The 70472-nt window shown below is 50.4% G+C and overlaps 2 protein-coding genes across 6 annotated transcripts; both read right to left on the reverse strand.

Annotated features, from left to right (window-relative positions):
• Window positions 1–17716: 17716 nt before the first annotated feature.
• On the reverse strand, window positions 17717–20272 carry SFN (stratifin). Its single transcript, XM_007979866.3, has one exon. The coding sequence runs from the start codon at window positions 18953–18955 to the stop codon at window positions 18209–18211; it is 747 nt and encodes a 248-aa protein (XP_007978057.2). The 5' UTR covers window positions 18956–20272; the 3' UTR covers window positions 17717–18208.
• A 2014-nt stretch (window positions 20273–22286) lies between these two features.
• Window positions 22287–56433, reverse strand: ZDHHC18 (zDHHC palmitoyltransferase 18). 5 transcript variants are annotated; one of them, XM_037983632.2, is made up of 10 exons: window positions 56018–56433; window positions 50645–50805; window positions 33999–34148; window positions 32300–32437; window positions 32131–32179; window positions 31201–31303; window positions 29554–29666; window positions 28592–28691; window positions 26143–26220; window positions 25442–25551 (listed from the first exon to the last, which is right to left on the reverse strand). In XM_037983632.2, the coding sequence occupies exons 1-9, from the start codon at window positions 56350–56352 to the stop codon at window positions 26179–26181; spliced, it is 1191 nt and encodes a 396-aa protein (XP_037839560.1). In that variant the 5' UTR covers window positions 56353–56433; the 3' UTR covers window positions 25442–25551; window positions 26143–26178. The 5 variants fall into 5 exon arrangements, with proteins under 5 accessions (XP_007978070.1, XP_007978066.1, XP_037839560.1 ...); XM_007979879.3 differs by lacking the exons at window positions 25442–25551; window positions 26143–26220 and adding an exon at window positions 22287–22553; XM_007979875.3 differs by lacking the exon at window positions 26143–26220 and having other exon boundaries at window positions 24799–25551.
• Between the last annotated feature and the right edge of the window lie 14039 nt (window positions 56434–70472).

The raw sequence follows: 70472 nt of genomic DNA on the forward strand, positions 1-70472 counted from the left end.
CACTGCAGCCTGGGTGACAGACCGAGACTCTGTCTCAAAAAAAAAAAAAAAAAATGAGATCTCACTATATGCCCCAGGCTGGACTCAAACTCCTGGGCTCAAGCAGTCCTCCCACCTGAGACGCCTGAGTAACTGGGACTACAGGTGTGAGCCACCGTGTCCCAATATTTTCAGTTTTTTTTTTTTTTTTTTTTTTTTTTTTTGAGATGGAGTCTCGCTCTGTCGCCCAGGCTGGAGTGCAGTGGCCGGATCTTGGCTCACTGCAAGCTCCGCCTCCCGGGTTCATGCCATTCTCCTGCCTCAGCCTCCCCAGTAGCTGGGACTACAGGCGCCCGCCACCTCGCCCGGCTAGTTTTTTGTATTTTTTAGTAGAGACGGGGTTTCACCGTGTTAGCCAGGATGGTCTCGATCTCCTGACCTCGTGATCCGCCCGTCTCGGCCTCCCAAAGTGCTGGGATTAATATTTTCAGTTTTAACAGAGCCTCAAACTCAGCTTTCACAGGCAACACTTCCTGGCTAGACCTTTATTAATGTTTTATATTCATTTTATTTGTTTTATGGTTTTACTCTATTTTTGACGAGTGTTGACTAGTTTTCTATTTACAGTAGTGGTTAAAAGTTTACTTCAAGGCCGGGCACGGTGTCTCATGCCTGTAATCCCAGCACCTTGAGAGGCCGAAGCGGGCAGATCACAAGGTCAAGAGATCAAGACCATCCTGGCCAACATCGTGAAACCCTATCTCTACTAAAAAAATGTAAAAATTAGCTGGGCATGGTGGTGCATGCCTGTAGTTCTAGCTACTTGGGAGGCTGAGGCAGGAGAATTGTTTGAACCCAGGAGTCAGAGGTTACAGTGAACTGAGATTGTGTCACTGCACTCCAGCCTGGTGACAGAGTGAGACTTTGTCTCAAAAAAAAAGGTTTGCTTCAAAAATGAAATACAAGGCTGGGCACGTTGACTCATGCCTGTAAGCCCAGCACATTGGAAGGCTGACGTGGGCGGATCACCTGAGGTCAGGAGTTCGAGACCAGCCTGGCCAACATGGTGAAACCCCTCTCTACTAAAAACACAAAAATTAGCTGGGCATGGTGTTGCATGCCTATAATCCCAGCTACTAGGGAGGCTCAGGGAGAAGAATTGCTTGAACCCGGGAGGCAGAGGTTGCAGTGAGCCAAGATTGTGCCATTACATTCCAACCTGGGTGACACAGCGAGACTCCATCTCAAAAAAATATATAAGTTGTGTAAAGAAAAATATTAATATGTAATATGGCAGTTCCTATGAGAGTGTGGCAAAAATTAAGAGAGCTTGAAGTTTTTCTTTGCTCTTCTTGCAACTGGCTGGATGCAGTTCATATATTTTTCAACCAGTAGGTGGCACCCCAGCCTTATTTTTTGCAGTTGTAACCTGGTGTTAGAAGGGGCAGGACTGATGCCCTGGGCAAGACTGTTATGCCAAGTTTTATTTGCATACATTTGGACTTTTTTTTGTTTGTTTGTTTGAGACAAAGTCTCTCTCTGTTGCCCAGGCTGGAGTCCAGTGGCGCAATCTTGGCTCACTGCAACCTCCGCTTCCCAGGTTCAAGCAGTTCTCTGCCTTAGCATCCCGAGTAGCTGGGATTACAGGTGCCCACCAACACGCCTGGCTAATTTTTGTATTTTTAGTAGTGTCGGGGTTTCACCATGTTGTTCAGGCTGGTCTTGAACTACTGACCTCGTGATCTACCCGCCTTGGCCTCCCAAGGTGCTGGGATTACAGATGTGAGCCACCGCACCTGGCCACATTTGGACTTTTTTTTTTTTTTTTTTTTTTTTTTTTTTTTTTTTTTTTTGAGACGGAGTCTTGCTCTGTTGCCCAGGCTGGAGTGCAGTGGCCGGATCTCAGCTCACTGCAAGCTCCGCCTCCCGGGTTCACGCCATTCTCCTGCCTCAGCCTCCCGAGTAGCTGGGATTACAGGCGCCCGCCACCACGCCCGGCTACTTTTTTGTATTTTTTAGTAGAGACGGGGTTTCACCGTGTTAGCCAGGATAGTCTCGATCTCCTGACCTCGTGATCCACCCATCTCGGCCTCCCAAAGTGCTGGGATTACAGGCTTGAGCCACCGCGCACATTTGGACTTTTTAACACACATGAAGTGCTTGGTATTTTAGAGTGCTTCCACACACGTAATCCTCATTAGAGATAGACAAGATGGGGAGAATTAATAAGCCATTACCCATGTTATGGTGAGGAAGCAGAAAGATGAGAAGTTTGAACTTTGGTCAGTCTGGCTCTCTCATAAGCTGTTTTGCTGACTAAATTGTGAGTATCCCTCCTTTGGTATATTTATTGGTGAGAAGTCACAGTCCTTGTCCCACAGGTTTTGCAGCCAATCAGGAGAAAGAAATTAGGCACCTATAAAGTATTACTAAATCATAGATAGTTCACCAGTGGTTTGTGCAGTTGGCAAATTCATTTAGGGACATCTGTTCTGAAACAGCATGGAAATAGGACTGACTGTGCTTTGCTTTCTGGTTGTGACAGCCAGAGCCAAAGGCAGACGAATGAGGGGATATGAGGAGTCTACTGTGACTGGAACAGTATGAAAGCAACCTCAGCTCCCACGCCTGGCTCTATAGGGGATAATAACTGGGTGCTGCTTCCCAGCCTCTTTCATCTGAGAAGTTCAAAGCACCTCACCCCTATTAACACCCCACAGAGTAGGTAGGAAGTACCAATAGAGCAAGCCAGGGAAACTGAGGCCAGGAGGCACAGCCTGGGGCTAGCTGTGAATCACCTGTGGGGCCTAGAGCCCAGGAATCCTGACGCCCAGACTACTGGACAAATCCTTTATCAGGGCGTTAGGGTGGGTGCTATGCTTTTGAAAGCAGTACCAATGGCTGTGGTCATGGGTTTTGATGCTTGCCCATCACAGAGGCCCCAGCTGTCACCAAAACAAACCAAATGGGGGCTGGAAGGCATCCTTTACAACTTTATGGCTTCATATGCAAGCACCTTCAGCATTTTCTGCAGCCATCGAGTGGGGATAGGTGGAAATAATTCAGGGCCTTTATTTTCAGGCCATGGTTTGACAGCAAGGGTATTTTCTTCCCCAGTAAATGTAGCTTCTGTCTACCTTCCACTGGCAGCAAACTGATTTTCTGTTCTCTGCATATACTGAGGGGATCTGCACAGTGCAGAAAGGAAGATGTCAGATCCAAGTGAGGCCTGTGCAGTGTGAAATGTCTAGGGTAGAAGAAAGACCATCCTCCATTATGGCTGGCATGTGGCAGTCATCCTTAAGATTATTTTTAAATTTCCTAATATAGGAAAGTAAAAAACTTAGAAAATGAAAGAGAAGGCCAAGCATGGTGGCTCATGTCTGTAATCCCAGCACTTTGGGAGGCCAAGGCGGGCAGATCATCTGAGGTTGGGAGTGTAAGACCAGCCTGGCCAACATGGCGAAAACCTGTCTCTGCTAAAAATGCAGAAAAATTAGCAGGGCATGGTAGCATGCGCCTGTAATTCCAGCTACTTGGGAGACTGAAGCAGGAGAATTGCTTGAACCCGAGAGGCAGAGGTTTTAGTGAGCTGAGATCGCGCCATTGCACTCCAGCCTGGGTAACAAGATCGAAAGTCCATCTCAAAAAAAAAAAAAAACGAAAATGAAAAGAGAAAATGAGTCACCCAGAATCCCATAACAGAAGCTTTCTATGGGGTCATCTGTTTAAAAGAAAAATAAATTCTATATTCAAATCTATATTTTGTGTATTCTCTTTTTTCTCATCTCTGTAAACATCTGGAGGTATTTTGTATATTCTTTCCGTCTTATTTTTGTATACCTAGGGATGGATATTGCATTTATCTAAGTGGGATATTTTATGATTGTGTTATATCCTGCCTTTTTCAGTTAACACCATTCCATGTAATAAAAAACAGATACAATTCCTGTAATTCCAGCATTCTGGGAGGCTGATGTGGGAGGATCACTCGAGCCAGGACGTGGAGGCTGCAGTGAGCTATGATCGTGCCACTGCACTCTAGCCTGGGCAACAGAGTGAGACCCTGTCTGAAACAATCAAGTAAATAACCTTTTTAATGTCACCATGGTAATAGTCCATGGTTTGGCTATAACATTGTTTACCTATCCATACTCCCGTGGTTAGCCTACTACTAGCCTACAAGTCATCACCAATTTTTACTTTTGTAAATAGTGTGATAATTAATATCTTTGTACTAAAATCATTGTCTGAATCTCTGATTTTTAACTTGTGAGGTAGTCCTGGAAATGAAATAATTGACATATTCCAGGTTCGGGATTCATGTTGCCAAAATGCTTTCCAAAAAAGATACCACTTTACATCTCACTGATAGTGTCTGAAATTGCTCTTCTCATCTCCAGACTTCACTTGACAATTCTCTACAACTTCGGGAGGGAGGAAGACCTCTCTGAGTGCCTTAGAAGGGACCTTCCTGGTCATCCCTACTAACCAATGACATTAGGTTATATGCATTTCTTGGCTCTGAACTGGGGACCTCAACAATTAGAAGACAGTATAGAATTGGAAGAACTTAGCAGGAACCATAGGTAATTGGAAAGGTTTCCAGCCTAAGAGGCTTATGCATGAGGATGAGGCCCTAAAGCCCACAGAGCTGAAGCACATCCATTCTGCCTGGATTAGCAAAATGCCCACCAGCTGGTGGCTGAGAATATAGGAAGTATGGTCCCATTAGGATCTGTGGGAAAGAGAAAGGGGAGGTCGATTTGAGGAATTCTCTGTCCCTTTCTCAAGAATCCTAAGCGGGGGGAGGAGTGGCTTCAGACCCACTGAAGCACTTTTAAGGACCACACCAATTTTGAAAGCAGTGAAGTGGCCCAATTATCCCGGAATCCTGGAGGGAAATTCTCTAGCAAAACACTAGTCCCCTCCTCTCTCTTTTCTTCTCTTGTTTCTGGCTTTTGAGCCTTTACTTACCCAGCCTGATCTGGGCCGTTCACTGTCTTTTCTTGTCCCATTTAGAAGGAATTACAGCACATACCTCCATGGCATCAGGCCTGCTAAAGATGGGGAAACCCATGTGCCTCACTCATTTCGAGCCCAGTGTGACCTTTTCCAGCCAGGGACCTAACTCAGCCCAGGTGTCGAGGTGGGCCAAGACGGGCTGTGACGGAATGGGGTGGGGATTTAGGGGCCAACTGAGGTGGGAAAAAGACAGTAAAAAAAGACAGTATTGGTAAATACTCTGGATTTGGTAAATACTCTGGTATTCTCTGGATGAGAATACACGGCAAGGGCTTTTTTCCCTCCTCATTCTAAAATTCTGAAGCAGTTGTGGAGAAGGGACATGAGAGGCCCCTTCGTAGCCATCCCAAATAAACTTGAATTTTTTTTTTTGAAGACAGGATCTTGCACTGTCGCCCAGGCTCACTGCGATTTCCACCTACCGGGCTCAAGCCATCTTCCACCTCAGCCTACTCAGTAGCTGGGACTAGGCCCATACCCCCATGCCTGACTAATTTTTGTATTTTTTGTAGAGATGGGGTTTCGCTATCTTGCCCGGGCTGGTCTGGAACTCCTGAGCTCAGGCTATCCTCCTGCCTCAGCCTCCCAGAGTGCTGGGATTATAGGCATGAGCACCCGGCCAAATGTGAAGTCTAATGCAGTGTGCTTGCTATGTCAGTTTAGCTTCCAGGAATGTCCCCAGTGCCTCCCATTGCACTGAATTATCACCTCCAAGTTCTTCCTATATATTAATCCTGGAGCCTGCACATTGCTTTGTGGAGTCACAGAAACAGCAGAGAAGGGAGACTGGGACATGGGTTAAGATTTCCTTCAACTATGGCCGGGTGTGGTAGTTCACACCTATAATCCCAGCACTTCGGGAGGCCGAGGTTGGGCGGATCACGAGGTCAGGAGATCAAGACTCCTGGCTAACACAGTGAAACCCTATCTCTACTAAAAAATACAAAAAATTAGCCGGGCGTGGTGGTAGGCACCTGTAGTCCCAGCTACTAGGGAGGCTGAGGCAGGAGAATGGCATGAACCTGGGAGGCGGAGCTTGCAGTGAGCCGAGATTGTGCCACTGCACTCCAGCCTGGGCAACAGAGTGAGACTCCATCTCAAAAAAAAAGATTTCCCTCAACTCATAAATCATAATATCAGTAATCTCAAAGGTCACATAATTTATTATTTTTGATAGAGACGGGGTCTCGCTATGTTGCCCAGGCTGGTCTTGAATTCCTGGGCTCCAGCAATCTGCCTGCCGTGGCCTCCCAAAGTGCTAGGATTACAGGTGTGAGCTACCTCACCTAGTCACATAATCTTTTCTGAGATAAAAGTTTCACATAATCTTTTTTGAGCTAAAAGTCACTCCTCTGTATAGACAAGAAAATCTCAGATTAGCTTTACTCTAGAGGAGAAAAGGGAGAGAATGTCTCCCTGCCTTCCTTCTTTCCACAAATATTTCTTTAATACCATCATATATATTCAATCCTGTACCTAGCCCACCACCGATTTGAAGACTTGATGCTTTTCAGAGTCTCAGATTTTTTTTTTTCTTTTCAGGCCTAGTCTTGCTGTGTCGCCCAGGCTGGAGTGCTGTGACACTATCTCGGCTCACTGCAACATCTGCCTCCCGGGTTCAAGCAATTCTCTGCCTCAGCCTCCCTAGTAGCTAGGATTACAGGCAACTGCCACCACGCCCGGCTAATTTTTGTATTTTTAGTAGAGACCAGGTTTCACCATCTTGGCCAGGTTGGTCTTGAACTCCTGACCTCGTGATCCACCCGCCTTGGCCTCCCAAAGTGCTGGATTTACAGGTGTGAACCACCGTGCCCAGCCCAGAGTCCTGGATTTTACTCTTTTATTTCTAGACAAAGGGTTACAGTTCCCAGAGAGCTGTAAGGAGAAGATTGGGTGGAGATGAGAGATGAATCAGCCTCTGACACCCCCAGGGTGACATACCTGTCTGCTGCCCCCACAGACATTCCTGGCTCCTTACTCAGTGGGTAGGTGGGACTAGGGGGATTCTGAGAGGAGGGGGACCTTCTTTGCAGAAACCTGCCTTTTCCACTCCCCATACAGCAGGGATGGGGTGGACCCTGTGAACAGGGTGAAGAATTTCAAGGAACTAAGAGTGAAATCAGGTTAAGAAAACCTAAACTTGGTCAATGAGCCTGGAAATTGGTCCAGTTCACAGTCTTTTCTCATTTAAGACAATTCTTTTCTGCCAGAGACTAGGGTGGAATTAGATTGAGAGGAGAGTAAGAAGGCTTTCTTTTCATTTTAATTTTACTTATTTTTTGGAGACAGAGTCTTGTTCTGTTGCCCAGGCTGAAGTGCAGTGGTGCAATCTCGGCTCACTGCAACCTCTGCCTCTCGGGTTCAAGCGATTCCTCTGCCTCAGCCTCCCAAGTAGCTGGGATTACAGGAGCCCACCACCACACTCAGCTTATTTTTTGTATATATATATATATTATTATTTTTTAGGTGGAATTTTGCTCTCATTGCCCAGACTGGAGTGCAATAGCACAATCTAGGCTCACTACAACCTCCGCCTCTTGGGTTCAAGCGATTCTCCTGCCTCAGCCTCCCGAGTAGCTGGGATTACAGGAGCCCACCACCACACTCAGCTTATTTTTTGTGTGTGTGTGTATATATATATATATTTTTTTAAGATGGAATTTTGCTCTTATTGCCCAGACTGGAGCGCAGTAGCACAATCTAGGCTCACTGCAACCTCCGCCTCCCGCATGCAAGTTATTCTCCTGCCTCAGCCTCCCAAGTAGCTGGGATTGCAGGTGTCAGCTACCGCACCCGGCCATTTTTTGTACTTTGTAGTAAAGGTGGGGTTTCACCATGTTGGCCATGCTGGTCTCGAACTCCTGACTTCAGGTGACCCACACACCTCGGCCTCCCAAAGTGCTGGGATTACAGGTGTGAGCCATGGCACCTGGCCAAATGTAGATATTTTTTAACTGGTGAACTGCTAACATACAAAACTGACATATGTGTGACTGTTTTGGCCAAAGTATATGGAAACGGGAAACTGACCACTCGGCTCCTGCCCCATGGCAGCTTCTGGGAAACCACCTGAACACAGTTTGAAAACAGCTATTGTAGTTTAAAAATCATGGGACTGGCCGGGTGCGGTGACTCATGCCTGTAATTCCAACACTTTGGGAGGCTGAGGCAGGTGGATCACCTGAGGTCAGGAGTTCAAGACCAGCCTGACTAATGTGGTGAAACCCTGTCTCTACCAAAAAAATAATAATACAAAAATACAAAAATTAGCTGGGTGTGGTATCGTGCACCTGTAATCCCAGCTACTCAGGAGGCTGAGACAGGAGAATCACTTAAACCCAGGAGGCAGAGGTTGCAGTGAGCTGAGATGGCACCACTGAACTCCAGCCTGGGTGACAGAGCAAGACTCCATTTGAAAAAAAAAGATAGGCCGGGCGCGGTGGCTCAAGCCTGTAATCCCAGCACTTTGGGAGGCCGAGACGGGCGGATCACGAGGTCAGGAGATCGAGACCATCCTGGCTAACACAGTGAAACCCCGTCTCTACTAAAAAATACAAAAAACTAGCCGGGCGAGGTGGCGGGCGCCTGTAGTCCCAGCTACTCGGGAGGCTGAGGCAGGAGAATGGCGTAAATCCGGGAGACGGAGCTTGCAGTGAGCTGAGATCTGGCCACTGCACTCCAGCCTGGGCCACAGAGTGAGACTCCGCCTCAAAAAAAAAAAAAAAGAAAAAAAAAGATAATAATAACAATAATAATAATGGGACTTGGGCCGGGCATGGTGGCTCACGCCTGTAATCCTAGCACTTTGGGAGTCCAAGGTAGGCGAGTTGCTTGAGCTCAGGAGTTCGAGCCCAGCCAGGGCAACATGGTGAAAATCCATCTCTACTAAAATACAAAAAATTAGCCAGGCATGACGGTATGTGCCTGTAGTCCCAGCTACTCGGGAGGGTGACACAAGAGAATTGCTTGAACCCAGGAGGCAGAGGTTGCAGTGAGCCGAGATCGTGCCACTGCACTTCAGCCTGGGTGACAGAGCAAAACTCTGTCTCCAAAAAAAAAGAAAAGAAAATCATGGGGCTTGGAGTCAGACCCTGTTTCCACTCCTCAGCACGTGAGTAGTTGTACAACCTTGGTTATTAGGTTATTTAGCTGTTCTGAGCTTCAGTCTTTTTATTTGCAAAACAAAGGTAATAACATGTATTACTGTGAGGATGAAGGTATGAAACTACCTGGCACACACTTGTCATGCCTGCTGGGGCTGCTACTGTACTCTGTTCTCTAGGAAGAAGCAGAAATGGGCACTGTTGGTCAGAAAAGCAAGCCTTGATGCAAGCCTCTGGACATCTGGATGTGTGTGTGTGTGTGCGTGTGTGTGTGTGTCTGTCAGAGAGAGAGAGAGAGGGAGATGGAGGCAGGGAAGAGTACCTTGCTTTTTCTGGAAGGAGCCACAGTGGCCTTGGCCTTGCTGGGGTGCCTGGCTGGTTTTGAGAAGGCAGTGTTGGCCTCCATCACCTACTCCTGTGGATTCTACAGAGCCATTTGGATTTGACCTTCTGAAGTAACTATGCATAACAGAGGGAAGAGTAGATAACTTTAGTAGGTCATTTTAGGTTGCAGATTTTCTCCATACCATTCAAATTCTTGGGAGGAGAAGGTATTTGCAAGCGCTGGGCCTCCATTTTCTTGGGGATAATATGGCAATATAGAAAAGATAAGGCTGAGATCCCTTGAATCTGTGTGAGCCCCAGTCTCTGGACAGCCCTTCCTCATCCCAGGACTAGCTGTATTTCCATTTCCATAATGGTCTGGAACTAATCCTGGTTACCAGGCATTTGGAAGGGTAGTTTTATTTTATTTTTTTTGAGACGGAGTCTTGCTCTGTCGCCCAGGCTGGAGTGCATTGGCTGGATCTCAGCTCACTGCAAGCTCCGCCTCCCGGGTTTATGCCATTCTCCTGCCTCAGCCTCCTGAGTAGCTGGGACTACAGGCACATACTGTCATGCCTGGCTAATTTTTGTATTTTTAGTAGAGACGAGGTTTCACCGTGTTAGCCAGGATGGTCTCAATCTCCTGACCTTGTGATCCGCCTGTCTCGGCCTCCCAAAGTGCTGGGATTACAGGCTTGAGCCACCATGCCCGGCCGGAAGGATAGTTTTAAACCCAAGTTCTGGCCAGGTGCAGTGGCTCACACCTGTAATCCCAACACTTTAGGAGGCTGAGGCTGGAGAATCACCTGAGGCCAGGAGTTCAAGACCAACCTGGACAATATAGCAATACCCTGTCTCTACAAATTTTTTTTTTTTAGACAGAGTCTCGCTCTGTCGCCCAGGCTGGAGTGCAGTGGCCGCGTTCTCAACTCACTGCAAGCTCCGCCTCCCAGGTTCCATGCCCGGCTAATTTTTTGTATTTTTTTTTGAGACGGAGTCTCGTTCTGTCGCCCAGACTACAGTGCAGTGTCCTGATCTCAGCTCACTGCAAGCTCTGCCTCCCGGGTTCAAGCCATTCTCCTGTCTCAGTCTCCCGAGTAGCTGGGACTATAGGCACCCGCTACCACGCCAGGCTAATTTTTTGTATTTTTAGTAGAGACGGGGTTTCACTGTGTTAGCCAGGGTGGTCTCGATCTCCTGACCTCGTGATCCACCCGCCTCGGCCTCCCAAAGTGCTGGGATTACAGGCGTGAGCCACCGTGCCTGGCCAATTTTTTGTATTTTTAGGAGAGATGAGGTTTCACCGTGTTAGCCAGGATGGTCTCCATCTCCTGACCTCGTGATCTGCCCACCTCGACCTACCAAAGTGCTGGGATTACAGGCATGAGTCACCGCACCCAGCCCCCAATTTTTTTTTTAAAAGTTAGCAAGGCATGGCTGGGCGCGGTGGCTCACGCCTATAATCCCAGCACTTTGGGAGGCCAAGGCAGGCAGATCACCTGAGGTCAGGAGTTCGAGACCAGCCTGACCAATATGGAGATACCCCATGTCTACTAAAAGTACAAAATCAGCCAGGCATGGTGGCGTGCGCCTGTAATCCCAGCTACCTGGGAGGCTGAGGCAGGAGAATTGCTTGAACCTGGGAGGTGAAGGCTGTGATGTGCCAAGATCATGCCATTGCACTCCAGCCTGGGCAACAAGAGCAAAACTCCGTCTCAAAAAACAAAACAAAATATTAGTCAGGCACAATGGCACACATCTGTAGTCCTAGCTACTCAGAAACCTGAGGCCAGGGGATTGCTTGAGCACAGTTCAAGGCTGCAGTGAGCTATGATCATGCCACTGCACTCCAGCCTGGTTAACAGAGGGAGACCCTGTCTCAAAAATAAAAATAATAAATATGTCCAAGTTTTGAGCACTTTCCAGTATACAGAACCCTGCGGGAGTCACTGTGGGAAGAAAGGAGGAATAATGGGACAAAGGTACCATTATCCAGGAGCTCTCTGAGGAGATGAGAAATCCAGGATAGCTGCAAACCCAGAGGTAGGATTAAGTACATATGAAATCAGAACTGAACACATGTACCTACATACATGGAAAGTGTTGGTAAAACAGCATATCCAAAGCTCTGTACATGTGTTAAAGGGAGTGGCTGGCTGGGCGCGGTGGCTCTCACCTGTAATCCCAGCACTTTGGGAGGCTGCGGCGGGCGGATCACAAGGTCAGGATATCGAGACCATCCTGGCTAACATGGTAAAACCCTGTCTCTACTAAAAATACAAAAAATTAGCTGGACATGGTGGCGGGCGCCTGTAGTCCCAGCTACTCAGGAGGCTGAGGCAGGAGAATGGTGTGAGCCCAGGAGGCGGAGCTTGCAGTGAGCCTAGATCACGCCACTGCACTCCAGCCTGGGCGACAGAGCAAGACTGTGTCTCAAAAAAAAAAAAAAAAAAAAAAAAAAGGAGTGGCTACCCTAGTTGTGACCTAGAGATGGGCTTTGAAATTTGGAAAAGGTTAAAAAGAACATGATCAAGTGGAGGGGACAATGGGAAGGGGAGGTCACTAAGAAATTTCCAGTGGAACTTGGCATTCTTACCTGCTTTTTCTTCTGGGACAGATTTTTAAATTAAGATATAATTCATGTACCATAAAGTTCACCTTTTTAAAGTGTAAAATTCAGTGGTTTTTAGTATATTCACAAAGCTGTGCAACTATTTAAATCTAGAACATTTCATTACCCCAAAAGAAACTCTGGGCTGGGCGCAGTGGCTCACACATGTAATCCCAACACTTTGGGAGAATGAGGCGGGCGGATCACGAGGTCAAGAGATCGAGACCAGCCTGGCCAACATGTTGAAACCCTGTCTTTACTGAAAAATACAAAAATTAGCCAGGCGTGTTGGCATGTGCCTATAATCCCAGCTACTTGGGAAGCTGAGGCAGGAAAATCTCTTGAACCCAGGAGGCAGAGGTTGCAGTGAGCCGAGATGGTACCACTGCACTCCAGCCTGGCAACAGAGTGAGACTCCTTCTCAAAAAAAAAAAAAGAAAAGAAAAGAAAAAGAAACTCTGTACCCATTAGCAGTGGGTCTGAATTTTTTTTTTTTTTTGCAGTCAGAGTCTCACTCTGTTGCCCAGGCTGGAATGCAGTGGCGTGATCTCAGCTCACCACAACCTCCGCCTCCCGGGTTCAAGCAATTCTCCTGCCTCAGTCTCCCAAGTAGCTGGGATTACAGGCGCCCACCACCATGCCCAGCTAATTTTGTACTTTTAGTAGAGACGGGGTTTCACCATGTTGGCCAGGCTGGTCTCAAACTCCTGACCTCAGGTGATCCACCCGCCTTGGCTTCCCAAAGTGCTGGGATTACAGGTGTGAGCCACTGCGCCCGTCTTTTTTTTTTTTTTTTTGAGAGAGAGAGTCTCACTCTGTCACCCAGGCTGGAGTGGCAGTGGCACAATCTTGGCTCGCAACCTCTGCCTCCCATGTTCAAGCGATTCTCCCGCCTCAGCCTCCCGAGTAGCTGGGACTATAGGCGCATGCCACCATGCCTGGCTAATTTTTGTATTTTTAGTAGAGATGGGGTTTCGCCATGTTGGCCAGGCTGATCTCAAACTTCAGGCCTCAAGTGATCTGTCTGCCTCGCCCTCCAAATTGCTGAGATTACAGGCATGAGCCACTGTGCCTGGCCTTGAAATTGTTCAAATATCAAATGTAGGCCAGGAAAAGATGGCAAGAAATGTTCACCGAGAGATTAAAAAAAAAGTCATGGACAAAAAGGTTTAGGATCCTTGTGGTCAGAACCTGGTGCCTAATATGTGCAACTATTATGTACCCATAAAAACATTAAAAATGAAAAGAGCCTGGACATTAAGCATTGAAACATTAAAAATGAAAAGAGCCTGGACGTGGTGGCTCACGCCTGTAATCTCAGCAGTTTGGGAGGCTGAGATGGGTGGATTGCTTGAGCTGAGGAGTTCAAGACCCACCTGGGCAACATAGTGAAAGTCTGTCTCTACAAAAATTAGCTGAGCATGGTGGTGCACACCTGTAGTCCCAGCTACTTGAGGGGCTGAGGTGGGATGATAGCTTGAACCTGGGAGGTCAAGGCTGCAGTGAGCCGAGATCGTGGCACTGCACTTCAGCCTGGGTGACCAAGTGAGACCCTGTCTCAAGAAAAAAAAAAAAAGAGAAAAGAAAAGGGCTGGGCGTGGTGGCTCACGCCTGTAATCCCAGCACTTTGGGAGGCCGAGACGCGCGGATCACGAGGTCAGGAGATCGAGACCATCCTGGCTAACATGGTGAAACCCCATCTCTACTAAAAAAATACAAAAAACTAGCCGGGCGAGGTGGCGGTCGCCTGTAGTCCCAGCTACTCGGGAGGCTGAGGCAGGAGAATGGCATAAACCCAGGAGGCGTAGCTTGCAGTGAGCCGAGATTGCGCCACTGCACTCCAGCCTGGGCGACAGAGCGAGACTCTGTCTCAAAAAAAAAAAAAAAAAAAAAAAAAAAGAGAGAGAAAAAAGAAAATAAAAGAAGCTGGTGCCTAAGCCAGCTCACATTTAGCCCTAGTAAGCATCTGATTTAGAGATATTCCAATGCACAGCATCTGGTTTAAAATCCTTCAACACCGACACACTACCTTAGGGCAGCTTACTTCTCCCCATATGGGGCAACCACGAGTGGTCCAGAGCTAACAGACAAAAGTCAGAGGCTGAGAGAAAAGAAAGAAGTTCCTTTCCCAGGACTTGCCCATTAAGAGAGAGTCACCAGACCTGTCTGGTGAGAGAAATCAGGTCACCTCTAGAGCTGAGTGGAGTTATTTGCCCTGCCTAGAGTCCCTGGTTTGGAGCCTTGAAATCTGACACACCTCTAGGAAAGGAAGGGAGATAACAGGGGACCCAGAAGGCATCAGAGTGGTCCTGCCGGCTTCCTCTGTAGAAGCAGGAGTTCTGACAAAGCCCATCAGTTTTGAGTACCATAGGTATAGCCAAGCTTGGACCCTGGGCTCAGCTGTATCTTGCCAGGTGGAAGAGTGACCACCTGATGTGAGGGCAGCATTATCAGGGGCTCAGCAGGCATGCAGGTCAGCTTTGGCAATAAGGCTGCTCCTCAGGACTGGGCCTGCCTCATGATGCTGCTTTGGGCATAAAAATGCTGGCCAAATCCTAGACTTACTGAAGCTGGAAGGATTCCTTAATAGCTGACATTTGAGGCTGGGTGAGGTGGCACAAGCCTGTAACCCTAGCACTTTGGGGCCAAGGCAGGAGGATCGCTTGAGCCCAGGAGTTTGAGACCAGCCTGGCCAACATGGTGAAACCTTGTCTCTACTAAAAATAAAACAAAAAATTAGCTGGGTGCAGTGGCAGGCACCTGTAGTCCCACCTACCAGGAGGCTGAGGTGGGAGGATCGCTTGAGACCAAAAGCTCGAGGTTGCCGTGAGCTGAGATCACGCCACTGTCATGCCTGGGGTGACAGAGCCAGACCCTGTCTCAAAAATAAAAAATAATAAAAAATAGGCCAGGCGTGGTGGCTGATGCCTGTAATCCCAGCATTTTGGGAGGCCGAGGTGGGTGGATCACAAGGTCAGGAGTTCGAGACCAGCCTCATCAACATGGTGAAACCCCGTCTCTACTAAAAATACAAAAAATTAGCTGGGCATGCTGGTGCATGCCTGTAATCCCAGCTGCTAAGGAGGCTGAGGCAGGAGAATCGCTTGAACCCTGAAGGCGGAGGTTGCAGTGAGCCAAGATTGTACCACTGCACTCTAGCCTGGGCAACAGAGTGAGACTCTGTCTAAAAAAAGAAATAATAAGGCCAGGCGCGGTGGCTCACGCCTGTAATCCCAGTACTTTGGGAGGCTGAGGTGGGTGGATCACGAGGTCAGGAGATCGAGACCAACCTAGCTAACACGGTGAAACCCCGTTTCTACTAAATATACAAAAAATTAGCTGGGCGTGGTGGCAGACACCTGTAGTCCCAGCTACTCAGGAGGCTGAGGCAGAATGGCGTGAACCCGGGAGGCGGAGCTTGCAGTGAGCCGAGATCGCGCCACTGCACTCCAGCCTGGGTGACAGAGCGAGACAACGTCTCAAAAAATAAAATAAAATAATAAAAAATTAGCTGGGTGTCATGGCAGTCCCCTGTAGTCCCAGCTACTAGGAGGAGGCTGGAGGATCACTTAAGACCAGAAGCTCAAGCTGAGATCACGCCACTGTCGCACCCGGGTGAGGGAACCCGACCCTGTCTCAAAAAGAAAAAAAAAAAAATGACCTGGAGTGGTGCTCACTCCTGTAATCCCAGCACTTTGGGAGGCCGAGACAGGCGGATCACCTGAGGTCAGGAGTTCGAGACCATCTGACTAACACGGTGAAACCTCGTCTCTACTAAAAATACAAAAAATTAGCCGGGCGTGGTGGCAGGCGCCTGTCGTCCCAGCTACTCGGGAGGCTGAGACAGGAGAATGGCGTGAGCCCAGGAGGCGGAGCTTGCAGTGAGCCGAGATCGTGCCACTGCACTCCAGCCTGGGCAACAGAGCAAGACTCTGTCTAAAAAAAAAACAAAACTAAATTTGTTGAGCCTGTTCCTGTGGGTTACTTTACAGCAACTATAAAAGGAAGGTACTGTTTTTCAGTTCCCCTGTTTATAAATGAGGACACAAAGATAAGCAAGATTAAGAGCCTTGGTCAAGGCAGGCTGGGAGTCAAACCCAGGCCGTCTGAGTCCAAAACCGCAAATTTCTCTTTTTTTGGGGGGGGGTGGGGGAGGGGACAGAGTCTCACTCTGTTGCCCAGGCTGGACTGCAGGCACGATATCGGCTCACTGCAAGCTTTGCCTCCTGGGCTCACGCCATTCTTCTGTCTCAGCCTCCCGAGTAGCTGGGACTACAGGCGCCCGCCACCACGCCCGGCTAATTTTTTGTATTTTTAGTAGAGACGGGGTTTCACTGTGTTAGCCAGGATGGTCTCGATCTCCTGACCTCGTGATCCGCCCGCCTCAGCCTCCCAAAGTGCTGGGATTACAGGCGTGAGCCACCGCGCCAGGCCAAAACCGCAAATGTTCACTCTTGTGTTAGCCTTTAGTCCAAGTCCCTTATGATACAGAGGGAAACTGAGGCCCAGGGATGTATAACGGCTTTTCCAAGGTTGCACAGCCAGCCAGCCAGGGACACAATCCAAGCCTCTCGGCGACAGGTCCAGGGCTGCCTGGACTCCGGAGTGTGGTGGGGGCATCTTGGCGGCCTTTTTCCAGCCGACCCCGCCGCCAGCCCGGCCCAGGCCCAGCCGGGTGAGCTGATGACTCAACGGGCGGGCACTGCATTTTGCTATCCTGCCTCGTCCCGCTGCTCTAGAGGGTTCCCAGCTCTCGGGCCAGACGGGTGACAACTTGTCTGAGTGAAACCGGGAAAGCGCCGCCCCTCGGCGCTCAGCAGGCGGCTGGGGCGCCGCTCAGTCAGCCAGCGAGTCGTGGCGTCCGCCAGTCCTGGCGGGCGGCGGGAAACTCGCCGCGCGCGGTCCGCCGCTCAGTTTCCCATTGGCTCGTCGGGCCCCCCGGGGTGGTACCCTGGGGCAGCTCCCTCCTGTGATTGGGTGGTAGAGCCTCGGGCCCCGCCTCCAGTCCTGGCTCTGAAGGCGGGACCGAGCAATGCGGCCGCAGGTTCCGGCGTGTTGCTGGCTGCAGAGAGCGGAGGCGGCGGGCTTGGCAGGCACCGCTCCCAGCGGCCGTTCCCACCCAGCTCGTCCTTCCTCCCCACCAGCCCGTTTCCTTTTGTCTCCATCTCCGAACTCTTTGGGACGTGACCCTCTCCTAAGATCTGGGCTTTTATGGCGGCACTGTACCCCTGCCTCAAATCGTACTTCCCTCCGCTGAGATCTGAGCCCTTGATGAGACTGTGACCCGCCTGTAAATCGGGTGCTCAGTGCCGCTCACTACTGCAGCGCTGTCCTTAGATCTCATGCCGGAGACTTCACTATTTCCTGTCCCGCTCCACCTGAGCTCGTCAGCCTCCCGCGCTGCGGCTCCCACTCACCTCCCCTCGGCCCTGCAGAGGAGGCTCGGCGCCTCCTGTGCGTTCACCTGACCCTCCCGGTCCCATCCAGTTTGACTGGGGCCGCCCTGATGGAGACAGCCGGACCCCGGCCTCACCTGGACTCAAAGTCTTGCGTGCAGGTCACTGAGCCACCCAGGGAGGTCAGGGCCCTAACTAAGAGGTCGAAAGTCAGGATCTCTAAATCAGATTCCAGTTCCACTCCCAACCCATCGCCAAGAACTGGAGAGAGACAGGAGGAGTGTCACAGGGGAACTTTATTGAGAGGAAACATGGTCTCACACCCAGCAGACATGCTTTCCTTCAATGTCGGTCTTGCACTGGCGCGCGCGCGCGCGCGCGCACACACACACCCCCATCTCCAGCCCCTGCCACTGTCCAGTTCTCAGCCACAAGGCGGGACACTCCTCAATTCCTACAACCAGAGGCAGCAGGGGCAGGAGTGAGGCAAGAGGGAGGGGAGAAGTAGCCTCGTCCTGGGGTCGGGAGGAAGCGGTGCGGAGAGCAGGGCTGGGGGCATGACCAGTGGTTAGGTGCGCTCAACAGCTGCAAGAAAAGTGGGATCCCCAGCCCCAGGTGGCCTCAGCTCTGCCAGTCCCTCTCCACGGAGCCGTTTGAAGCAAGAACAGCGCCTGGGGGAGAAGGGTGGGGCCTCCCACCCCATATTAGTCCTCTCGGCAGGGTGGGGGACTGAAGGGGGCAGGGCAGGGCGGGGCGGTGGTGGGCAACACTCAGCTCTGGGGCTCCTGGGGAGCCTCGCCCCCCTCTTCCCCGGCGTTGTCGGCCGTCCACAGCGTCAGGTTGTCTCGCAGCAGCTGCATGATGAGGGTGCTGTCTTTGTAGGAGTCCTCGCTGAGGGTGTGCAGATCAGCCATGGCCTCGTCGAAAGTGGTCTTGGCCAGCGAGATGGCCTCCTCGGGGCTGTTGGCGATCTCGTAGTGGAAGACGGAAAAGTTCAGGGCCAGGCCCAGGCGGATGGGATTGGTGGGCGGCATCTCCTTCTTGCTGATGTCCATGGCCTCCTGGTAGGCTGACCGGGCTGAGTCAATGATGCGCTTCTTGTCGTCACCAGTGGCCACCTCGGCCAAATAGCGGTAGTAGTCGCCCTTCATCTTCAGGTAGAAGACCCTGCTCTCCGCGTCCCCAGCCTCCTTGATGAGATGGCTGTCCAGCAGGCCCAGCACGGTGTCGCACACGCCCCGGAGCTCAGTCTCCACCTTCTCCCGGTACTCACGCACCTCGGGGCCCTTCTCCTCCGAGCCCTCCTCGTTGCTTTTCTGCTCAATACTGGACAGGACCCTCCAGGCAGCCCTCTGGCCGCCCACCACATTCTTGTAGGCTACTGAGAGCAGGTTTCGCTCTTCGCAGGAGAGCTCCTCACCTTTCTCCACGGCGCCCTTCATGAAGGCTGCCATGTCCTCATAACGTTCGGCCTGCTCTGCCAGCTTGGCCTTCTGGATCAGACTGGCTCTCTCCATGGCTCTGGGGACACACAGGCGGGCGGCGGGCTAACTGCTGCCTGGGACCAATGCCGGACTCTGTGCCTCTCCTGCTCTTGGCCTGCCTTTTGGCTGGGTGGCCAGGCCCAGAGAAGGGTGGGGAGGAGCAGGGGGCGGGACCAGGGCCCAAGACCTGCCTCCCTCTCCTCTCCTCCCCACACCCTTTCCGGCTCTGCAGTAAAGGTAAAAAGGCTGGGATGTGGGGGTGAGTCATCAGAACAGTCAGCAGAAGAAATCTGGGCGTGGGCCCCACCTGCACAGGCACCTTTCCAGGCTCTAGGCTGCCCCCTCTTGTTCGGGGCTGGCATCACATGGCTGCTCACATCAGGAAACTGCCTGGCTTCTCAAATCAGATCCTCCTTCACAGTGCCCTTACAGAGGCTAAGGGCGGCTTTAGCCCCTGGCTGCTTCTGCCTCGACAGAGCCCATAAAGGTTCAGGAGGATGGGGTTCCTAATCCTGCCAGGTAACTTCTCCCCTTGATTCAGGTGAGGATAACTCATGTTTAGGTAGGGCCATAGAGTTTCCCAAGCACTTTCATATTCACAATCGAATTTAATCCCCACTGTGTCTCTGTGACACACACAGGACCATAGAGATGGGAACACTAAGTCTCAGAGAGGGGTGAGATTTGCTCAAAGTCACATAGCCACCACTTCCCTGAAACTCCTTTCTGCACCCTGCTTCCTTTAGCTTTTCTCCCGTTGAAGTCTCTGACCTATGAGCTCCAGGCTGTGTTTGGAAGTGAGATCCAGGCTCTTTCTCAATCTACCTGAAGATGGTTCCATCCCTCAGGCCTCACTCCCCCTCAGGGTCCCCTCTGAGCTCCCCAAATGCGCAGGTGGCAGCTTTCAGAGTGCCACTTAATGAAGTGTTTAACAAGCAGCCTCTGACGCTCCAGCCCAGCCTTTGTAATTAGTCACCCAGTAGGTTTGTTGGACACATTTCCCATCACTACACAATTTTCCCTTTCAAGTTGGTGGCCTGTTGCCACTTGTTTGAGGATTTACCCTCTGGCCCTCCACACCAGGTCACTTGCCCTCTCCAAGCCACATGCCATCAGGTACTAGTGGGGCTCACAGAGGGTGGGGTCCAGCTCCCCGGCTGTCCCACTTTCCTGCCTGACTCAGACTGGTCTCTGTCTGAGGCTGGGAAGCAGTCCAGTTTGATCCCCCAGGGGGGACGCTAGCAACCTGGGGAGAGAGAGGACTGAGAAAGGGAGGTGGCAGTGACACATACCATTCTGTTTTATGGGGCAGCAATCCCAGCTACGTGATGCCTCCCCCAGCCTGTCTCTCAGAAGTTTCCCTGTTCCTTCCTTTTTTTTTTTTTTTTTTTTTTTTAAATAGAGACAGGATCTCACTACATTGCCCAGGCAGGTCTCAAACTCCTGGGCTCAAGCAATTCTCCTGCCTCAGCCTCCCAAACTGCTGGGATTATGGGCATGAGCCACTTCCTTCCTTTTGACCATTGCCCCACCTCTGACCCCTGGCAGAGTCCTCAGATGGAGACCTCTGTTGCCAACCTTCTTTCCCTGCTTGCTGGGGCCCTGGCCTCAAGTTTCATCAGGAGTTTCACCAAAGGGTGTTGGCATTGAGCCTACAGGGATGGATTCCTGCTTATCTGCCCCACCCCTAGCCAAAGCTTAGATGGGCCTCAGGGGTACGGCTCCTTTCACTGGGATTCTGCCCGCCTAATAGTTGAGCTAGGATAATTTCACAGGCCTGTGTATCCCCCAGGTACCCTGAGTGTCTGAACACTCATCTTCCCTCCTAGAGGGAGGCTTAGGCCAGAACTCTGGGGACCAAAGATGAGATTCTTCTCTTTTGCCACAAGGAGGAGTAGGGACATGTCTGGACTAATGCTACAGGGTTTCCAAGGAAGTAAAGGGGATTTCAGGTTTGACAGCCCAAAGATTTTGCTCAATTCAGAGAACTGACGTAGAAAACGATAGGAACCACACGAAAATACCAGCTTATAGAGGGTATCTTGAGGAAGTGAGACGAGTGATTTTGCTTCCCTTTGATTTTCTTTTCTATTTTCTTTTTTTGGGATAGGGTCTCACTCTGTTGTCCAGGCTGAAGTACAGTGGTATGATCACAGCTCACTGCACTCTCAACTTCCTTGGCCTCAGGTGATCCTCCTGCCTCAGCCTCCTAAGAAGCTGGGACTACAGGTGCTCACCACAATGCCCAGCTAATTTTTGTATTTTTTGTAGAGACAGGGTCTCACCATGTTGCCCAGGCTGGTCTCAAACTCCTGGGTTCAAGCAATCCTCTTGCCTTGGCTTCCCAAAGTGCTGGGATTACAGGTGTGAGTCACTACACCTGGTCTTTTTGATTTTCTTATTCTCTCCAATTTATAAATAGTGAATATGGGTCGGGTGCGGTGCCTCACGCCTGTAATCCCAGCACTTTGGGAGGCCGAGGCTGGTGGATCACAAGGTCAGGAGATCAAGACCATCCTGGCTAACATGGTGAAATCCCATCTCTACTAAAAATACAAAAAATTAGCCAGGCGTGGTGGCGCACACCTGTAGTCCCAGCTACTTGGGAGGCTGAGGCAGGAGAATTGCTTGAACCTGGGAGGCGGAGGTTGCAGTGAGCCGAGATTGTGCCACTGCACTCCAGCCTGCGTGACAGAGCGAGACTCTGTCTCAAAACAAAACGACGACAAAAAAGTGAATATGTATTGTTTGTCTATGAGATACAGAATAGCCTAGTACCCTTGGAATCAGACTGCCTAAATGTAAATCTTATAGCTGTTTGTGGCCTTGGCCAAATGATTTAAGCTCTGTGAGCCTCAGTTCCTGTAGGTATAAAATGGGACTTGTGAGGATTACACGAGTTAATGGAAAGCACAGTAAAATGGATGGAAACTATTATTATTGTTTTCTTTTTTTTGAGATGGAGTTTTGGTCGTCACCCAGGCTGGAGTGTAGCGGCACAATCTCGGTTCACTGCAACCTCCATCTCCTGGGTTCAAGCGATTCTCCTGCCTCAGCCTCCCGAGTAACTGGGATTACAGGGGTGCACCACCATGCCTGGCTAATGTGTGTGTGTGTGTGTGTGTGTGTGTATTTCTTTTTTTTTTTTAAGTAGAGATGTGGTTTCACCATGTTGGCCAGGCTGGTTTCGAACTCCTGACCTCAAGTGATCCACCCGCCTCAGCCTTCCAAAGCGCTGAAATTACAGGCATAAGCCACCATGCCTGGCCAGATGGCAACTATTATTGTCATGTGAAAAAATCCCATCAACTTTATTATGATCCACATATACTCACAAAGCACTAACATAGAGCTAGGTTCTGTGAAATGAGGAAGGACCCTAAGCCAGGACTTAGCCAAAAGCCAGACCTTCCCAGTTGGGTGTCTACAGGGGAGAGAAGGAGGCAGTTTGCCCATAGCCTTCTCTCTCCAGATGGTGGAATGGCCAGATGGCCAGATGTGCTCAGCACTGCCTCCTTCCTCTCCATCTGGGACAGGAGTGTCCAATCTTTTGGCTTCCCTGGGTCACATTGGAAGAAGAATCGTCTTGGGCCACACATAAAATCCACCAACACTACCGACAGCTGATGAGCTACAAAAAAAAAAAAAAGTGCAAAAAAATCTCATAATGTTTTAACAAAGTTTACTAATTTGTGTTGGGCTGCATTCAAAGCTGTCCTGGGCCACATGCAGCCTGCGGGCTGTGGGTTGGTCAAGCTTGATCAGGACATTCCTGTGACCTCAGCAGGTCCTGGAACCTCAGGGGCCTTCCTTTGTACTAGTCATCCAGTCGGGGCTTCCCCAAGTCCTGGGGGAAAGCTGGAGATCCCAGGACACTGGGAACCTGGAAGGCAGGGCCTGGCAGGCCCAGGAACTTTGGAGCTTGAGTCCAGGGAGGGACCATTTGCTTTCTGCCACCGAAGCCAGGGGACCTGGTGGTGGTTCACGCCCTCCGCATAGCCATGAGCAAGGGCAGGGAAGCCCCTTCATTCCTACTCCTCCCCTGCTGGAGCTCAGGGGTGCATCTGGGAGCCAGACTGCCTGACACCTCCTGCCCGCTCTGGCCTGTTGATCCTGACTCAGTTCCTGTCTCAGGTACCTCCCTTTGCCTCCGGGCCTCCATTTCCCAAGTTCAGGAGCTCAGACGGGCAGGAGGCAGCAGGCCCTGGCAGGGCATGGAGCTCCACAGTCAGCTCTCTGAGTCAGCAGGACAGGAGCTGGGGTTGCAGCCCAAAGGGGCTATCCTCATCCTGCTTGCTACCTCCCCACCCTCCTCCTGTACAGCATCCATTCTACCAGCAGGCTTAAGGGCTCTGGCCCCATAGTCAACCAATCCTTCTTAGCTGGTAATAATAGGCTTTGCAGGGTTGTGATGAAGGCAGCAACCATTTGCTGTCTACCTCCACTGAGGACAGAGGACAGGGCTCTGATAGCAGTGGGAGGGATGCCAGGTAGATTCTAGAAAGAACTTCCTGAGAAATGTTTCCGTCTTGGAATGATCAAATTAAACAGGTGGCCAGAGGAAGCTCTAGCACCTTTTCCCACTGGCTAGTTGTGAACAAAAGTGCAGTTACCTAGCCAAGGGCTCACTTTACTAGTTGCCTTTGGGAAGGGATATTCAATTATATTTATTATCTTTACTGCTCCTTGTGGAGCAGGGCGACCTCATAGGCAGTGTGCCCAGAGTAGCCTACATTACTTTTAAGTAATTCGTGGTTCTGATTCTTTTTCTCTTGAAGGCACTGCTGTTTAGAGTATCCCACATCTAAACCAGTCCAGTCTAGAGACAGTGCGGAATTTATGAAGAGAGAATGGAATGAGGTCAGAGTGTGGGACTGCATCCCAGCTCTGTTGTAAGGCCTTGGGCAGGTCCCTTCCTGCCTCTGGGCTTCAATTTCCCCATCAGTAAAACAAGGAGGCTGGCCCAGATCAACTCTAAGCCCTCTACTGGCTATGACATTCTCTACTTTTAGGGCTTCTCCAAGATCTCATCCTCCCACTGCTGTATTCATTCCTTAGGTGGTGCAGATGGCTCAGAGCTCGGGGCAGAGATCAGGTTCCGATCTGGGATTTGCTGCTTTGCCAGCTGGGTGACCTTGGGCAGCTCCTGTTTCTTCCCTGAGTCTCAGTTCCCTCATCTGTAAAAAGGGTGACATCATCCTCCTCAAACTGGAATCTACCATCTCAAACGTTTTCTTAGCTGAGCACTCACTGGGGATCGGAATGGAAAGGCAGTAGGGAAGAAGAATTTGGGGGCCTCCAAGCCCCTGAGGCAGGGGAAGGTGGAGGGGACAAAGAGGGGACAGGACGGCCTCTTTTCATGCGCCCATGGGGGCTTAGCCACAGCCCTCTCTGCCTGCCTCCGGCGGACAAGAGTCCCTCCTGGGACTCGGCAAGCCGTTGCTGAATGGTAGCGGTAATTATTTTTTGGCCCATAGTACAGTGTATGCACATGTGTGTATCTTGACGCGGGGCAGCAGCTGGGGAGAGTGAAGGCTCCATGAGATCGTTACCCTGGGCTGGGCTCAGTTCATGGGTACAGCAGTCCCAAACTTAACAACCCTCTGTCTCAGCCTGCGCTGGGACCTTTCCGAAACCAGAGGTCAGCTAAGGCTGGGTGATGTCTGGAATTGAGACCAAGAGTTCTGGAGGGGCAGAGTGAAAAGGATGTCAACCACTTTTCCTGTGTCCCTGCTGGCTTTGTTGTGCTTTTAAATCTCCAGAGCAGCACTGGCCAGTTGGAAGAAAGCTGGGAGCGAGGGGGAGCCATATGTTCTGCACGCCCACTACAGGTCCCATCCCTGGGCCCCAAAGTAAAGGCGGCACCAGACAGCCAATGGTATGGCAAGAAAAGGGGAATCTTTATTTTGGTTAAAAAAACGTACAGGATAGCAGACAAGCAACCCCCAGCCCTGGGCTCAGCTGATTTTCCTTGGACCAGCTGTTTCCTTTAGTCCCCTGAAGCATATGGGGCTGTGCACAGCTGGCTCGGTCCCTCGGTGCCTAGAGCAAAGGAGGCACGCACCCTCCCTACATCTTACCTACTCCGGTGGAGGGTTGGGGGTGGGAGGTGGACAGGCCGTGGGAACAGTGTCGAGCCAGTTGTGCTTAGAACAGTCACCGAACTTGTTCAGCAGCGTCATCCACCATCAACACCCCAGACAGTTCCTGAGGAAACCTGCTGGGCTTGACTATGGCTATGCCTGATCTGAGGGGGTGGAGGGACAGGCTGTAAGGCCAGATTCCTAGAGTCTTGACACCTCACAAATCCGGGGAAGGGGAAGTCAGTGGAGGAGAGAGGGAGCATTTCAGCATAGAGTCACATTATTGTGCTGATGGCTGCGTTATGGCTTTCTACACTCTGGCCGGCATGGAGCGGGAGTGGGGCAGAGGCCAGCCCCTGCCCCCTATGGGGGCCCTAGAGAGCACACAGGCTGGGCAGGCTTGGGGGCAGACCCTGTAGGCACAGATGGTGGCAGATGGGCCACAGGTTAGGCAGGTGGAGGTGCCGGGTGCCTGGCTCCCCCCAGGCCACTCCTGGAGAGGCAGAGAGCAGCGGTCCTCAGGAGGTCTTTAAGCCCCCGCACACACTGGAGATCCCCGGCAGGACAGCAAAGAAGGAGAAGAGAGAGGGTTAGCGGGGTTGGGAGGAGGGAGGCGGCCTGCAGGGGCCCCGGTGGTGGGGACAGGTGCTGCCACAGCACCTGCCTCTCCCCCCGAGAAAAGGGCCAAGCAAGGCTCAGGCAGCAGGCAACAAAGCAGGAGAGAAAACGGGCAGGTGAGAGAAAGCTCAGCGGGGACAGAAAGCCAGGACACAAAAGCGTTAGTGACTGGTGGCCCCTGCATACCAGGACCCCACCAGCACAGACCCAAGCACTTCAGGGCAGGTTCGCCATCCTCTCCCCAGCCTCACCCTCACCCTCCTCTTCCAGCTGGAGAGCTGCTCTGCGCAAAGCTACTTCCTCAGTTCACAGTGGGGCTGGGCTCTTAGCCTTGCCCTATATCCCGATCCTTCTGCTTAGCGGGGAATCCCTGGAGACCCTACCACCACCAGCACACACACCGCACCACACACCAGACAGATGGATGGGCTCCATGGGGTTGGCGAGGCATGCGATGAAGATGAGATGGTGTGTGAAGGGAGCGGGCAGTGCTGGCCGACAGGGGAGAAACGGTCTTACCAGCTAACCCTCTGCAAAGAGACCTGTTAGCTCCCCTCAGGCTGTGCAGGAGATGGCAAAATCCTGACAGGTGTCCTCCTGAGGGAGATACCAGAGAGGTGGGCCAGTGTTATGAGTTGTCTGGCTGGGCCCTGCTGCCCAGGTTGGAGGTGGTAGCCAGGGAAGCTCCAGCTCTCAAACTGGAATCTACCGTCTCAAACGTTTTCTTAGCTGAGCACTCACTGGGGATCGGAGTGGAAAGGCAGTAGGGAAGAAGAATTTGGGGGTCTCCAAGCCCCTGAGGCAGGGGAAGGTGGAGGGGACAAAGAGGGGACAGGATGGCCTCTTTTCACGTGCCCATGGGGGCTCAGCCACAGCCCTCTCTGCTCTGCCTCCGGCGGACAGAGCTCCAGCCAGGTGAGGGAAAATGTAGCCAGATCACTAGGCTGCCTGCCTTCGCACAGTCTCCCCAGGAAATAACCAACTTTGTCCGAAAGAACAGAGGGCTGCCAGCTGGGGCCTCAGCAAAGGAAAAGCAAACAAAAACCAAACCAAAGCAAATCAACTCTTATAAACTAAAGTTTTATTACAGGCAGGAACAAAGAATACTGGCTTAAATAAAAGGTAGATGGGAGCCCCCTCCTCTAGTCAGCTTCTTCCTCAACTCCCAGGGCCACTGCAGTGATGGCCCAGGGCCCTGAGGTTGGGGTGAATGAAGCTGTTTCTCCCAGAGGGGACCCTCTGTGGCTGCCATTCCCAGCTGTCTGTGACCACTGGCCTCTGGAGTGAGACGGGCAAGATCTGGGGACTTCCTATGTCACTTTCCAAGGGCTTCGGCCCATTTGAAGAGCCAAGGAGGGGGATGGTGGGACAATATCTATTTTGATAAGAAACTATAGCTCCCAGCAGAGGAGAAACATCCTCTGAGTTTCCGGCCCAGACTTAGGCCAACCTTCACTTGCCTCTTGGCCCACCCTGCACCTTCCTTCCTTTTCTCTGGATGGAGGTCCCTGCTTGGCAGAAACACCTTGTCTTCCGGCTCCCGGCACTGGGTCCCATATTCAGAGCTCAGAGGAGGGGGTGTGGCTTGTAGGATGGCAGCCACTCCCCAGAGCCATCACCCCACCCACCACGCCCAGGCTCAGCCTGTCTGGGCAGGTCCCAGCTGGAAGCCTCACCTGGGGGCTGGAGGGTAGGGCTGGGGGTAGAGTGGCAGAGTCCCCAGACACTGGCTGTCTGAAGTCCACAGAAGAAGGAAAGATAGGAGGCTGGGCTGAGCCCCAGTGGGAGCCCAGGGTTTTCTCGTGACCAATGCACGTGCCCCCTGTCCCCTTGGCTCAGAGTGCTTCTGACACTCAAAGGGGATGGGGCAGGGGGCAGGGGGCAGCCCAGGGGATATGGGAGCCAGCCACATTCATACAGGGCACACACGAACACACACACACGCACACACACTCTCACTCATTCCAGTCAGAAGGTCTCTTGGAATAAACTTATTAAAACCAACCAGCCTTCTGATAACTCTTCACCTGGCACTACACAGACAGTAATGTGGCTGACCTTTTCTCTTTCCATTTAAAAAAGACTATGTAGAAAAGAGGTCTATAAAATTGTGCAAAATACCCAGCATTAATAAACCCATTTCAAGTATTGCCAGCATGAGCATAACCCACCCATGCCCAGACCTGGCTTGGGAGAGAGGTAGGGGGCAGGCTGGGATCCCCTAAAGAGCTCGCCACGGGCAGGGGAGGGACCAGGCTCGCACTTCCACTGTGCTGCTCAGGACCTGCACAGGAGCTGAGGCTGTGGGTGCCTGGCTGGGTAATTCACCTTGGTCTGATAGAGGCTGCCCCCACCCACCACAACCCTGCCTTCTCTACTGGAACCCCAGCTCTATCCTATTGGCCAACTCCATTAAAAAAAGGGGGGGAAAACCCCACCAAAAATCCCAAAGAAGAAAGAGCAATTATCACCAAGAGAATGAAGGAGCCCACAGACCAAAGCAGCCCATAGAGGCTTCCTCTCCACAGCCCTCTGTCCAGAGCTGGCGACTCCTCAGTCCTGCTTCACCTTGAGGACCTTGGCTCAACAAGGCCCAAGCAGTTCCCCCACCTGGGAGGCCTCATGCTCAGTTCACAGCCTCACTCACAGAGGGCTCGCCTGGCACAGGCAAGGACTTGGTGTCATCCCCTGGGTGGCCTCCAGAGGCTCTGATCTCTCCTGGCACTGATCAGCTAGGGGGACCTAGGGCCCAAGGCTGTGGGAACCTGGGTTTGGGGAGCAGAGGGCACAGCCACGGAACAGTTCAGGGAAAGCCACGCAGGGGGGGAAATAAATATGAAAAGACTTGAGTCTTTGGCAGTTCTGCTTCCCTTGGATGGAACAGGGAGGGTCCCAGCAGGTGAGTGCGGAGGGGCAGACAGGCCAGCAGGTGGCAAGTACTGAGCCATGGTCAGGGGTGGCCTCCTACCATGCTGGCGTCAGGCTTGGCTCTGCAGGCTGGGTCATCGCTTCTGATGGGTGAGGGCAACACGGTGTCGGACTGCACAAATCCCCTCCGGTCAATCAGGCTTCCAAAACACAAGGGGGACACATGAGGGCTCTGTCCGACCCTGAGCCTCCAGGCCAGCGGCTGGACGGCAGAGTCTATCTCAGCCAAGGAAAGGCCCAGGCCAAGAAAGGCTGAGGAAAGGACAGCTGCTCCCCATCTGGGGGCCCAAGACCCTTACCTCTGGCAGGCCTCTCTCTGCCCTCTGGCCACCTGGCTTTTGGCCGCAGAATTTATTTACTATTAATTCCAACTGGCCCACCTGTCTGGCTGCCAAGAAGCCAGGCTGCAGGTGACGGGAGAAAGCAAGGATGAACAGGTATTTGGTGACTATGAGATTCCTGTGTTCCTTTCCCCTCTAGGCAGGCTAGGTGACAGGGATACTGGGTGGGGCAGGGGACATGACTATGTGGGAATGACTCGTCCTGGCAGTGCCTACAGCAATTTAATCCCATTCTGGAGCTCTCTGGTGCCCCCTGGTGTCGGGATGAACAGGGAGCGTCCCAGCAGGGCTGAGTCCCCAGGGTTCCTACTTCCAGGAGAGGATGGAGTCGCCGCCACCCAGTCCGTGCAGTGGGCAACTGGAAGGGCAGTGTCATTCAAGCGTGGCTGAAACAGTCCTGGTGGTTATCCCCGGGGAGCAGGATTACATGTCATATCCAATGCTCTTCTGTTTTACGTTTTGTACTTAATTTTTTTTTCTACAATGAGCACGTGATTCAATAACACTTCTCCATGGAATTCCTTCACGTGACGAATGCCCTCCAGAGGGTGGTGGATGGAGGCATCTAGGGTATAGGGGGAGGTTGGCTGATATCCAGGAACACTTTAATCACTGGCCAGGCCTGGCCCTGTTACCCCTCTTCTGTACCCCACTCGCTTACCTGGGAGGTAGGGGGCCACACAGCACAGCGCAGCAGTTGGTGATAATACTTTTATGGCTGTAGGGGTTGACAGAGGCCTCACCGCCCCTCTTGCTGGACCACGAGCCTTTGATCTGCAAGCAGGAAGGAGGCCTGGGTCAAGTGCCTCCTTTTGCTTCACTTTTCTAGGAGGGAGGTCTAGAGGTTGGGGACAGCTGGTCAATTCCAAAACCAATTCTGGTTAGAGAAGGGGACATGTCTTTCATGTGGGCCATTCAATGAGGGTGTGGGGGACCCCTGGCAGAGATCAGGAGGCCCCAAAGAGGAGATGACAGAGCAGAGCCCAAGAGAAGCACCAGAGGAAACCTTTCGGATGACTCCTCCCTTCTCCGGCCAGCCGCTTCTGAAGCAGGGTACTGCAGGGGCACAGGGCGAGGGCTGACTTGCCTGTGAGCCCCAGCCCTGCTACTCACTGGCTATGCTACCTGGACAGATCACCACTTTGCTGAGCCTGAGTCATCATGTGGAAAATAGGGAAAATAATACTAATTCTCAGATGGCATTGCCAGGGCATTAGATTAATCTTTGCCAGATTCTCTAGCTCTGTGAAGCCAAGCTATGGAAGGCACTGGGGAGTTTAGCAATAAAGAATACTTTGACCTAGAGGTATTACCTAGAGCTAGAGCTCTAAATACCTAGAGCTTTCTACACTTATTTGGCCACACACTCCTTTCTCTTTAACCTCTGGTAATGTGCTGCAGAACTGGCACCCAAGAAACTACAGAGGGAGATGCTGGCTGACGGCATTTCTGTTCTCACCGATCACCAAGCACACAACGCCCTGTCATGTGTGTTAAGTTTTGTTTCCCTGACTGAGAGGATGAGGTCTGGGAATGTATTTTCTGTTGGAGGATGGGTTGATGGTGGGCCCTGAAACAGATGCTCTCACTTGCTTTTTAGTGTTTGGAGGATGGCGAGGGGAAGTCAGGTCTGGCCCAGGGCTGGGCACATCAAACATGCTTGTTGATGGCAGTCTGCAGGGTGCCAGGTAGGGAGGGTCAATGGAACCCACTGGCCTGTCCCCTATCTCCCCCAGGTGTGCATATTGAGAGGGGCAGCCAGGACAGGCCGGTGACACCCTGAGAACAGTCATGGCTTTGCTGCTGACAGGGGCAGTGTGCAAGAGGGAGAGCACCTGACTGGGCACCAACCTTGGCTCTGTCCCCTCCCAGCTGTGTGACCTCCCAGACAGGGGACATATCTCTCAGTCATCGAATGGGGAAAAAGCATCCCTGTCCTTTCTGCCTCAGGCTTGGCAAAAGGACCCAAAGAGATGATGGGAACGGAAAGAATTCCGTAAGCGGTCATGTGCCAGCCAAACATCATGTGCGTTGTGGTATGGGCACTGCCTCCCACGGGGCTGTGGAGAAAAGCAACCTGGGGCCTTGAGAGCCCGCACTGAGAGAATGAAGCATGTGGAGGTCTCAGAAGCCTGCATCGGACCCACCAGGGCCAAGCTGAGAGGACTGGGAGGCATCTGGCTGCTTAACAGGCATTTTCCCAGCAGTCCCTGAGTCAGGACTGCGCTTGGCTGCCCCAGGCTCCCTCAGCCCTGCCTCCTCCTGAGGGCGCTGCCCTAGAATGAGGGGTGGCTCCAGATTTACTCACATCTTCATTAGTAGTCAGGTTGGAGGCGACGAGGTACGTGTGAAACCCTGAGAGGCCCAGAATGGACCAGATGGAGAAGAAGCAGATGACCAACTCCAGCACGGTGAGGCAGTTAAGGACCTAAACGGGTGGAGGGTGGGGAGCCTCCCAGCCTGGTCTGTCTCACCTATCCTTCCATGAAGCTGTTTCCCCAGAGAGCTGAGAAGTTTTGGAACCTTCCTGTGGCCCAGTCCCTAGTTCTTAGCAGGATCACCTCCTGGGCTCCACGGAAGGTCAGGACCCCACTCAAGAGCCAGACAAGGCCGGGCGCGGTGGCTCAAGCCTGTAATCCCAGCACTTTGGGAGGCCGAGACGGGCGGATCACAAGGTCAGGAGATTGAGACCATCCTGGCTAACCTGGTGAAACCTCGTCTCTACTAAAAAATACAAAAAACTAGCTGGGCGAGGTGGCGGGCGCCTGTAGTCCCAGCTACTCAGGAGGCTGAGGCAGGAGAATAGCATAAACCCGGGAGGCGGAGGTTGCAGTGAGCTGAGATCTGGCCACTGCACTCCAGTCTGGGCGACAGAGCGAGACTCCGTCTCAAAAAAAAAAAAAAAAAAAAGAGCCAGACAAGGTGAGAGTGACAGACGGCAGACAAAACTAAGGGTTCCAATCATAAAGAGCCTCAGGCATGGCACGGTCCAGGGAGCTTGGCATCTTAAGGGACATACTCTCTTCCAGGCCCCTGAAGACAGGGACCCCCGGCCCCACAATGCCCCATGTAGAATCAGCTCTTGCCTGGGTGTGAACAGAGGAGCTGGTACACTGGATTCTAGAGGACACATGTGAGCTGTATGCTGTTCCCCTCTGATTAGACGATGAGGCATGGGACCCACCCAGTGAAGGGACCTCAGTTCCCACTGGAGTGTCCTCTAGCTGACAAAGGATATCTTGCTGGTGTCTCCTTCAGAGTGGAGAGGAAGTTGCTTCCCTGAGCACCTGGGGAGAAAGAAACAGGAGAGGACAAGCTCAGAGGGACAGTGACTGCTGAAGCTTGCTGACCCTTGAGCTTGCTGGCTGGCCCCTTCCACTCCCCTGCTGCCCTCACCCCCAACTCACGCAACGTCAGGTGGGTGACCACGCAGGCGAAGATGAAGGCCGTCAGGAATGAGAGGGAGAGAATAAACGCGTAGAAGAAGCGATAGTTCCGTCTCCCCACACAGTTGCCCACCCAGGGGCAGTGATGGTCAAATCGTTCTGGACAAGGGCAAGGGGCGATGGATTAGTGTGGGCTGGCCTGCAGCCAGCACAGGCATTTGGCAGCCTCAACCATGGCTGGTGTTTTCCTACTCCGTTCACTCTCGCAGCACCAGCTGGCTCCCAGGCCTTGGACACACCTGCCTCTGGTCCTTTGTGTACCAGTTCCCACTGCCTGATACACTCTCTCCTGTCTCTTTACCTGGTTAACTGGAACTTCTCCTCCATGTCTCAGCTGCAAAACCACCTTCTTAAGAAAGTCTCTTCCAATCCCAGACTAGGTTGGGGGGCCCCTGTTATCTGCCCCATCACTTCTCTTTTGTGGCCCTCTGCACATGTGTGCTTTTATGCTTATTTATAATTACTGGATTGGCCAATCAGCCCTACTTGACTGTAAGCTCCATGGGCGAGGGGGGCTGTGCTGGTCTCACACCATGCTGACTCCGCAGGATCCGGAGCAGCGCCGGCACAAAAACTCACAAAAGTACTTGTCACGTGGTCTACCATCCCAACCACATGCTAACAGTCAATAACCCCTGTCCCCTGCTCTAGGACTAGCGGCCCAGGGAGGGGCTGGGCTGCAATGTGGTTCACAGCCAGCCAGCATCACAGGCCAGGTCAAAGGGCTGAGCTCACCTGCACACTGTCCCCGGGGGTGGAGGCACACCCAGACTCTGGTAAAGGAAGTCCCTGTGGGAATGTGGGTCACAAGCCCATTGCAGGCCTCATGCCAAGGCCAGCGCCCTTTGCAGGGGGTGGGCGGGGCAGCTCCTCGGGGATGAATGGTGCCCACTGAGTCACCCCCTTTGCTGCATGCCGTCATGGGGTGCTCCCTGCTGTTCTCTTGCTCAGGGAGTACTGAGCTGGCATGATGAGCTCACTGCCCCGGGAACTGTGCACAGTCTCTGTGGCTCAGCTCACCTGCGCCCTCTCACGCAGCATTTCCCTTACAGCACCCTTCCAGGGGACCACCCTTGGTGCTCGTTACAACTACACAGCCTCTGGAGGGCAGGGAGAGGGGACAAAACAACCACTGCAGGCAGCTGTAGGGTCAGGAGCCGTTTCCAGTGGTGACATCCTCTGCACCTCATCAGCTTAAACGCCTCTGTTCCCAGATGCTTGTCCCTCTCAACCCTGGGAATCAGATCAAAGTCTTTCAGTACAGCTGGTGCCCTGGGCCACTGGACAGTAAATCATTCTTTCTGGCCCAAACCCATCTGGAATGTTATTATTTCAGTCTGTTTCCTGGGAGCTTTGACCTTCTGAGGACCAGGCTGAAGCTTGGGAGAAGGGTTCAAGGCCCCTCTGCCTGCCCCGCACCTCCGAGCTGAGGGAAGGAATCCACCAATCCTGAGCTGAAGCCAAAACACTCCTGGTGAAGCTGAGGGCCCCTCCCCTGGGCCCTCCTGAGTTAGGGCAAATCTGGGTGAACCAGTCCCCCTGCCCAGCCCTGGGTATTTCAGACCCTGCCCACACCATCCCCATGCGTGACGTCCCCCCACCCCCAGGACTCAGTCTCTCTCAGGAATCCCTGCATCCTTCCCTGCCGCCTCCTACTCACCCACACAGTTGTCACAGACACTGCAATGTGAGGTTCGGGGTGGCCGAAACATCTTGCAGGTGAAGCAGTACTTCAGCTTCACCATCTGCCCATTGATCAGCACCTCCCGGGTCCGAGGGGGCGGCCGGTATGTAGAACTGCCTGTGTTGTCTGAGGGCAGGAGGAGAGAAAGACGGGGAATGGCCAAGGCAGCCCAGGGCCCAGATCCCCAGCAGGGGAAAGCTACTGCTGCCTGGCCAGTCCAGGAGAATCGTCAGGGTAACAGGTTCCCAGGAACAAACACTGGAGTAAAATGTCTGGCCTAAGGCAGGGACAAGTATTAGGAGCTGCCACCATGTACTGAGACTGCCTCTGTACCAGGCGCTATGCTAAAACTTTACATACTTGTTCATACACCTGCCGGCCTTACCCACTCTAAGAAGGGCTGTTAGAGAAGGAGACTCCCAGAAAGCTTAGTAAGGTTTTTTTTTTGTTTTTCGTTTTTTTTGAGACAGAGTCTCATGCCGTTGCCCAGGCTGGAGTACAATGGCGTGATCTCAGCTCACTGCAACCTCCACCTCACAGGTTCCAGTGATTCTCATGCCTCAGCCTCCCAAGTGGCTGGGATTACAGGAGTGTGCTACCATGCCCAGCTAACTTTTGTATTTTTAGTAGAGACAGAGTTTCACCACATTGGCCAGGCTGGTCTCGAACTCCTGACCTCAGGTGATCTGCCCACCTCGGCTTCCCAAACAGCCAGGATTACAGGAGTGAGGCACCGTGCCTGGCCAGCGAGGTTTATCTGCATCTCATCAAGCCTAGACCTATGTCCCAGTTTACAGGAAGTTCAGGAGATGGAGGAACAAAGTGAGTAACACAATGAGGAAAAAGTCAGATCTAGAACATCAGACATCTACAAGACTGCTGGCCTGATCTCTAACAAAAGTCAATGTCATTTATAAAAAGAGAGAGGAGGTCGGGTGCAGTAGCTCACGCCTGTAATCCCAGCACTTTGGGAGGCTGAGGCATGAGGATCACTTGAGCCCAGAGGGTCAAGGCTGCAGTGAGTCAAGATCACACCACGGCACTCCAGCCTGGGCAACAAAGCCAGAACCTGTCTCAAAAAAAAAAAAAAAAAAAAGAGAGAGAGAGAGAGAGGCAGAGAGGAGATGATTCTAAATTAAAAGAGATTTAAGAGATATAAAGAAATGCAATATATCATGGATCTTATTTTGAAAACAAAACAAAACAAAAAGCAACGAAAGACATTTGGAGGGCAACTGTGGAAATCTGACTATAGATTAAAAACTAGGGCTGGGCGCGGTGCTCATGCCTGTACTCCCAGCGCTTTGGGAGGCCGAGGCAGACGGATCATGAGGTCAGGAGATCGAGACCATCCTGGCTAACATGGTGAAACCCCATCTCTGCTAAAAACACACACAAAAATTAGCCGAGCGTAGTGGCGGGCGCCTGTAGTCCCAGCTACTTGGGAGGCTGAGGCAGGAGAATGGCGTGAACCCGGGAGGCAGAGCTTGCAGTGAGCTGAGATCACGCCACTGCACTCCAGCCTGGGCGACAGAGCTAGACTCCATTTAAAAAAAAAAAAAAAAAAGCCGGGCGCGGTGGCTCAAGCCTGTAATCCCAGCACTTTGGGAGGCCGAGACGGGCGGATCACGAGGTCAAGAGATAGAGACCATCCTGGCTAACACGGTGAAACCCCGTCTCTACTAAAAAAATACAAAAAAACTAGCCGGGCGAGGTGGTGGGCGCCTGTAGTCCCAGCTACTCGGGAGGCTGAGGCAGGAGAATGGCATAAATCTGGGAGGCGGAGCTTGCAGTGAGCTGAGATCTGGCCACTGCACTCCAGCCCGGGCGACAGAGCGAGACTCTGTCTCAAAAAAAAAAAAAAAAAAAAAAAAAGCTAGGAAACAGGCCGAATGCAGTGGCTCATGCCTGTAGTCCCAGCACCTTGGGAGGCCAAGATGGGAGGTGTGCTTGAGCCCAGGAGTTCAAGACTAGCCTGGGCAAATAGGAAGACCCCATCTTTATAAAAAATAACAAAAATTAGCTGGGTATGATGGCATGTGCCTATAGTCCCAGCTACGAAGGATGCTGAGGTGGAAGGATCATTTGAGCCCAGGAGTTCCAGGCTGCAGTGAGCATGAGCCAGGATTGCTACACTGCACTCTAGCTAGGGTGAGGGCATGAGACCCTGTCTCTAAAAACAAACAAAAATTAGGGAACAATCAGCCAGGTGCAGTGGCTCACACTTGTAATCCCAGCACTTTGGGAGGCTGAGGCAGGCGAATCACGAGGTCAGGAGATCGAGACCATCCTGGTCAACATGGTGAAACTCCGTCTCTACTAAAAATACAAAAAATTAGCCGGATGTGGCGGCGGACGCCTGTAGTCCCAACTACTCAGGAGGCTGAGGCAGGAGAATCACTTGAACTCGGGAGGTGGAGCTTACAGTGAGCCAAGATCGTGCCACTGCACTCCAGTCTAGGCGACAGTCGGAGACTCCGTCTCAAAAAAAAAAAAAAAATTAGGGAACAATTAATTTTCTTAGGTATGATAATGGAATTGTGATTATATAGGAGACTATCCTTAGACTTTTAAGATATATGTTGAAATATTTATGGGTAAAGTATCTATGATGTCTATAATTTACTATGAAATAGTTTGAGAAGAGCAAATTGGCCAATTGTTCCCTAATTTTTGTTTGTTTTTAGAGACAGGGTCTCACTCTGTCACCCTGGCTAGAGTGCAGTGGAGCGATCCTGGCTCACACTCACTGCAGCCGGAACTCCTGGGCTCAAATGATCCTTCCAACTCAGCGTCCTTCATAGCTGGGACTATAGGCACATGCCATCATACCCAGCTAATTTTTGTTATTTTATATATGTACACACACACATATATACGCAAATAAGACACACTATCAACAACTATTCAATCTAGATGATGAATGTACAGAATTAGTTGTACTATAATCCTTCCTGCTTTTCTATATGTTTGAAATTTTCATAAGAAATTTAAGAGGGAAAAAATGCAGAGATATAGCATATTCATGGATTGGAAGACTGAATATTATGAAATTTATTCTCCCTAATCTACAGATTCAACATAATCCTAGTTAAAAATCCCAGTAGGTTGTTTTTGTGAAAAACTCATTCCAAAATTCATATGGAGGTGGCTGGGTATGGCTGCTCATGCCTATGGTCCCAGCTACTCAGGAGGCTGAGGCAGGAGGATTGCTCGAGCTCAGGAGTTTGGGGCTACACTGAGCTATGATTGTGCCACTGCACTCCACCCTTTGCAACAGAACAAGACCCTGTCTCAAACAAACAAAAGACACAAAGGGGCTAATCATAAAAGAGCAATTTGATAAACTGTATTATATCAAAAGTAAAAATTTTTTTCACATAAAGGTAATCATTAAAAGAATGAAGAGTTGGCTGGGTGCGGTGGCTCACGCCTGTAATCCCAGCACTTTAGGAGGCCGAGGTGGGTGGATCACGAGGTCAGGAGTTCAAGACCAGCCTGGCCAAGATGGTGAAACCCCGTCTCTACTAAAAATACAAAAAAATTAGCCGGGCACGCGCCTGTAATCCCAGCTACTCCAGAAGCTGAGGCAGAGAATTGCTTAAATCTGGAGGGGCGGAGGTTGCAGTGAGCCGAGATTGCGCCACTGCACTCCAGCCTGGGCAACAGAGCAAGACTCCATCTCAAAAAAAAAAAAAAAAAAAAAAAAAAAGAATGAAGAGTTTTTTTGGGCTGGATGATTAAAAAAAGAATGAGGCCGGGCACGATGGCTCAAGCCTGTAATCCCAGCAATTTGGGAGGCTGAGGCAGGCAGATCACCTTAAGTCAGGAGTTCGAGACCAGCCTGGCCAACATGGTGAAATCTCACGTCTACTAAAAATACAAAAATTAACTGGGCATAGTGGTGGGCGCCTGTAATCCCAGCTAGTCAAGAGGCTGAGGCATGAGAATTGCTTGAACCAATGAGGTGGAGGTTACAGTGAGCTGAGATCATGCCACTGCACTCCAGACTGGGCAACAGAGAGAGACTGTCTCAAAAAAAAAACAAAAAAAAAAAACAATGAGGAAGTAATCTTTAGAGCAGGAGTGGATAATTACAATATGTTTACATCTTGTAAACATCTTGTTAACAAAGACAAAGGACTTGTATCAAGAATACGTAAAGGGTTGGGTGCTGTAGCTCACGCTTGTAATCCCAGCAGTTTGGAAGGCTCACCTGAGGTCAGGAGTTCGAGACCAGCCTGGCCAACCTGGTGAAACTTCATCTATACTAAAAATACAAAAATTAGCTGAGCATGGTGGCGCATGCCTGTAATCCCAGCTACTTGGGAGGCTGAGGCAGGAGAATCGCTTGAACCCAGGAAGCAGAGATTGCTGTGAGCCGAGATCACGCCACTGCTTTCTAGCCTGGATGACAGAGCAAGACTCCATCTCAAAAAAAAAAAAAAAAGGAACATGTAAAGAAATCCTGTAAGTCAGTAAGAAAGTCACACAACTGAATACAAATATGGACAAAAGACTTAAGTAGGCATCTCATAAAAGAGGCTGTCCAAACAGCCAATAAACACATGAAAAGGTGCTTATATTAATTAGTCAGCCAGGAAATGCAAATTAAAACTACAATATGCTACTATGACACATGCACTAGAATGGCTAAAATGAAAAAAATAAAACATACCAAGTGTTGGCAAAAAAGTAGAGCAACTACAAATCTCATATGACCGCTCTGGACAATTGTTTGGCAACAGCTACCCAAGCTGAACATATGCACGCCCAGAAAACCTGCTCCCAGGCATCTACTCGACAGCAATGTGCATGAGATAATGTGCTCTGAAAGACATGCACAAAGATGTTCACAGCAATAATTCTCATAATAGACAAACTCTGGAACTACCCAAACGCCACAGTAGTGGAATGGATGTTTTTAAAAAGTAGTATATTCACACAATGGAATTCTATATAGCAATGAGAATCAAACCATCGTCAACTACACACAATAATATTAATGAATCTCATAAACATTGTCTGGCCGGGTGCAGTGGCTCACACCTATAATCCCAGCACTTTGGGAGGTTGAGGCGGGCAGATCACTTGAGGTCAGGAGTTCGAGACCAACCTGGCCAACATGGTGAAACCCCCTCTACTAAAAATACAAAAATGAGCCAGGCGTAGTGGTGCGCACCTGTAATCCCAGCTACTCGGGAGGCTGAGGCAGGAGAAGAGCTTGAACCCAGGAGGTGGAGGTTGCATTGAGGTAAAATCGCGCCACTGCACTCCAGTCTGGGTGACAGAGTGAGACTCCATCTCGAAAAAACAAAACAAAACGAAACAAATCGTGGAAAGTGAGGAAATCAGACATACAATACAAAATGTTCAAAAATAGGCAAAAGTAATCCACGGTGTTAGAAATTAGGATTGTGGTTACTCTTGGAGAGTGACAGTGATTGGAAGGGGGCATGAGGGGGCTCCTAGGATGCCAGTCATATACTGTTTCTTGATCTCAGTGCTGATTACATGTGTGCATTCAGTTTGTGGACATTCATCAGACAGAACACTTGCAACTTGTATACTTTTTTTTTTTTGAGATAGAATCTTGCTGTGTTGCCCAGGCTGGAGTGCAGTGGTATGATCTTGACTCACCGCAACCTCTGCCTCCCGGGTTCAAGCAATTCTCCTGCCTCAGCCTCCTGAGTAGCTAGGATTACAGGCGTGTGCCAACACACAAGCTAATTTTTGTATTTTTGGTAGAAATGGGGTTTCACCACGTTGGCCAGGCTGGTCTCAAACTCCTGATCTGAAGTCATCCACCCACCTCGGCTTCCCAAAATGCTGGTATTACAGGCATGAGCCACTGCACACAGTCACAACTTGTGTACTTTTGGTAAGCCTATTATATTTCCATAAAAAATAAGAAAGAAAGAAAAAAAGAGGCTGGGTGCGGTGGCTCACGCCTGTAATCCCAGCACTTTGGGAGGCTGAGATGGGAAGATCACCTGAGGTCAAGAGTTTGAGACCAGCCTGGCCAACCTGGTGAAACTCCATTTCTACTAAAAACATAAAGATTAGCTGGGCGTGGTGGCGCAAGCCTATAATCCCAGCTACTCCGGAGGCTTAGGCAGGAGCATCGCTTGAACTCAGGAGGTGGAGGTTGCAGTGAACTGAGAAGTTGCCATTGCACTCCAGCCTGGGCGACAAGAGTGAAACTCTGCCTCAAAAAAAAAGAAGAAGAAGAAGAAAAAAAAGCAAGAAAGATAAAGAGAAAGAAAGATTTAAGTAAGTTATTTAGGTCCTGTCCTGTTATATTGGCAGAGCAGGACTCTAAACCAGGTGTGTCATATGCAAAGCCCAAAACTCCACCTATTGAGCCTCTGGATACCCCAGGGCACAGAGCACCTGAACAGTGGTTCCTTCCAGAAAGAAGTCTGAGTCTCCTGGGGCAGCCTGTGCCCCCGGCCCTACACCATGTACCCTGTCATTGCTTCCAATGCATTGTTTGCCAGATAATATCTCCAGTTTGGCCATTTGCCTCCAATGATTATTTACTGAGTGTCTGCCAATGTGCCAGGCACAATTCTAGGCACTTGGCATATATCAGCGAAGCAAACATGCTCCAGCCTCACATTTTCAACTACCAAATAAACCTTTGTTAGGCTGTTTCATCACCACCTTGACTATGGCATGTTTAAAATGGAACTAAGCATCTGAGCATTTCTTCCCTAAAATGGGCAGCATTAAAAAGGGTTGGGGATTTAGAGGCCAATGGTCACACTCTGAAACCTGGTTTTGTCATTGACTGGTAGAGTGTAAGGCTGAAGTCAAATGAACTTCTCTGAGCCTCAGTTTTCTCATCTGTAAAACAGGAATAACAGGTAGAATAGTCAATGAATCTAGCTCCACTTCTGCCCAGCTGGGTTTCTCCTGATAATATCATTTGCTAAAAAATCATATAAGCTCTTTGTGCCTCGGTTTCCCTAATCACTGAAATGGAAACAATAGTAACTCCCCTTCACAGGGTTGTTGTGAGGATTAAATTAATCAATATATGTGAAATGGCACAAAGCAAATGGTTAGCAAGTGTGAGCTATTATTATTAGCTCACAGGGTCAAGCGTAGTGGCTCATGCCTATAATCCCAGCACTTTGGGAGGCTGAGGCAGGAAGATTGCTTGAAGCCAGGAGTTTGAGACCTGCCTGGGCAATAAAGGGGGACCCTTTCTCTCTCTCTCTTTTGTTTTTTTGGAGATGGAGTCTTGCTTTGTCGCCCAGGCTGGATTGCAGTGGCGCGATCTTGGCTCACTGCAACCTCCACCTCTAGGGTCCAAGCAATTCTCTGCCTCAGCCTGCCGAGTAGCTGGGATTACAGGCACCCGCCACCATGCCTGGCTAACCTTTTGTATTTTTAGTAGAGACAGGGTTTCACCATGTTGGCCAGGCTAGTCTTGAACTCCTGACCTCATGAACCACCCACCTCGGCCTCCCAAAGTGCTGGGATTACAGGGGTGAGCCATCGCACCCGGCCACCTCAGTTTCTTTTTTTTTTTTTTTTTTGAGACAGAGTCTCGCTCTGTCGCCCAGGCTGGAGGGCAGTGGCCGGATCTCGGCTCACTGCAAGCTCCGCCTCCCGGGTTCACGCCATTCTCCTGCCTCAGCCTCCCAAGTAGCTGGGACTACAGGCGCCCGCCACCTTGCCCGGCTAGTTTTATGTATTTTTTAGTAGAGACAGGGTTTCACCGTGTTAGCTAGGATGGTCTTGATCTCCCGACCTCGTGATCCGCCTGTCTCGGCCTCCCAAAGTGCTGGGATTACAGGCTTGAGCCACCGCGCCCGACCCTCAGTTTCTTTATCTGTAAAATGGAGATGGGTCAAGTCACACCTTCATAGGATTGTGCTAAGGGCTGAATGAGATGCTTCCACAGCCCTGAGCACAGTACTAGCCTCCCAGGAGCCCGACATTGCTCCTGACCAACTGTTCATGCCATGACGCTCCAGGATGCAGAACCCCCAGCAGCTCTTTCCAAAGCTGGTGATACTACTCCAAACCAAACCCCTAATCCTGTCCCACAGGCCCCAGAGTCCCAGCTTATGGCTCCCCACTCACTGCTTCCTTCCTGACTTGGATATAGGCTTTGGAGTCAGAAAGACATGTAGGTAGAAATCTCAGTCCAATCACTTACTAGCTGAGTGAGGTGGGTCAAGTCACTCAACTTCTCTGTGCCATCACCTGCTAAATAAATAAAATGGAAGGCCAAGCATGGTGGCTCACGCCTGTAATCCCAGCACGTTGGGAGGCTGAAGCAGGAGGACTGCTTGAGGCCAGGAGTTTGAGACCAGCCTGGGCAACATAGTGTGAGACCCTATCTCTATAAGAATAGTAATTTTAAAAAATTAGCTGTATGTGGGCTGGGCGAGGTGGCTCATGCCTGTGATCACAACACTTTGGGAGGCCGAGGTGGGTGGATCACCTGTCTGAGGTCAGGAGTTCGAGACCAGCCTGGCCAACATGGTGAAACCCCACTTCTACTAAAAATACAAAAATTAGCCAGGTAGGCCAGGTACAGTGGCTCATGCCTGTAATCCCAACACTCTGGGAGGCCAAGGCGTGCGGATCACAAGGTCAGGAGATCGAGACCATCCGGATAACATGGTGAAACCCCGTCTTCAGTAAAATACAAAAAATTAGCTGGGTGTGGTGGTGCGTGCCTGTAGTCCCAGCTACTAGGGAGGCTGAGGCAGGAGAATTGCTTGAACCCGGGAGGCGGAGGTTGCAGTGAGCCGAGATTCAGCCACTGCACTCTAGCCTGGTGACAAAGCAAGACTACGTCTCAAAAAAAAAAAAAAAAAAAAATTAGCCAGGTGTGGTGGTGGGCACCTGTAATCCCAGCTACTCAGGAGGCTGACGGAGGAGAATCACTTGAACCTGGGAGGCGGAGGTTGCAGTGAGCTGAGATCACACCACTGCACTCCAGCCCAGGCGACAAGAGCGAAACTCTGTCCCTCCCTCCAAAAAAAACAGCTGTATGTGGCATGAACCTGTAATTCTAGCTACATGGGAGACTGAGGCAGGAAGTCAAGGTGGTGATGAAACAACCTAACAAGAGATAGCTACAGTTGAAGGGAAAGTTTAGGAGTTCAAGGTTGCAGTGAGGTATGACCACATCACTGCATTCCAGCCTGGGTGACAGAGCGAGGCTGTGTCTCTAAAAAAAAATTTTAAATTAAAATAAAAAGACCGGATGTGGTGGCTCACCCCCTGTAATCCCAGAACTTTGGGAGGCTGAGGCAGGCGGATCACCTGAGGTCAGGAGTTCGAGACCAGCCTGGCCAACATGGTGAAACCCCGTCTCTACTAAAAATACAAAAATTAGCCAGGCGTGTTGGCAGGCGCCTGTAATCCCAGCTACTCAGGAGGCTGAGGCAGGAAGAATCACTTGAACCTGGGAGGTGGAGGTTGAAGTGATCCGAAATCGTGTCACTGCACTCCAGCCTGGGTGACAGAGCAAGACTGTCTCAAAAAAATAAAATAAAATGGAACATCATTGAGTCCACCTCAGAAGGCTGCTGGAAGGATTAGGTGAGAATTCACCAAGTGGCTTTAGCAAAGTGGCTAGCACTTGACAAGGGCTTAACAAATATCAGCCATTAGTATGACTGTTGTTTCCACAAAACACAGCATTCCAAACAAACAATGGAGTTATGAAGAAAACTTCAGAACACAGCCCGTCTGTGAGTGAAGGACAGCCACAGATCTCTCCAGCACTGAGAGAAGTTACTGGAATCCTCAGTGGAATCCCACAGGTCTTCCTCAGGGGAGAGGGGAACCCAAGCCTCCCACAAGGACAGGGAGGGAACTGCTTAGCATGTTCTGGCCTCCATCAGCCAGGCTTCTTTCTCTCCAGCACTCTGCAAATGAAGCTTTGTACTCTGGCTTCCTGAGGCTGCTGGGAGCCGGGGAGGCAGAGCGCTGTGTCATGCTGGAGCAGGGGTCCGCCTGGTGCTAAATCAGTCACCAGAGTTGGGGCAAAGGAGGCTCTGCAGGGGCTGCATCCTGCATGGGGGAAGACAAGCAGCTCTCCCACTGCTGATTCTCAGACCAGACAGTGCTGACCAATCACCGTCCAAGATTCAGCCTCAGAATCCTCCTCAACTTGCTCCTCCCGGCAGCCACTACTGATGGCAGCTTATAAGCACCTGGAGCAAGTCCACTCTCCATTCCTGAACAAAAGACTCAAGTCTCTTCAGTTTCAATAGAGAAAAGTGACTTTCAAAGTGTACTGACATTCCCAGTCTGACTCAATCACAGAGACTGCTCTGGGCTGGGCAAGGGGATCCGTGCCTGTTGAGTTACAGATGGGAAACCGAGTTTACGCCAATAATAGAAGGTGGCGCTGAAACTAGGACCCTTGTCTTCCAGGGCACTCATTTGTTCACTCTTTCATACATGAGCACCTACTATGTGCAAGTTATTGTACAAGGTCTGGGGGTGGCAGGAAGGTAAGGGGCAAATTCATAGAAATGAGCCAAAGATATTGGTTTTGTTCACACTGTGCCTGCCTGACATACTGCAGATGTTCAAAAAATATTTGTTGTAGAAAAGAAGAAAGAAGGGAGTGATGATAAGTGATGCTATCCCTGCCCTCAGGGAATCTAAGATCTACTCCAGGGCTGTTTCTGCTATGCCAGGCTCTTCCCCAAGTAAAAAGGTGCCCTTATGCTGGCAAGGCCCTCCTGCTGCCTTCCAGGCAGAAACCAAAGCTCTGAGGATGTGAAAATGAGAGGAAAGGCAAGGCTCCTCGTCACTGAATGGCTGTGATGGCAAAGGAATTTCCCCACCCTAAGACAGCTCTTGGAGAGGAGCAGGCAGGCCTTTTGCGGTCAGAGCCTGAAAGGCTAGGGCCGTGGAAGTTCCCCAGGGCTGGCTGCGGGCTGCCAAGAAGGCCCTGACTGCCCTCTGCCCTTTCATTGTTGTCACCTGCAAAGGACTGCAGTCTCCCTGCCTCTAAGGCCAGCTCAAGGTCAGCCACAGTTCCTAGGCCTCGAGTGCTGGGTCACCATAATCCTCCCAGACCACTTCTGTCCATCTCTGGGCTCATGGAGCCTTTACCACATACCAGGCTTAGTGCTAGGCCTGTGGATACAGGAAGAGCCCGCCTGAGGGCAGAGTCAGACAGAAGTGGATAATTAGAGTCCTCCTACAAGGCAGTGCCTCTGTGTGGTAACTCTGGGCCTGCCTGATCTTATTTTGAACCTGGCATGGCCAATTGTTAGCCTGTGACCTTAAGAAGTTGGTCAATCTCTGAGCCTCAGGTTCCTCACCTGTAGAATGGGTAATGATGACATCAACCCTGTAACATTTTACACAAATCAGAAATAATATCAACCTAATAGCTATTCAGTTAATGACATTACTGGTGTCTATACTCAATGCCTCAAGAACACAGAGGGAAATATGTGGGGTGGAGGCAGGAAGCAGCATTCAAGAAAGCAACAGACCAAGCGCAGTGGTTCATGCCTGTAATCCCAACACTTTGGGAGGGTGAGGCTGCAGGACTGCTTGAGTCCAAGAGTTTGAGACCAGCCTGGGCAACATAGCAAGACCCTGTTTCTACAAAAAATAATTTAAAAAGAAAGCAAGGGGCCGGGCACAGTGGCTCACGCCTGTAATCCCAGCACTTTGGGAGGCCGAGGCAGGTGGATCACCTGAGGTCGGGAGTTTGAGACCAGCCTGACCATCATGGAGAAACCGCATCTCTACTAAAAATACAAAATTAGTGGGGCGTGGTGGTGCATGACCGTAATCCCAGCTACTCGGGAGGCTGAGGCAGGAGAATCGTTTGAACCCGGGAGGCAGAGGTTGTGGTGAGCCGAGATCTCACCATTGCACTCCAGCCTGGGCAACAAGAGCAAAACTCCATCTTAAAAAAGCAAGCAACAAAAGAAGTGGCAGCAAAGCTGGATCAGAAAGAATGAGCACTCTGGCTCACCACGGCAGGTGAGGACAGCACAAGCATAAGCAAACGCACTGAGGCATCTAGTGCACAGCGTGGCTGGGGGCACCAGGGACCGGCAGGAGAGGAGCGGTGGCGGGGGTAGGCTGCAGCTTGCCTTAATTTCATGAGTGAGTTTTCAAGACAGAAGAGGAGCCGGGCACGGTGGATCATGCCTGTAATCCCAGCACTTTGGGAGGCTGAGGCAGATGGATCACCTGAGGTCAGAAGTTCAAGAGCAGCCTGGCCAACATGGTGAAACCCCATCTCTACTAAAGATGCAAAACTAGCCAGGCATGGTGTGCATGCCTGTAATCGCAGCCACTTGGGAGGCTGAGGGAGGAGAGTCGCTTGAACCCAGGAGGTGGAGGCTGCAGTAAGCTGAGATCATGCCATTGCACTCTAGCCTGGGTGACAGAGCGAGACTCTGTCTCAAAAAACAAAAACAAAAACATATATATAAAAATATATATATAAAATATATGTTAAATATATTACACATTAAATATATGTTAAATACATATTATGCATATTAAATATATGTTAAATGTATATTATACATATTAAATGTTAAACATATACATATTAAATATGTTAAATATATATTATGCGTATGTATTAAATATATAAACATACATTTAATATATATTTAATGTATATGAAATATATATATTATACACATATATTTAAAGATGAGCCATTTAGAGGAAAATACTAAAGAAATGAAAGTACAAGGTGAAATGCAGAAGGAAAAATCACAAAGGTTGGACTCATATCCCCAATATGCAGGAAGTAGTACTGAGGGTACCAGAGAGTCACCCAAATTCTGTGGGGTTTGTGGGGGGACAGGGCAGGGGTGGGGGGACAAATTTTGATCTTGGAAATATAACTACAATTGAAGGGAAAGGCCCAGTGGGGGCCTGTTCTGCAGAGCCCTGAGCCAGTTCAGGTGGAACACGAGGCAGGTCTGTCCAGGGGAAGTGTGCTTCAGGACTGTCCAGGGGAAGTGGGCGGAGACGTCCTGGAGACCAAGAAGATGAGGTCTGGGAGCTGGTGCAGGGCAGTGCAGAGAGACGCAGCCTCTGCGTCCGTCCTGTGAACTGTAACAGGGTCTAAGTGAGCATCTGTCACTTGGATTTGGATGTCTCTATCATCTCCCATCAGACCAGGAGCTTCTGCGAGCAATATTCCTACTTCTTCCCAACTGCCCAGAGCCTGCAGGGTGAGCCAGCTGCACAGCCGGCAAGACAGGATCTCAGACGAGGGTGACCGAGTGCCCTGATTTTCCTGGGATTGAGTGGTTTCCTAAGACAGCAGACTTTCCAGGTGGTCCTGGGTAAACTGGGAGGAGCTGGTCACTCTACCTCAGACTGTCCCTACAGGGCAGGAGCCCTGGGTCAGACCTGTTGGGTTGGAGTTGCTGGGCTGGGGGACCAAAGGGAAAAGCCCACACTGTCTACATGAGTCTAGGACCAGGTAATCAGTTCATGCTCACATGAACAGCACCACCTGCCTCAGAGACAGCTCCCAACCTTCTGGAAAAGGTTCAGTGATCTTAGTCCTCACCATTTTCAGGAAAATATGTTTTTTGTCTTTTTTTTTGTTTTTTGAGACAGAGTCTCGCTTTGTTGCCAGGCTGAAGTGCAGTGGCGCAATCCTGGCCCACTGCAACCTCCGACTCCCATTTCAAACGATTCTCCTCCCTCAGCCTATCCCGAGTAGTTGGGATTACAGGCATGCGCCACCACACCCAGCTAATTTTTTGTATTTTTAGTAGAGACATGGTTTCACCATGTTGGCCAGGATGGTCTCAATCTCCTGACCTTGTGATCTGCCCGCCTCGGCCTCCCAAAGTGCTGGGATTACAGGCTTGAGCCACTGCGCTAGCCCTGGGAAATATGTTTTACTTTAGTTAGTTAGAAGTCTCCTGGTCACACCTGAAAATTTGGCTTCTATTCAAGTTTGAGAATTCAAAGGCCCCCAAAATGCCACTTTTACACTTTGCACCTGTTCCTAAAGAAAAGTCTTAGGCCCTGACATTCAGCACCCTACAAGATTGATTCCACACCATCCTTCCAACGGGAATATCCCTAGGATCCCTAACTATCTGGAGTGCTCCTCGTATTCCAGCCAACATGGACTGCTCAGTGGCCCGTTCCCATCCCTCCTCCTTCCCTCTGCCACCCTCTCTTCCCTCAGCTTTGTCTGCCTGAAGGGCTGCCTCCACACAGCTCCTGTGCTTGAATTCCACCCAAACTTAAAGGCGTGGCTCAAGCATCACTTCTCAGGGAAGCTTCTCCAGTCCCCCAGGCAGAAGATGCTCTTGACTCCTCTGACCCTCGTCTGAAGTCTGATCTCACTGGCAGTGGCTGGTCAGGGCTAACATCTGGGGCCAACTCGTTTGGAACCCATGAGAGAAGCTCCTATCAGATTCATTGTTGGCCCCCACCCGCCTTCACTCTGCTGTCGGGGTCAGCATATAGAATTAACACACACATGAACAAACCCATGATGCCCAACTGGGAGATGTCCTGACCGTTTCCTCACCTGTCACCCTGACAGAGCAAGGAGGGCCTTCACAGAAGCTCACCCATTCTCCAGTCATTCATTTACTCATTTAGCCAACGTCACTGAGCCTTCTACATGGCGACAAGGTGAACAAGATGCTGGAATTCCATGCCCTCACAGGCCAGCAGAAAGAACAATCTTGTAATGACCACCGTTGCAGCACAGGTTCCGAGAAGGAAGGAGAAGGTGCTCTGGGAATGTGCCATGGAAGGCCTGGCCCAACTGGGATCAGGAAGGCTTCCCAGAGCACAGGAAACAAGTGGAGACAAAGGATGAAGGAGATGTGTCCCTGCTGCCATCTCAGAAGAGAAAGCAAGGGGTTTGGGAGTGAAAGGCACACACTCCGTCTCTGCTCCTTTATCTCTGGCCCTGTGATCACCTCCCTCAGTTTCCCCATCAGTACAACTGGTTAACAGGGTCGCCTTCACTGGGCTGTTGTGAAGATTTGTGGGGATAATCACTGTGATCCACGCAGCTCACAGGAGGCCGAGGATGGGCAGCCAGACCTCTGGGTCCGGCTGAGCTGGACAATAATCCTGCCTCACGATTAGCCCTGACCTGAAGGGGAGGAAGAACGGGGCACAGCTGGGCCTCCCCAGCTGCCAGGTGGGTTAGCCCAGGTCAGACTGTGGGATCCTGAAGGAGTGGCCAGGGACCCGGAGTTTGAGGGGGAAGGAAGCTGGATGTAGGCAAGATGAGGTGGCGCTCGTGGGCATGGCTGAGGATGGGCCCGGGCAGAGGAATGAGACAAAGAGCAGATAGAGCCCAGACAACATCCACTCCAGCTGCTCGCCCTCCCTCCCTCCCTCCCTGCTGCACAGAGTATTAGTGAAATGATTTCTAGCAATGGATGCAGCAGGGCTCTGACATTTACAGGCCACTAGATGTCTTCAGGGCCAACTGGGTGTTTAAAAGCCTGTGTGAACACCATCCTGTTAGGGGAAGGAACTAACCACGGACCGGAAACCCCCAAAGTGTGCAAGTAGCCACGTCATTTCTCAGCAGGAAGGAACTGGGGTGCAGCAAGCTGAGATTAGGGACCCATCCTCAGTGGCCCGCCACCCCGGAAGCCACACAGCAGTCTGAAAGGAATCAAGGGCCACGTGGGCTGCCTGGGAGCACAGGGTCTTTCTGGCCACTGCCGTTCTTCACACACACCCAGGCTGTTTGCCACTCTGGGCTTTGGCCTTACTGTTCCCAGATCCCCGTATTTCTACCACACTCATCTCCAGTGCTGCGTCCTCCTGGAGGTCTCCTCTGACCACCTAACGCAAACTAGCCCACTCCCCAACACCTACTGGACTCTTCCCTAGATAACCCCACACTCAAGCCCTCATCTGTTCAGGCCGGTGCTTCTTTGCTCAGATGTCACCTCCTTCACAAGATGTTCCCTGGCCACCCTATGTAAAACCACACACCTCCCTGCAGCCTTCATCCTCCCTCTCTCCTTTCTTCTGATATCCTAGATATTTAATTATTTGTTTGTTTATTGTCTCCTTCCTCCTCAACTGTCAATCTCCATGAGGACAGGCAATATTGTCAGTTTTGTTCACTGCTATATCACACCTAAAAAAGTGCTGGCACATAGTAGGGGGTCAATAAATGTTTGATGAGTTCATGAATAAGTGTATATGAATGTTTAAGAGCAGGGGCTCTGGCCTGAGGTCTCATCCCAGCTCTTCTACTTACTTTGTGATCTTGGACCCTCTTTTGCCTTGATTTAATTAATCAGTAACAGGAGAATAACAACAGTACCTACCTCATAGGATTACTGGGGGATTAAATAAGATCATGCATATAAAGAGCTTAAAACAGTACTTGGCCCCCAGGAACTACTCAGCTCCACGCTGGCTGCCATTGGGGCCTTTGCTGGCCAGCATTTCTTGCTTACTTATTTGCTCACTTGTTGATCACCTGTCTCCCTCTGTGCCAGTGTCAGCTCCAGCCTGCCTTGCTCATGACTGCATCCCCAGTTCCTAGTAAAGTTTCGGAAGAGAAAACCAGGCCTCCTCCCAAGTCAGGGAATGTGCAGCTATGGCGACCCAGCTTCGGCTGGGAGTAGAAACCTCACCGATCTGTTTCTCCAGGGCGGCTGCTTCACAGACAGTAGCCCGGGGCAGGATCCCAGGGTCGGTGAAGCTTGTCTGCAGCAGGCAGCTCATGACGAAGAAGAAGAGGATGGCAGCGATGATGGGGATGGCAAGGGTCAGCTTGCGGGCCAGGTAGGGACAGCTAGAACAAGAGATGAAGAGAGATCAGCAGACAACCCAAGGGCTCCCTGCGGCACAGGGCTATAGCACCTGGCAGGTGCTGTCATTCCAGCAACCACCACCAAAATCTTGAATACAGCCTTGCTCTAAGACAGAGGCACAGCTCCTCGGTGAGTGCAGCAAGTTCCCAATAAGTACCGGGAATAGACATCACTAATTGATCCTTGTGTTATACTTTCCTCCTGAGCACATGGCAGATGTGTCCAATAGATCCCAGAACTCCTAACCTCTGCATTCAGAGAATCCCTCTATACACAGAGCTTCAGGTAGACACTAGTGAAGTGGACTGTTACCTGAGACAAACCATCCTGTAGTGTTCACTCACTCATTCATTCACTCACTCAGTCCACAAATATTTACTGAGGTCTTCTCTGTGGCAGGTAACACTTTCAATAAGCAGCATGAATAATGACGATGAGTAAGACAAGAGCCCCTCCCCCTTGTGGCTTATGGTCAAGTGGGGAAAACAGACATGTAAACAGGGAATTGCCACACAGGGTGATGTGTGCTCTAGTGGGGGAGGGGAACACAGTAGCACAGTCAGGAAAGGCAACCTGAAGAAGATAATCCTAAGCTCCAACCTGAAGAATGAGTAGAGGGCTGGGGGAACTGCATGGTCCAGCCTCTGTCACTGTGACGCAAGGGAGGCAGGTATCCCCGAGGCAGTGCTTTCAGACCCCCTGACCCCGGCTGCCTCAGAGAATAGCCTGTGCCTGCTGAATGGTTGTGCCTCTGTCCCCAGGCAGGCTGCCTACCATAGCCCTCCTGAAGCTCCCTCCTCCATCTTAGGGCCAGAACATTCTAGAAGTTCTGGACACTGGTGGGAGAATGGCTTCATGATAGTGAAGCTATCAGGGCTCTCTCTCTATGGCCAATCTTCTCTGTTGGCACCTCACTGTCCACCCAGAAGCCAGAGCTATCTTTTGGAAATGTCAATCAGATAATGCCATTTCCCTGCTTAAAACCTCCCAACTGCTTCCCATTGTACTTTGAACAAAATCCAAACTCCCTACCATGGCCTTCTAGGCCAGGCATGATCTGGGCCCTACTGAGGACTTCAGCCTCATTTTACAAAACTCTCCTCTTGCTCCTGCTCCTCCCATCAGAATGGCCTCACGACAGTTCCTAGAATGAGCCTGGCTCTCTCCTATCTCAGGGCCTTTGCACTTGCTGTTCCTTTTCTCAGATTCCTCTTCCCTCCTCAGAAGGACCTTCCTTAACAACTCTGCACACAGCAAACTTCAATGCTCTTTCTTTCCTGCATAACATTTAGTATATATTTCAGCTACTTGTCTATGTGATGGCTATTTTTCTCTCACTAAAACATAAGCTCGGCCAGGTGCAGTGGCTCACGCCTGTAATCCCAGCACTTTGGGAGGCTGAAGCGGGCAGATCACCTGAGGTCAGGAGTTCGAGACCAGCCTGACCAATAAGATGAAACCCCATCTCTAATAAAAATACAAAAACTAGCTGGGTGTGGTAGCATGTACCTGTAATCCCAGCTACTCAGGAGGCTAAGACAGGAGAATCACTTGAATCCGGGAGGTGTAGGTTGCGGTGAGCTGAGATAGCACTCCAGCCTAGGCAACAAGAGCAAAACTCTGTCTCAAAAACAACAACAAACAAACACAAAAAATCATAAGCTCCTCTGTGGTTATAGACTATGTTCTCTTGTTCGGCTTTATATTTCCAGCACACCGCACAGCACCTGGCACCAAGGAAGTACCCGGTAAATAACTGCTGCCAGGGGACAGAAAAATAGCTACCATCTTTTGAAGGCTTACTATGTGCCAGACACTGCCCTAATTAATAAATTACTATTAGTAACATTCGAAGTACAGATAGTTACTATGGGTCAGGTACCAGGCTAAGCAGTTCCTGTGTACTTTCTCATCAAATCCTCACTGGGACCTTGTGAAGTTATGCTCCTCACTTTACAGATGAGGAAACTAGAGCTCAGAGAGCTTAAGTAACCTGCCCAAGCCACTCACATGGCTCAGGAGTGCTAAAGTGGGACCCAAGCCAGGTCTGACTTTGAGGTTCATACTATTAACCACCATCCCATAGCCAGAGTAGCACCTGATTGGGTAAGGAGATGACGGGGCGTTGGGAGGCCTGAGATCAGCCAAGCTTCCAGGAGTGGCACAGTAGGCACACACCTGTGGACACCTGCACGCTGCTTCTGAAGTCTCCATTATCAGAGGCTCTGGCCTTCAGAGAAGCCCTTCCCCTGAGGAGCAGACTGCCAAGGCCAAGGGCTCCCAGTGGGCCACGCTCTGCTCCATACATCTCAATGGTTTCTGGGTCTGACCCTCAAACAGAACCAGTGGGCCCTCAGTGTCACCCACATGGCAATGAATCCAGTTCATATGCAACCAGACTTGTCTAGGGGGACAGAGAAGACTTGAAATCTAAGACTTGTAGAGCCTGCAGGAACCACCAGGTCCTAGCCTCCCGATTCTCCAGAGGCCCACAGCTCTCCCAGGCCCACAGCTAGGTTCAAGGTCATCCAGCCAGTCAATGACAGAGCTAGGGTTTCCAGTCTCCCAGCAAATAACACTGTCAATTCATTCAAATACACTGTCAATTCATTCATTCAATAAGTACTGAGCACCCACTGCATACCAGGTGCAAGTTCTAGGCACCAAGACTGCAACACAGGAGAATGTCCTGCTCTCATGGGCAAAGACAAGGAAGAAACTAACAAGTATAACATAATATGTCAGGTGGTGGCAAGTGCTTCAGAGAGTGATAAATGAGGGGAGAGGAGAGGTGCTGGAGGGGAGTGGTTTGCTATGCTGTGCGGATGGACGGGGGAGGCCTAATGTGAGAGGGTGAGCCATGAGGCCACCTGCAGGAAGGGGATTCCAAGCACTGGCCCAGAAGGTAGGAGTGTGCACGGAGGATGACATGCCTGGAAGACGAGGACAGAAGAGAGCAGGGGGCAGTGACCAGGGAAGATTCAGGCCTGACTTAGAATCAAAAGGGCACTCTGGCTGTTGTATGGGGGTGGGAAGTAAGGCAGAAGTTGGGAGCCCTGCTGGAGGCCCATGCAACAATCCACCAAGCCAAAGAAGCAAAGCCATTCATAGCAGGAAAGGTTTAGAGAGCACCTTACCTTTTCCCAGAGAAATGGGGAGCATCCAGTCCAGACCCAGGTGAGTTCTCGGCCCAAACCCAAACTCTTCTGCCAGTCTACCAGCCCCCAATGAGGACAAGCAGGGCAAACCACAACATGGTTCACAAGCTCTCCCCAAACCCAGAAGTCCTTGCTTCCTCCCTCGCTGGAGACAAAACAGTCACCAGTGAAGATACTCGGTTAACCCAGAGAAGGTCTTGCTTCTAGTTCAGAAGTTAGGCCAGATATCACACTGCAGGGTCATGTGGGTCAACCACGGCAAGTACTGCTTCCTCCTGCCTCGGCTGCAGCCCTGGGTGTGGGGACTGAGAGGGCAGCCCAGGGAATACTGGAAAAGGCACTTCCAGAACACTCACATGGCCACCCCAGGGAAGTAGATCTGAAACTCAGTCCAGACCTGAGCTCTGGGCCCCCCAGAGCTTCTGCTTGTAATTCATCCCTAAACTTTTTATCCACACTACTCAGAAAACAAGGGCAGAGTGTGTGGTAAAAGGGTGAAAGGAGAAGCTAATTTATAGGAAGTCTTCACCTTGCTTCAAGGGGAAACCCAAGGTTGCAGATACATGATCTGGCAGCTAGAAAGGGTACCTGGGGGAGGGTGTCTCTACGATAGCCTTACTGTGGCCACATGCCCTTGGGAAGTGCTTTTTTGATAAAGACAACACAAGTACTAATAGCAGCCAACACTGTGTGCTTGTTACTGGGTTAAAAGCTTGCATGTGACCTCATGCCACCCTCAGGACAACCTTACAAGGTGGGTACTATTATAAATCCCATTTTACTGATGAGGAAACTGGGGCACTGAGGGGGTGAAGTGACTGCCCTGAGGTCACGCAATTAGTGGGTGGTGGAGCTGGGATTTGAACCAGGTCTGTTAGAGTTCTTAACTACATTGTATAATTAAGAAGGACGACCACAAAGGATGGGGAGTCGGGAGGGGACAGCAGGGCTCATGAAGCAAGGGTGGGTGGGCGGGCGTGTGTGTGTGTAAGGAATCATGGTGCAGGTGGCTCACAGGTGGGTGGAAAACTTCTGATACAAATATATGACCCTCCATCCATAAAATGGAGATTATGTGTGGGTCAATCCTGGGTCACTGGGGAATATGAAGAGGTCAAAAACCTAGGGGGGCAAATATGACCTGTCGCCCGAAAGCACTCCGAACTCTTTCCTGAAAAACAACAAGGCACTGCAGCTGTTGCTGATGTGGAACAGGCCAGAGGGACGCTCCAGAATGTTGAGCAGGGAAAGAAAACCAGGTGGTCAGGAGGCGGGCCAGGGGCCTGGCAGCCAGCTGGGTGGAGGCAGGTGGGAACTGAGGGAAGGACAGGAAGCTCTGGAGAACCTAAGGAAGGTTCTGGAGAAGGAAAGGGGGCCCCACAGGCCCAAAGATTTTGAGAAAAGATGGCTTGGGGCCTCGGGTGTGCGTGGCTGAGGGGAAGCAAAAGCGGGGTTGGTGTCTGAGACTAGAGAAAAGGTGGGGACCCTGGAGGGGCCCGGCCCGGAGAGGGCAGCGAGGATGACTAGGATGTTTACAGCGGGTGTGCACAGCCAAAGGACACACAAGATCTCGAAGTGGTCAGGAAGGGATACAAGGGTCAGAAAGAACTTGGGGGGTTGGCAAGAGATGGTCCAGGAACGGGTGAGCAGGAGGGGCCTGTCCAAGGAGCCCTGGGGCAGATTCTGAGAGGGCAGCGAGGATGGGGGCCGTGGAGGGGCATGGAGGGTGGTGCTCCTGGCAGTGGCAGGCAGACAGGTGCCAGGGTGGGGCCGGGGAGAATGGAGCGGCTGGGAGGGTGGAGAGCACCAGCGCGGATGGGGCACCCAAATGGACCAGGGAGGATGGGGCATCTGGCAGGCATGGGGGTGCGCAGGGGCCAGGGGAGCAGACAAGAGGCCCGAGGAAGATCCCAAAGGGGCGGGGAGGATGAGGGCCAGGGAGGCGCAGGGGAGGGCACGGAGTGCCCAGCAGGGATTGGGAAGGTCGGGTGCGCGGCAGGGGGCTGGGAGGGGGCGCAGCGGCAGCGGAACTCACTCGAAGACGAAGAAGAGGCCGGTGGTGGTGAGGATGAGCAGCAGCGTGAGCGCGAAGACGCCGCCGTGGCCGGCCAGCATGAGGCGGCCGCCGCAGTAGAAGCGATTGCGGCCCGGGAACACCTCCCACTTGCGCCGTGGGCGCCGGCCGAGGCTCCCGCTCCCGCTCCCACTGCCGCTGCCGCTGCTGCTCCAGCGAGGCGGGGCGGGGGTGGCAGGCGGCGCGGGCCCAGGGCCCGGGGTTGGGGGCGCGGCGGGGCCGGGGCGGCGCGCCCCCGGGGAGGCGGGCAGCGGGGCGGCCCCGGGGCTGATCTGCTGGTACTCGCAGTCCTTCATGCGGCCGGCCGCGGGCCTCGGCTCCGCGCCCAGCGGGCCGGCCGGGCCGCTCCGGGACCGGGCCGAGCAGCGGAGGTGGCAGCGGCGGCGCGCGCGGCGCTCGCTCGCTCACTCACTGGGGCGGCCCCACCGCCGCTCCGCCCCCGGCCCGCCGCCACCGTCCGCCGTGGCCTCCCGCCGCAGCGCCCCCTCCGCCTGGGCCCGGGATGGCGCTCGGCAGGAGGACCAGCCCTGACCCGCGGCGGGACCCCGCAGGTCTGCGGCGCTCCCAGTCTCCCTTTTCCCTTCTGCACAAAGAGGGGGCCAGCAGACGCGCACTCGAGGGCTCTTTCTGTTCTCCGAGCAAGCCGTTTGTTGGGCGTCCACTGTGTACCAGGCACTGTGCCAAGTGCTGAGATTCAGGTGGTGGACTTCGTGATCTCCTGGCAGTCTGTGATTCCTCAGGCTTCGCCCATCTCTGAGGGCCGAACTAACAGGCATTTGCAGAGGCAGGCAGGCGCGGGGAGGTGGGGTACACGATTTGCTTTGAAAGCCAGGGCCTCTTCTACCTTGAAGTCCAGAGTGCCCACTGTGGGTGTGTGGCACACCCTCTGGCCTCGTTCACCAAGTTCTGTGTCCTGGGCCCAGGCCCAGAGTTTCCTAGGTAGCACATAATGTAGGGGTCATGCCTGAGAGCCCCAGTGTTTTTTCAGGAATTCTGGATGTATTCATTTTCTACTGTTGTGTAACAAGTTACCACAAATTTAAGGCTTAAAACAAACATTACTGGCCAGACGCAGTGGCTCACGCCTGTGATCCCAGCACTTTGGGAGGCCGAGGTGGGCGGATCACGAGGTCAAGAGAGAACATCCTGGCCACATGGTGAAACCCTGTCTCTACTAAAAATAAAAAAATTAGCTGGGCATGGTGGCCCTGCGCCTGTAGTCCCAGCTACTCGGGAGGCTGAGGCAGGAGAATTGCTTGAACCCGGGAGGTGGAGGTTGCAGTGAGCCGAGATCGTGCCATTGCACTCCAGCCTGGGCGACAGAGCCAGACTCCGTCTCAAAAAAAAAAAAAAAAAAAAAAAAAAAAAACCAAACATTATCTAACAGGTTCCAAGTCAGGAGCCCAGAAACAGCTTAGCTGGGTCTTCTGCTTAGTCTCACAAGGCTGCAATCAGGCTGCATTCTCATCTGGAAACTCAGCTGGGGAAGAATCCACTTGCAAGCCCATTTGGGTCACTGGCAGAATTAATTTCCTTGCAACTGTATAATTGAGGAGGGCCTGGGATTTTTGCTGGGTGTCCGCTGGAGGCCTCCCTCAGGATCCAAAAGCCACCTGCAGTTCCTAGAGATTATCACATTTCCTTGCCATGCAGGTTTCTCCTACATAGCCACTTAATTTCTTGAAACTGACAGTGAGGGTCTCTAGCTCCAGACTGTGAAGATAGAGTTTTATATAACTTACTATATATGTGACAGAGTGACATCCCATCATCATTGCCGTCTCCCATGAAAGCAAGGCACAGGAGCCATCTGCACTCAAGAAAAGGGAATCACACAAGATGTAAATACCAGGAGGCAGGAATCACTGGGGGTTAGCTTAGGGTGTGTCTGTCACACTGGGGTTACTGTAAAACCTAAGGAAAAGTGTAAGGAAAAAGAGAACTGGAGACTAGGAGAAAGTAAAAAAGGAAGTAAAATTATACAATGGGGAGGAGCAGGAAGCCAACAACAGCGACCTTAAGGATCAATAATTGATATATGTGCCAAAGGCTGTTCAGCTGTGCCTTTGGTGCCACAGGCTCTCAATCTGATGAGCCCCACCTTGAGCGAACCACATGGTGAGCTTCCTCCCTTTTTGCTCCTTGGCTGTGGAACAAAGTCACAAAACTAGACATACTGGTTCCAGTACAGATTCCTGTGGTCCCACCTTAACTGGGTCCTCTTGCAACCTGAAACCTTTTCTTTTTTCCTCGTCACTTTATAGAAACCAAAGCAATTCTACTTGATTTTCAGTTTACCTCCTCCTCTCTATCTCATAATTTCTCTTTATTTGCATCTATCCTTTCTTTATCCCTTCTTCTTATCTTAGAAGATGTGGGCCTCCTTCTGCCCATGGCCAACCCTCCACTCATATCCTTTTTTAATTTTATTTTTTATTTTTTGAGATGGAGTTTCGCTTTTGTCACCCAGGCTGGAGTGCAATGGCATGATCTCCGCTCACTACAACCTCTGCCTCCTGGGTTCAAGTGATTCTTCTTCCTCAGCCTCCCAAGTAGCTGGGATTATAGGCATGTGCCACCACGCCCCGCTAATTTTTGTATTTTTAGTAGAGACGGGGTTTCACCATGTTGGCCAGGCTGGTCTCAAACTCCTGACCTCAGGTGATCTGCCCATCTCTGCCTCCCAAAGTGTTGGGATTACAAGTGTGAGCCACCGCTCCTGGCTTCCTTTTTTTTTTTTTTAAGTAAGGCTGATGGAACTCCATTTTATTTATTTATTTAAGCCCAATAGAACTCCAAACTCATGTCCTATCTCTCTTCCTGTTCACTGATACTGCAAACACATGCTCAATTCTATATTAATTAAAAAGCAAGGCTGGGCACAGTGCTCACATCTATAATGTCAGCATTTTGGGAGGCCAAGGTGGGAGGATTGCTTGAACCCAGGAGTTCAAGACTAGCCTCAGCAACATTACGAGATGCCATCTCTACAAAAATAATTAAAAATTAGCTGGATGTGGTGGCAGGCACCTGTAGTTCCGGCTACTTGGAAGGCTGAGGTGGGAGGTTTGCCTGAGTCCAGGAAGTCAAGGCTGCAGTGAGCCGTGATTATGCCACTGCACTCCAGCCTGGTGACACAGCGAGACCCTGTCTCAAAAAAAAAAGGCCGGACATGGTGGCTCACATCCCAGCACTTTGGGAGGCCGAGGCGGGTGGATCACAAGGTCAGAAGTTCGAGACCAGCCTGGCCAACATGGTGAAACCTCATCTCTACTAAAAAAATACAAAAAAATTAGCTGGGCATGGTGGCATGCGCCTCTAATTCCAGCTACTTGGGAGGCTGAGGCAGGAGAATTGCTTGAACCTGGGAGGCGGAGATTGCAGTGAGCCGAGATCACACCATTGCACTCCAGCCTGGGCGACACAGCAAGACTTCATCTTGAGAAAAAAAGAAAAGAAAACCCTAAAAAACCCAATGGAGCTTCCCATGGTTGGTTACATTCTCACCTTAGTTCAGGTTTATCTTTCTTATTATCATTAGGATCATATTAAAGAGTTGCTACCAGGCTGGGCATGGTGGCACATGCCTGCCATCCCAGCACTTTGGGAAGCTGAGGCAGGCAGATGGCTTGAGATCAGGAGTTCGAGATCAGCCTGGGCATCATGGCAAAACCCCTTATACCCTATGATTTCCTAACTTTTTACAATTTGGTCCCTGTTTACATCACTCCCCTAAAACTTATCTTCAATGTCACCAATGAGCCATTTAATGTAGTATAAACTTCTTGTTCTCACCAATACCTATAGTTCCCAGCTTCTTTAACAGACAGATGTGGTCATGCGAATGAATTCTAGCTAGTGGAAGTGACAGGTACTACTCCCAGGATGGCCCATAAAACTCCCAGGTGCTGATCCTTGCTCTCCTTCCTATCTGCTAGCAGAGTAGAGGAGATTCTGAGACCCTAGAAGAGGGTGGAGCCACAAGATGGAAGGAATTTGGGTCCCTGCATAATTATGCAGAGCAGAACTTTCCTCCACTATGACTAACATATTAAACACTGAGGAGAGCAAGAAATACAGTTTTGTTGTATAAGCCAATGAATTTGAGAGGTTGTTTACTACAGCAGTTAACTGATCCTTATTAATACAGAAAGTTGTATCAGGAGTGGGATGTTGATATAATAGAAACACACATATGTGGCACTGAATTAATGGCCAGGCAGTAGATTACTGCCTGATCTTTAATTCAGTGCCATATATTGGATTAAGTAAAGTAGGCTGGATGGCTGGAGATCTCTATTATGCTGTAGCAAAATATTTGGTGAAATTGTCATCTTCAATAATGTGGAAGGTAGATGCTATGCCCACTCACCCTGCAAATATAAGGGAAGAGTTGGAAAGAGTCAGAGTAGGATATGGTTGGCCACTATTGGGGTCTGAATCAGTCAGACTCTAGTCAGGAGACAGAAACCATCCCAGTTGTTTGAACAGAAATAATTTACTATAAAGAAGTGGCCAGGCGCAGTGGCTCACACCTGTAATCCCAACACTTTGGGAGGCTAAGGCAGAAGGATCATAAGTTCAGGAGTTCGAGACCAGCCTGGCCAACGTAGTGAAACCCCATCTCTACTAAAAATACAAAAATTAGCCGGGCATGGTGGCACACACCTGTAGTCCCAGCTACTTGGGAGGCTGAGGCAGGAGAACTGCTTGAACCCTGGAGGCGGAGGTTGTGGTGAGCCGAGATCGTGCCACTGCACTCCAGCCTAGGCAACAGAGTGAGACTCTGTCTCAAAAAAAAAAAAAAGAAAAAGAAAAAAAAAGAATTATTTGCAGCCTGGACAACATGGTGAAACCCTATCTCTATTAAAAAAAATACAAAAAAAAATAATAATAATTTAGCTGAACATGGTGGTGTGTGCCTGTGGTCCCAGTTACTCAGGAGGCTGAGGCAGAGGGATGGCTTGAGCCCAGGAGGTGGACGTTGCAGTAAGCCATGATCCCACCACTGCACTCTAGACCTTGTCTCAAAAAAAAAAAAAAGAGAAAAAAAAAGAAAAGAAAAAGAATTACTTGAACTGAGTTCCTTGAGCAAAATAAAATTATAAATAAATAGTTGTCAATCTATATAAAAAGTTAGGGCTGGGCGTGGTGGCTCACACCTGTAATCCCACCACTTTGGAAGGCCAAGGTGGGAGTATTGCTTGAATCCAGGGATTCAAGACTAGCCTGGGCAACACGGGATACTATGTCTCTACAAAAAATTTAAAAATTATTCAGGCCTGGGCCGGGTGCAGTGGCTCACGCCTGTAATCCCAGCACTTTGGGAGGCCAAAACGGGCAGATCACGAGGTCAGGAGATCGAGACCATCCTGGCTAACACAGTGAAACCCCGTCTTTACTAAAAATACAAAAAAAAAAAAATAGCCGGGTGTGGTGGCAGGCGCCTGTAATCCCAGCTACTTGGGAGGCTGAGGCAGGAGAATGGCATGAACCTGGGAGGCGGAGCTTGTAGTGAGCCGAGACCGCGCCACTGCACTCCAGCCCAAGGCTTTTTTGAGTGAGACTCCGTCTCAAAAAAAAAAAAAAAAAAAAAAATTATCCAGGCCTGGTGGTGTGCATCTGTAGTCCCAACTATTCAGGAGGCTGATGTGGGAAGATTGCTTGAGCCCAGGATAACTGAAAGGTTACAGTATCAGAGAGGTAGTAACAGCAGGAAGCAGTTAAGAACTCCTTGGCTGAGGGAACAAAGAAAATAGGTTGGAATTATTACAAATTAGAAGCTTAGAGCAGAAACTAAGGAAGAGGAAGAGTGCCAACCAGATGATTTTTTCTTTAAAGAGATGGGATCTTGCTATGTTGCCCAACCTAGAGGGCAGTGGCTATTTATAGGCATGACCTTAGCACACTACCAGCTTCGAACTCCTGGGCTCAAGCTATCCTTCCCTCTCAGCTTCCTGACTGGTTGGTTCTATAGGTGCACGCCACCACACACAGCAATGCTGGTGTCTTTGAGGCAAGGCATGATAAACTTGGTTCTGCAATCGCAAATACCTGCAAACTAAATTCGGCTCTACTGCAGAAAAGTACTACTTCTGTCAGGGTGAAGGAGCACTGTTAGGTTCACTCTCAAAGGAACTGAAAGTAATAGAAGGAGCCAATATCTTCGTCTCTTCCAGCTCTGCGGTCTCCCTCTAGTGCCCATTAGCAGAGCCAAACAGATGTAGCTGGTAAAGCAGAAGTGTGTCTTACAGAGCCCCAGCCTCAGTAACTCAAAGCTGAGTATAGACAGGCTGGTTTGGAGCTCAGGTAATAATACTGGGCACAGTCCACCTCTTTGGCTACTCAGCATCCACATGCACTTGCCTCTACATTTTTTCTTTTTTTGAGATGGAGTCTTCACCTATCTCCCAGGCTGAAGTGCAATGGCGCAATCTCAGCTCACTGCAACCTCTGCCTCCTGGGCTCAATCGATTCTCCTGCCTCAGCCTCCCGAGCAGCTGGTGCCCACCACCAAACCTGGCTAATTTTTGTATTTTTAGTAGAGATGGGGTTTCACCATGTTGGCCAAGCTGGTCTCGAACTCCTAACCTTGTGATCCACCCACCTCGGCCTCCCAAAGTGCTAGGACTACAGGAGTGAGCCACCGTTGTCAGCCTGCCTCTATATTTTTGAACCTCCATACAACAAGGCAACTCTAGTCTTCCACCTAACAAGGTGCAACTATGCAACTATCTTTTGTACAAGTACGTTCTCACCCACTCCACCAAAATGAAGAATTGCGGAATCTCTTTTTTTTTTTTGGAGACAGAGTCTCGCTCTGTTACTCAGGCTGGAGTGCGGTGGTGTGATCTCAGCTCATTGCAACCTCTGCCTCCTAGGTTGAAGTGATTCTCCTGTCTCAGCCTCCCAAATAGCTAGGACTACAAGCACATGGCACCATGCCTGGCTGACTTTTTCTTTTAGACAGAGTCTCACTCTGTCACCCAGGCTGGAGTGCAGTGGCCCTATCTTGACTCACTGCAACCTCCGCCTCCCGGGTTCAAGCGATTCTTCTGACTCAGCCTCCTGAATAGCTGGGACTACAGGTGTGTGCCACCGTGCCCAGCTAATTTTTGTATTATTAGTAGAGACGGGGTTTCTCCATATTGGCCATGCTGGTCTCAAACTCCTGACCTCATGATCTGCCCGCCTTGGCCTCCTAAAATGCCGGGATTATAGGCATGAGCCATCATGTCGGCCTTCTTCTTCTTTTTTTTTTTTTTTTGAGATGAGTCTCACTCTGTTGCCCGGGCTGGAGTACAGTGGCGTGATCTCAGCTCACTGCAACCTCCGCCTCCTGGGCTCAAGCAATTCTCCTGCCTCAGCCTCCTGAGCAGCTGGGATTACAGGCATCTGCCACCACGCCCAGCTAATTTTTGTATTTTTAATAGAGATGGGGTTTCAGCATGTTGGCCAGGCTGATCTGGAACTCTTGACCTCAACTGATCTGCCCACCTCAGCTTCCCAAAGTGCTAGGACTACAGGCATGAGCCACAGTGCCTGGCCAGAAATGCGGAATCTCAACAGTCATTGTATCTGTCTCTGGGATATGTTAATAACTCCTCAAAATCAATCGCATTCCCGTCTGGAAACACTGTTACTTAAAACTGAATTGTAAAGTTAAACAAAATTTGCATAAAATAATAAAAGGAAGGAGAAGAGAAAATTATATACATGTATTTATATATTCATATATGTGTATGTATAACTACAAATTATTTATAAATATATTTATCTTATATTTATTATATATTTATTATATAATTAAAAAAAATTTTTTTTTGGTAGAGATAGGGTTTCACCATGTTGTCCAGGCTGGTCTTGAACTCCTGGGTTCAAGCAACTCACCCACCTTGGCCTCCCAAAGTGCTGGGATTACAGGCGTGAACCACCATGCCTGGCCTATAATTATTACTTTTTTTTTTTTGAGGCAGTCTTGCTCTGTCGCCACGTTGGCGGGCAGTGGCGTGATCTTGGCTCACTGCAACCTCTGCCTCCCAGGTTCAAGCAAGACCCTCAGCCTTCCAAGTAGCTAGGACTACAGGCGTGCGCCACCACACCCGGCTAATTTTTATATTTTTAGTAGAGACAGAGTTTCACCATGTTGGCCAGACTGGTCTCGAACTCCTGATCTCAAGTGATCCGCCTACCTTGGGCTCCCAAAGTGCTGGGATTACAGGTGTGAGCCACCGTGCCCAGCTAATTTACAGAATTTTGGATCACCAGATAGTTCCCCGAAGTAGCAGGCCCATGAATTTTTGTGGTATTTCCCTCCCATTCTTTATTTCACATTTTACTAAGGCATCTAAAAGTACTTTCTACTTCTTTGTTACATGCTAGGTCAAGATAATCAAGGTCTCTGTGGACTACATTATGACAGAGAACCAAGGAGTTGACACAAACTTGAGGGAAGACTGTGCAAGTGTACTCTGGGCTCCAAAATGTAAAAGCAAATGGCTTCTGGTCCCTCCCTCTCTCCCTCCCTCCCTTCCTTCCTTCCTTTTTTCTTTTTTTGAGATGGAGTCTTACTGCACTGTCACCCAGGCTGGAGTGCAGTGGCGAGATCTCAGCTCACTGCAACCTCTGCCTCCCACGTTCAAGCGATTCTCCTGCCTCAGCCTCCCAAGTAGCTGGGATTACAGGCACCCACCACCATGCCCAGCTAATTTTTTGTATTTTTAGTAGAGACGGGCATTTCACTATGTTGGCTAGGCTGGTCTCAAACTCCTGACCTTGTGATTTACCTGCCTCAGCCTCCCAAAGTGCTGGGAGGTGTGAGCCACTGCGCCCCGCCTTCTTTCTTTCTTTTTTTGAGATGGGGTTTCACTCTTGTCGCCTAAGCTGTAGTGCAATGGCGTGATCTTGGCTCACCGCAACCTCCGCCTCCCAGGTTCAAGCGATTCTCCTGCCTCAGCCTCCCGAGTAGCTGGGATTACAGGCCTGCACCACCTCTCCTGGATAATTTTGTATTTTTAGTAGAGATGGGGGTTTCTCCATGTTGGTCAGGCTGGTCTCGAACTCCCGACCTCAGGTGATCCACCTGCCTTGGCCTCCCAAAGTGTTGGGATTACAGGCATGAGCCATTGTGCCCAGTGGCTTCTGGTATTTCTTACAAACTATATGGAGGAAAAAAATCATGTGCCAGGTCAACAGCTGAACACCAAATGCCAGGTGCACTGCTACAACTGGAACAGCAGCTGTAATTGGAGTTATTTTTTGATAAAATTTATTATACTTTTTTTTTGGAGACAGGGTCTTACTCTGTTGCCCAGGCTGGAGTGCAGTGGTACGAACATGGATCCATGTAGCCTCGACCTCCTGGGCTCAAACAATCTTGCCACCTTAGCCTCCCAAGTAGCTGGGACTACAGGTGTGTACCATCATGCCTGACTACTTTTTAAATTTTTTGTAGAGACAGGATCTCCATATGTTGCCCAGGGTGGTCTTGAACTCCTGGGCTCAAGTGATCCTCCTGCATCAGCCTCCCAAAGTGCTGGGATTACAGGTATAAGTCACTGCGCTTGGCCACTTTTTTTTTTATGACAAGCACTAGGGTCTTGCTATGTTGCCCAGGCTCAAGTGCCGTGGCTATTCACAGGTGCTATCTCAGGATTGATCATCACAGGAGTTTTGACCTGCTCCATTTCTGACTTGGGCTGGTTCACCCCTCATTAGGCAAACTGGTGGCCCCTCGCTCCCAGGAGATCACCATATTGATGCCAAACTTAGTGCAGACACCCAATCAGAATAGCGCAGTATAGCTCAGAACTCCTGAACTCAAGCAATCCTCCTGTCTCAGCCTCCTGAGTATCTGGGACTACTTCCATTCTCCAAGATCCAGTTGCCTTATTTATTGTCCAAACATGTGTGTTAAATAGGAAAATGACATCACCTTAGCATCTTTCAATCTTTGATGGTGACACTAAAATCTGCAACTCCCCCAACGTATTAGTCAGCTAGGACTGCCAGAACAGAATGCCACAGGCTGGGTGGTATGAAGAACAGAAATTTATTTTGTCACAGTTCTAGAGGCTGGAAGTCCAAGATCAAGGTTGGTTTATGGTGAGACCTCTCTATGGCTTGCAGATGACAGCCTTCTTACTCTGTTTTCACATGGCCTTTCTTTCTGTACACAGATACTCCGAGTGTTTCTTCCTCTTCTTTTTTTTTCTTTTCTTTTTTTTTTTTCTGAGACAGAGTTTCGCTCTTGTTGCCCAGGCTGGAGTGCAATGGTGCAATCTTAGCTCACTGCAACCTTTGCCTCCTGGGTTTAAGCGATTCTCCTGCCTCAGCCTCCCAAGTAGTTGGGATTACATGCATGTGCCACCATGCCGGGCTATTTATATATATATATATATATAAAATTTTTTTTTTTTTTTTTTTTTTTTTTTTTGAGACGGAGTCTCGCTCTGTCGCCCAGGCTGGAGTGCAGTGGCCGGATCTCAGCTCACTGCAAGCTCCGCCTCCCGGGTTCATGCCATTCTCCTGCCTCAGCCTCCCAAGTAGCTGGGACTACCAGTGCGTGCCACCACTCCTGGCTAATTTTTTTGTTTTGTTTTGTTTTGTTTTTTTGAGACAGAGTTTCACTCTTGTTGCCCAGGCTGGAGTGCAATGGCACCATCTCGGCTCACCGCAACCTCCGCCTCCCGGGTTCAAGCGATTCTCCTGCCTCAACCTCCCTTGTAGCTGGGATTATAGGCATGTGCCATCATGCCCAGCCAATTTTGTATTTTTAGTAAAGACAGGGTTTCTCCATGTTGGTCAGGCTGGTCTCAAACTCCGGACCTCAGGTGATCCGCCCGCCTCAGCCTCCCAAAGTGCTGGGATTACAGGTGTGAGCCACCGCGCCCAGCCTTAATTTTATATTTTTTAGTAGAGACCCGGTTTCACCATATTGGTCAGGCTGGTCTTAACTCCTAACCTCAAGTGATTCACCCGCCTCAGCCTCCCAAAGTGCTGTGATTACAGGGGTGAAACACTGTGCCTAGCCCCTTTCTCTTTTTATAAAGACCCAAGTCCTGTTGGATTAGGGTAGGCCCTATCTCTAGATACAGTCACACTGGAGGTTTAGGGCTTCAACATATGGATTTGTGGGGGGTGTGGAGGGCGGTCACAGTTCAATTCACAACACCCGGGTATGCAGTTTACTTCTAGTTTGCTGTCTTCATAGAGGGGGAAGTCCCAGAGGCATCTACTTGGCCTTTCCTACCATAATGGCCCTTACTCTATGGGTCAGAGAGTCAACTGAACCCATGTTAGTTGTTAAATACGTCAATTCCAATTATAAATTCAGGAACTTGGGAGATAACCCCAAGATATGTCCAAAGAGGCCACCAAGAGCCCCTACTCTAACTGATATGCCACAGCGACATTTTGGGTCCCCAGGAATCAGCATCAGTTCAGAGCCAATATTTAGTAATCCCCTAAAGGTCTGGATATTTCCTTTTCCCCACTGCACAGTTGCTCTAGTGAAGGTTTATAGATGTTATGAAGAAAATTGGAGGGAAAATTTACCATATATATTTTGGCAGTGTTGCTGGGTCCTTTCTTAAGGGGACTTGGCCTCCCTTTCAATCAAGAGGCTCCAGGTCTGTTAGCTGACTTAGGTCTAAAAACTGGATAAGAGGCCATGACTCCCCATTGTTGGTGATTCAAATCATATTTTGGGCCACTAGATTCTTACAAAGACTCCACTGCTTTTGATGGCAAATGCATCTACCTTGTCTTTGTCAGTTAAGCACTACTACTTGGCCTCCGATACTCTGAGATCCTCTTGTCTCCAATGAAATTAGGGAGCCCATCTCAATGACAGAATTTCCAACCATCATTTTTGAATCACAGAGTCCCCACAGAGCTTTCTGAGAATGCAGATGCTCCCGTCACCAATACATTTCTCAATGTTGTGGTGAAGAGAGTGTCCTCTGGGCCCTCTTGGGAGACACAGAGGACACCAAGTTCACATATGATACATTTATTACAACATTCTTTTCTCTCTGGTTCTTTGAATTTTGTCCTCTCCAGTGAATTCCTCCCATCTTAGCCTCACTAAACATAGGTACCAGCTGGGCACAGTGGCTCACACCTGTAATCCCAGAACTTTGAGAGGCTGAGGCAGGTGGATCGCCTGAGCCCAGGAGTTTGAGACCAGCCCAGGGAACATGGCAAAATCCTGTCTCTACAGAAAATACCAAAATTAGCTGGGTGTGGCTGGGCGCAGTGGCTCATGCCTGTAATCCCAGCACTTTGAGAGGCCAAGGCGGGTGGATCACCTGAGGTCAGGAGTTCGAGATCAGCCTGGCCAACATGGTGAAACCCCGTCTCTACTAATAATACAAAAATTAGGCATGATGGTGCACGCCTGTAATCTTAGCTACTTGGGAGGCTGAGGCAGAAGAACTGCTTAAACCTGGGAGGCGGAGGTTGCAGTGAACCAAGATTGCGCCATTGCACTCCAGCCTGGGCGACAATAGTGAACTCCATCCAAAAAAAAAAAAAAAAATTAACTGGGTGTGGTGGCACACGCCTATAGTCCCAACTGCCCAGAAGGCTGAGGCAGGAGGCTTGCTTGAGCCTGGGAAGTCGAGGCTGCAGTGAGGTGAAATTGTACCAGCCTGGGCATCAGAGCAAGACCCTGTCTCAAAAATAAATAAATAAATAAAATAAAATAACAGAAGTAACATTAAGTCAGATTTTCAGTCATCCAACCAAGTAAGTCATTAGAGCCACTTGTAGCTTTGTGAGGTAACACTTTAAATTCAGAATCTCTAACAAGTGCATACACATCAATACATTTGGCTCAGTCCTGTGTTATATTTCATCCTCATAGGTTTAACATTCTAAGAATCCACTCCCATGTGTATTCCCCAGATTTCTGTCTATATGTCAGAAAAATCTTGAAATGATTGTGGTGTATAAGTTATTTCCTTCTGTAAGATTTTATACTCGCCTCCTTGGAGAATGCTGAGACTGCATCCTAGTTGTGGATCTGGTGGCAATGAGGGGTGGCTTGGGTGGATCTTGGGGAGAATGGCATATCTTTGCAAGGTATATATCCTGCCCCAGAAGTTACTACAAGCTTTTCAAGCAAGGGAAGCCTCGACTTCTGAGACACAAGTCAACAAGATGCTTCTACTAGCAAGAGAAGCTCAGAGAGAAAGATAAATCTAAGATTTTCACATTTGTCTGAGTCAAATCAGATGTCATCATTCCAAGTTTCAGGGTCCTACTCCTTCTGAATCACAGGAAAGACTTAGTTAAACTGAATTCAGCTGATGGAATTCTGCAACATGCACAATTTTCATGTTTTATTTGTAGCAAATCAGTCTGGTGGCTACTGGAAATGAGATTCTTTTATGGCTATCAGAGAAGCCCTACAGTTCTCTGACCATGAGTTCAGCTGAGAGTTTAAAGACCTGAGCTGGTCATTTTTTTTTGTTTTTTTTCCTGCAAGACCTATGATGCAACTGGAAGAATCGGTCCCATATCATAGTACCTATAGTCATTATCACTGCTGTAACAGTTAGTGCAACCACCACTTGGGCCCCCAAGACACTTGTTTTGGTTGGCACTTCATCACAAATAACCACAGGCGATGATTTCATTAATTATGATGCCACAGCATGCTATGGATCAGTAGCATCACATTCTCATTGGCAAGGAGCTCAGCACATTCAAACCCAATGACACAGCCAACCTGATTTCCTAATCCCACCTTTTGGGGTCTTTTTCCTGGGGCCACTCCTAGTACCAGTTTCTGTATCAGTCAGGGTCCAGGCAATGAGAGAGAAACCACATCAGTCACTGACAGAGAGAATTTAATAAAAAGAATGGTTAGAACAGTTAACTAGGAATAAATTGTTAACTAGATAACTGTAAGGGTAAAAAGAAAACTCCAAGATATCATTGAGGCAGCAACAGACAGTAAGAAGCATCTATAACTCCTTGGGCTAAGAGTACAAAGGCAAGAGTTTGGAATTACTCAAAGTTAAAACCTTAGAGGAGGGCCTCTGCAAGAGCTGAAACTCGGACCTCTCAGTCTGATGCTCTATCTAGTCTTTGAGCTTGAAGAACTCAGACCTCTGAGGACAGGATACTACCCAGCTGGTGCTGGTATCTCTGAGTGGGACACATGGAACTAGTTTGGCAATTGTTGGGAAAAACTACAAAGTGGATTCAGCAGCTGCTATAGGAAGGACCTGCTGCTGCCTGGGTGAAGGAGTGTTGCCAGAGTGACCCTTACAGGAATAGGAAGCAAAAAGAAGAGTCCCGGCTGGGCATGATGGCTCAGGCCTGTAATACCAGCACTTTGGGAGGTCGAGGCAGGCGGATCACCTGAGGTCGGAAGTTCAAGACCAGCCTGGCCAACATGGAGAAA

This window comes from Chlorocebus sabaeus, chromosome 20 (assembly GCF_047675955.1).
Source record: "Chlorocebus sabaeus isolate Y175 chromosome 20, mChlSab1.0.hap1, whole genome shotgun sequence".
Taxonomy (NCBI): Eukaryota; Metazoa; Chordata; class Mammalia; order Primates; family Cercopithecidae; genus Chlorocebus; species Chlorocebus sabaeus.

Bases quoted from the DNA above. Each gene is read 5' to 3' on its own strand.
- SFN (XM_007979866.3), bottom strand. From the start codon at position 18,955: ATGGAGAGAGCCAGTCTGATCCAGAAGGCCAAGCTGGCAGAGCAGGCC.
- ZDHHC18 (XM_007979875.3), bottom strand. From the start codon at position 56,352: ATGAAGGACTGCGAGTACCAGCAGATCAGCCCCGGGGCCGCCCCGCTG. The intron at 50,806-56,017 runs GTGAGTTCCGCT...CTCTTGTTCTAG, and splicing joins GGCCTCTTCTTCGTCTTCGA to CTGTCCCTACCTGGCCCGCA. The intron at 34,149-50,644 runs GTGAGGTTTCTA...TCCTGCCCTCAG, and splicing joins CGCCCTGGAGAAACAGATCG to ACAACACAGGCAGTTCTACA.